The sequence below is a fragment of the Pyrus communis genome, chromosome 11 (assembly GCF_963583255.1).
Source record: "Pyrus communis chromosome 11, drPyrComm1.1, whole genome shotgun sequence".
NCBI classification, from domain to species: Eukaryota; Viridiplantae; Streptophyta; class Magnoliopsida; order Rosales; family Rosaceae; genus Pyrus; species Pyrus communis.
In genome coordinates this window covers 255,587-325,916 of record NC_084813.1, presented here as the reverse complement: position 1 = coordinate 325,916, position 70,330 = coordinate 255,587, and the positions used below count along the sequence as shown (strand labels likewise).

Sequence of the window (70,330 nt, the reverse complement as noted above, 5' to 3'; positions counted from 1 at the left end):
ACAAACTTTCTGTTCAGCAATCCGATTATGAAACCACCAAGATACTTAGTCTGAGGAGTTTTAGAACTAAAATTCTAGTGGGTAAAGGGTGATAACATTTTTGAAGTAAACTTAAAGATCAGTAAACATATATTAGTACAAAGAAAGATTTACAACTAAGCATGGCATTGACATGCATATTAAATCCCACTAGAAGTCAACTGATTATTTCTAGTCCGGTTGTTTTTGTTTGTCCATGGTTCATCACTTCTGGCTTCCTATAGATTTAGGATCACTGGTTCATCGAGACTATCAACCAAGAGACTTCTGAAAATTTATCAAAAATAAACTCCCAGCACACCTAAGGCAGAGTCTAAGCCAAAACTTCTCAGAACAAAAGTCTGGTATATTTGACATGAAATAACAGCAAGCTAGTTTCGATGTCACATCATTTCTTTGGCAACACTTCAGCCGAATTACCAAATGTTGGTCATGGTAAACACTTTCATACCATGTTCTATATAGTTTTGAGCTATTTTCAAATTTCGGAAACTCTGAAAAGTATAGCTGAGCTAAGAATGACTAAACGAGTACAGATAAAGAGGTTTTGCAAATGGGTTTGGTCTAAGCTATGCATATTTGAATAAGGTAAAAATATCAAGAAGAAATTTAGACTGTACATATGAGAGCAAAAAGATTGTCTAATCAGACTCGGTATGTATGAGAGCTAAAATATCAAGAAGGAATTTAGACTCAGTATATATCCAAGCAAATTTTATGTAATGAGAAACTCACTCTTCAACTCCAGTTCATAAAGTCAAACTTTCTGACATCAGAAACTCTTCCATTGCAATTTTCTGTCAAAAACAAATTATTATTAGCTATTTTCACTCTACATAAGGGAGGGCTAAAAGACTGTAATCATCCTATTAAATTTAAAGCTCAACAAGAGTTAATTACATGTCTAGATACCAGTGGGAAATAAAAGGATATTTATTAACCTCTCCCATTCGTTAATGTATTTTACACTTTTACCTTGTATTGTAAGATCAAATAATAACTATAAAAGTAACAAGTGAAATAAGTTTGCAATTATCTCAAATAAGCAGCTATTTCTTTTGTGTGAAAATGATAATTTTCATAAGCTATCTAGCTTTGTTGTTGTTTTTGTTTGTATCAAACCAAATAAAAATATAATTTTCAAGCGGAAAATAATAAGAAGGTTCTGTTGTTTTAAAATCAGCCCTGCTCACCTACCCTGGAAAAATATAAAAACGGTTCTCTTAATATAGTGATTAACTGAAAGCATATTCCTCAATAGCCCTGGAATTATAAATGTTTCCTTATTTTTGTTCCTCAGTATACATGACTATATAATCAAAATATATTGATTGAAATACTAACCCAGGATTATCAAACCCCAAACCATTAGTGTGGATTTTTGCAAATTGAAAAATGCAGGACACGTTGTTTGGCTTGTTCCAGATTCAGTAGTCTCGAAAAGTCAGTGCAAGATCTGTAATTCGGGAGCTCAATATAACAAAATAAAAAATAATTGATGAAATAAAGATGCAGAGATGTACTTCCACTGAGGGAGTGAAGCAATCGGAGACCTGCACTTCACATATTCAAATCTTCTCTTAGAATCAACATGCACTGTACCCAAAGAATCACCCCAGAAGTAAACTACATATTCAGAAATAGAATAAAAGAAATCTGAAATCATAATTGCAGCTTTAAGCTTCAGAAATACCCATCTATATGAGGTTGTGACTGGAAGCTGAGCGCAAGAAAGAGATACAAAATACAATCCCAGATCCCTTCATCAAATCCAGATCAACGTAGCTTGACGAATACAATCCCAAAAATTAAATAGTACGAAAGAAACTCAAACTTAAAAATTAATTAATACTTGAAGAAGAGAGTGGCAAGATGGATCTTACTATTAATTACAACCTGTAAACATACAGAAAACATCCGCCCAAACCCATCTAGCGCCGAAGTGGCGGATTGATGAGATTTGTTTGCCCCACCCCTGCGACCCACGATATTTTTATTGATGTGCAGCCTTGGATTGGTTCATCAAAACCACCAGTTCGGGAAAGGGAAGCGAGATGGACCGAATCTGGGATTGATTCATCAAAAACCACCAGATAGAGAAGGGAAAGAGAGATGGACGAATCCGGGAAGGTAGAGAGAGAAAGGGACTCGAAGAGAGAGAGAGAGAGAGAGTCTGAGGGAGGCGGAGCGGAAGATGAAAGTAGGGGCAGGATAGACGAGAGAGAGAGAGAGAGAGGAAGGGGAAAAAGGGAAAGACGAGAGAGGGACAGTAAGCGGAACCGTGGAAGAGAGATTGAAAGAGAGTGGAAATGTTGAGTGGGGTGCGGTGGTGAGCCTTGATCAATAAAAATAATATTCAAACGATTTTGTGTCCAGATTTGTTTAGTAAGACACATGTACTTACGCGATTTTCTGTGAGTTTCATTTTGTCTGTTATGCAAGTTTAGTAAATTATGGTTTGGATTCAATTTATAGCGCACAGAAGGTTCATTGTGCATGTTCACCTGAGTACTATATAGCGCACAGCAGAAACAAAACTAAAATTACAAACAAAAGAAGGAAATTTTCAAAATTTTAGAAACCCATTTTGTTTCATGTTCTGTGAGTTTCATGTTGTTTTCTAAATTTTTTTAAGAAACCCATTTTAGAAACAATGAAAGATGAAATTGAAAGAAAGGAACAATTTTGACAATGTCGAAGATTAAATTTTGGACTTAAAACATGAAAGGTGCAACTTTGGGAGAAATCAAAAACTTAAGCTCTGAAAAAAGAAACCAATTTGCAACAATATTTAGAAAGATTAAACTGACCAATACCAGGAAGAACAAACATTTCTAAGAAAACAGGGCGGCTAACAACAATTATATGAGAAAAAAGGAGAAGATTGATGTTTTGAGAAAGTACCAGAACCATACAAGGTTGTTGCTGATGATCAAAGTTGCATGCGGCTTTGTTTTCGTTTTCTTTGTTTCGTTTTGTCTGTTATGCAAGTTTAGTAAATTACTCAAACACATGTGTTAAGGCTTAAATACTCAAACACTCCATTTTTATTCCAAATATGTTGACATCGAAACTTTTGCATCTGTTGTGCGAGCTTGTGGTAGTGAGCAATTTGGGATCGAAACTTTTTGTTTGGTTCTCGAGTAAATTGGAGAAAGAAAGCGAAAGGGAAAATTTGAACGTTGTTGCTGTTATTTTGGGTTCTGGGTTTTGAAATTTGAGGCAGTAGGTCCATTGTGCATGTTGAAGTCAAAATTATGGTTTGGATTCAATTTATCAAGGCTGTAGGTCTTTGTGTTGCTTTTACATGACCCAATTTATCAAGGTTTGGATTCAAAATTATGGATTTCATTTTGCTGTTTGCTGCGTTTTCCCGGGAACCAAACAAAGGTTAAAGTTTGGGGATTGGAAAGAGGTGGGTGAGAGCTAATTTAACTTGCTTCATGGATGTTATGTTGCACTGTAAAATCTAATGATTCACATGTGTTGAGTTCACTAAAATCCATTGAAGATTTGTAGGAAATAGAGCTCTAGATTGAAACTTATAGCAGATATAAAATGGGGACCCAAAACTGAATGCAGAATTTGCTGTTATCTGGGAGCTCTGTGACTCAACTTTGGACATGATTTTTATCAATCAAAACTCAACGGAATTTAGTGAAATCAGTTGGGTTTAATCATGGACATGCCTAGTTTCCAAATACATAATATTGGACCAAAACGAAATCACAAGGACCGGGAAATCAAGAGCTATAGTAAGCCACTTGTAATAGTTTTTTTGCAGTAAAATAAGTTTTTTTCTGAAATTTCTATTGTTATTGAATTTTATTCTTTGAAATTTCTGTTGTCTTTGATGAGTTCTATTTTCTTTTGAATTTCTCAGCACTTGCTGCTGAAGTTACTGTGGTGCCACCATCAAGATTGACGGCTTTAATTGGTCAGGTTCTAAAGTAGCAGCAGCACCAAGGGTATTTGGACAAGTGCTAAGAATTTCAATGAAGTTAGTGAAAGATACCGATCTGATGGGTATTTGGACTACCTTGGATGACTCACAGAAGCCAGATTTCATTAAAGTGTTTATGGAGAGCCTTTGAGCATTTGGGGTTTTAGTATTTGTGGTTTTAGTATGATGAACTTTATCAACTTCTAGTGTTTTCATTATTGCTTTAGCAAGACATTATTTATTTTTTAAGTCAGGACGAATGTTTGATTTCGAATATTTCATGTTTAAGTTCTACATATTTCATTTTCTTTGTTTAAGTTCTGAATGTTTAAACCCTAGAATGTTTACGATATGCATGATCATTAAACTTATATATTTTTCAACATTTCTCATGTGCTCTTGTGTGGTTTGCCACGCAATGCAATGGGGAATATTTAGAGGGGTGTCCTTCGAAACAATGTCAGTTCTAATGTTTGCAGAACCTGAACTCCCAGAACAAAAACCCACAATTGAAAGGACCAAAATTAGGGACTAAAAATTGAATTGGGGTGTGGGTTTTGCAATTTGCATAAGAAAATTTGATGGGTTTGTGCTGAAAATTCGAATGGAGCTGTAGAAAACTAGGAGATTAAAAATTACAAATTTAGGGGTTTGCTTGTGGAACACAACATATACCTATTAAAATTTGGACCAAGAAAAACAAATAATGGATAATAGTGTTCAAATTTGAACAACTTATAAAACTAAATAAATAAAAAGGGAGTCTTGTCCCGTTCCGCGCATAAAATTGTACCAAACAACAGACGGAATATGGGTATTTTAGTCATTTTAATATTTTGGTTCCGTTCCGTCCATGCGCTACCAAACACAGGACGGAACAACCGTCCTGTTCCGTCCTGCGCGTACCAAACATAACACAAAACATCTATTCCGTCCCGTCTGCATACCAAACGCTACCTAAAAGCCGAAAATCGACCAAAAAGAAAACAAAGGGCAAACAAACACTCAAAAAGTAGGTACAGGACCACAATACATATAGGCCCCCATTCAAATGAGTTCCTCCTTTTGATAATACATTTGTACTACTACTAGCAGAGAGGAGAAGGCCTGTTTCTGTTTAGGATTAACAGAAGAAGCTTCAGAGCTTCAATTGACAATTCTCGAAAATAATGGACCCCAAAATTAGAGACCCTTCAAAAGTTTGGGCTAAAAGCTAGCTCTGCTCCTGTCCAATCCATCACTTTCTGTAGGAGGAAAATTTCCACTTTGTGCACCCACGAATATAAAGCTACAAAATACAAGAGAAGTTAAATTAAGAAACTTTCCCGGGCTTTTCTCATTCTCACTCTCTCTCTCTCTCTCTCTCTCTCTCTCTCTCTCTCTCTCTTTGAGGAAGAAGAAATAATAATCTTCCCATATATACAAAAAGCAACAAGCACACAACTACCATAATCTACTTTTGTCCCGATATTAATTTCATTATTTTCAATTCAAAACTTAATTGGATTCTCAATTTCATGATCGAGTGGTGTTTATGCCTTTCAGCCCTGCTTTGCGAAGTTTATTATTGTAAGGGTAACTTGAAACATAAACCACATTTCTGGTAAAAAACATTCGAAGATGGATCGAGAAAACCAATTTTAAACATAAGTACCTTAATTTCTGTTTCTTGCTTGCTAGCCCTGTTAGACTTTATATATTTCATAAACAACTAAAAACACTAACCTGAAAGAATTCATAAATTATGCTCAATTGATAAAGTACTCGAAGTCAACATGGCATGTAGGAAAGATGAACCATCTTTGATAGAACCGTGCGGAATAGGCTGAACCATGGACTTCTCCTTCAATGGAAATCGTATTGGAATCTTGCGGAATAATGTGTTAGTTGACCAAAGTCTTATGCACACTCAACACTCCTTTATACTCAAACTAATGGGGCGTTCATATGAGTTTTCTAAGTGTTGTCAGCAGGGACCTTAGCCTTGTATTTATATGGACTTAATCCTAATGAATCTTTCCATAATAATGTCATTAGAATTCCTTGCAGTCCAAGGATAATTGATACACCAAATATCATTCCAAATAGGATAGAATTAGGAGCCCTTTTCCCCAAGGAAATCCGAAATATATTAACTTTACTTGGGGTACAAGCTATAGCTATTAACTAAATCCTAATCTTATATATATTCCAAGCAATCCTTAAATTAACCGTGTAGACCTATTAACCATTGGATTATGGTCCAACGTCCAACATTCTCCCACTAGGTCAAACAGTTAATTTAGAAAAGATCTTTAATGGATTTGTAAGCAAGATTACTTTATTGGCCAATGAATTTAGTTAGCTAATAAGCTTCCTACATGTTCTGTCGAATGGAGTTTACTTATCTAGAACTATCGGAGACTATGAACTTGGTAGCATCCATGAGCTCTTATAATCACTTCATTCACATGAAACATACGTCACATATTTGGTAGTTAAGTGAATCAAAACCTGAATTGAAAGCATCAATTCATTCACTTATTGGTCCTCCTTATCAATCTTTATAAGATTGCCTTATACTTCCTATGAAGCTCATAAACTGCAGAACCAGCTTACTTTTGCGTCTAACAAAATTGATGACACAAATCTTTTGCAATTTAAGACGTTCGTTGCTACTTTATGTGTTTTGAACTACAAAACCTAAGTACAAAACTCAATCCTACTAGTACTTAGAACACAACTAAAAATACACCTTTGGTACTCTATGGAATTCACAACATAAACTAAAGATTAAATCCATACCTTAATGCAGCTAGTAAATTTTGTTGCTTCCTTATTGTCATGAATCATAAACTAAACTAACTAATAGCTGCATAAAAACCTTCACAACTAGTAAATCACGACAACCTTATATGAATGTGTAATGCCAACTTGCATCCTCATTCGACTAGTCATAACCGGCCACAATTTCAACTATATATAAGAACTGAAATTTAAACCCACATTCATAAATCAAACAAGTGAGGCACATATCAACATAATTACCTAAACATCCCTTATGACATAAGCCACACATTTAAATTGTTCCTCCCTCTAATCAATTATATTTTATATTGAATGCAAGAAACAAATACCATAACCAGATGCATATAATCATAAAAAAAAAAACATGTTATTGCACCTTACACTTAATCATATTATACAACAATGAATATGTTAAGCCAAATTCGTTTAGCAAGTATAACTTCATGTCAATTCTTTCAGTCACTACTTCCAAATAGTATGTACCAAACAACTTAAAAAAACAACTGTCTTTACAAGAACTTAACCAAATAGTAGTTAATCATGTATGGCATGAGTATTAAAACATAAGAATACTGTCATACATGCATACAAATTCCACAAACTCGACCTTAAAATTCAGGGAGAAACATGCGAATATAAAACTAAGTTTCATACTCAAAACTTTACAAACGTATATTAGCATAAGAACAACTCCCACGGATCTTTAGAACTTAGCATGTGTGACTTAGATTCAATGAGTGTGAAGCCCAATTACTTGTTTATCAATTCTCTCACTTGAGCAAGCACTCTAAAAAGTATATAGGCATTTATTTGTACTAGTATAGAATTTCCCAAAATATATTAGTAAAGTAGTATACTATACCAAAAGCCAAGATTCTAGCTTGAGGAAGCACATAATTAACGTGTAATTGATTTGTCCCAAAATCATAGACTATACGAGAGACATTAAACTTTATAAAATAGAATATGAAATTGTTCTAGAGCTAAAAGATAGCTCAAAATTTTCGACATATAACAAAACAATGAAAACTTCAGTCTGGACTTTCAACTGTGCACAGGTTACTAATAAAATCACCATAAATAGAGTACACCACCAATAAGCACGAAATTTTCCAATCTATAATTAGACATATACACGACATATCCAAATTTCAAGTCATTATGAGGTCATTCAGTCATTTGTTTGTTAAACTCAATTGAAACAATGAACACTAACAGACTAGACTTTCAACTGAGCGTGAGTTACTAATAAAATCCCCATAAATAAAATATACAACCAAAAATAACGAAATTTTGCAGTCTAATAATAGACATATATTTGAAGAACATATTCAAATTTCAAGTTATTTGGTGGTTAATAGCTCAGTCGTTTGTTAATTTCAAAATAAGTATTCCAGTAGAAAAATACTGTGCATCTATGTCAACTTGATAAACCACCAAAAATTCAATTCTTCATGTATTTTCGTAATTTTGGTGTCTAAAGAAGCTTTAAGAAGTCTACTTCAACATATAGCTTTATCATGAATAAATCTTGGACCATAAAGATATGCAAATAAACAACATAGCAGCAGATTTCAATGTGTACCTTAGGCAATTGTGATTTACCTTCATGTGTTCAACAACATATGCTCCATTTAATTTTGAGAAGAGAAGACAACACATAACAAACATTAAATCACATAGCCAATCTTGAAGAAATCCCAAATTTTTTAACAAGATAAACATACCATCATCTCTGAATACACTGTAATATGCCACTTTTGAACTTAAATAAGGCAAATCTAATCAAACGTGCATCTCGATCCAAAATTAATATAAACCAATGAAGGCTACATTTGGTCAAGAAGCCTTAAGACCAAACAAATTCTATGTCATGCTTTATCTATCCCAGTATGGGATTTAAGGGGGCTCATTTAAATATAGAACTATTATGACTTTATATTCACAAATGAACAAATACCCCATAGACTTTACAACTGAAACAACTCGCACCTTTGTTTGGTTGAAGCTTAATCAGTTTTTAGTGTTAAAATATAAATCATGTGAGCAAAATATAGACATGAAAACTATCCACCTTTGTTTGGCAATCAGTTATCACAAGCTTCACATAATCCGTACTTTACACTAAGCCACTAGTAATTGAACCAATAAGACTAGTCACACCTTTGTTTGGGGATATAGTCATATTGTTATGACTACTAATGCAATTCGATCAACTAAACTTTGAATTTTTTGCAGCCCTTGAATCAATGGAACAAATTTGTTGTGTCCCATTCGCCCAAGAACATCTCAAAAACATTGATCTTATGATAACTTTTAGATTAAACCTAATATTTTAAAACATGTGAAGCTAATTTCATCTAGGATCTGAACCATGCATTAGTTCCATATATGCATGATAAGAAAAATAGCTTACTATAGAATTGAAAAACTGAAAACAATTCTAGCATGACTTATGCAAAATATTAGGCAACCAAATATTGATATATATATGAATGATTTTTCCAGTTTTAGTTATTCATATCAATTATTTTCGGTTTGATCATATATATTAGTTTGAAAACGTTAACTAGTCCAAATAGAGATTGAGCATGCAGTAGCATATTAATAAAGTAAGAAAAGGTACTAGTTTTATAAAAGAAAATTGCAAATAAAATCTATGTAGCAGTGAGCTTGAAGACAAAATTAAATCTTGATATGTCTTATTTCAGATAGAACTCATGAGTTGAATACGATATATTCCTTGATTTTGTAAGGTACCCCTTTTAACATGCATTTAGTCATACGTTTCAACTAGCATGCTAATACAACAATAATATATATTCAGGAAACAAATGTGATTTAGACACATTGTAAGGATGTACTTACATTTAAACTAATGAATTCACATGCTTTGCGACAATAGTTGTCTCATACACTACTTCAAGACCATCACATATGTGATATACACAATCCTGTAAGCTTCATGATCAGAGGTGTCCTCTAATGTTCTTAACGAGATTGTTCCCTCTTTAGCCAATTTCAGCAGCAATACATATCTATGGTATTCAATCAATAATATAGTCTGCATACTATTGTCTCAGCAGTTAATTAATCTCGTAATACCAAAGCATGGGCTATAACATAAGCAATATACATATGAAGTATCATTAGTTAAAGCTGAAAACTAAGCCATACATGGCTATGACTTTTAAATTAAAATCCATTGAAATAGACATGGTTTACCATATGCATACCTCACCGAGTGCAATCCGGACTTATCATGCCTAAAAAATAGTGTATATCATTGTAGACAAACATGAGATTTACATATGTGCACACGAATTGCAAGGCTGCAAGTACCACTGATAGCATATAAAGGAAACTTAATGAATAAAAGGAAATCAAAATCACTTTAAATCACCACTTTCATGCTATCAAATTTTTCATATATTGATACACGTATTAAGACTTACAATGAATGTGAACTAACCAAGAATCTGAAATACAATTTACATTAGTAGTACCCAGAATCTCTAGAAAGTAATTTATCAAAAAACTTGAACAAGGAAACCAAGTCAAAACCATATGTTAAAGCAAATTGTGGGTTGCCACATATTCTTAATGCTTATTAACCTCCTTATATTCTCTATGTTGCCAAAAATTATGCAATAACCTTAAATGATGATAAAACTAATCAGGTCGTGTACCTTTCCTTTTTCTAGGAATACAAGCATGATAAAAATAATGGAGGAGATTTGGAAGTCTGAAAAGAATCTGAGGTGGGACCGACCTTACCCTTTCCATCTCTCTCATAGTCATACACACACACGTATATATGTTATATTTATTAAGGTTTAGGCTTCAACCAAACAAACATGATAAAATAAACGTTATATATGCCATATGCCATTCCTGAAATCCTATGTGTTGACAAAAATAAAAAAGGAAACTAATAGGTTTATAACTTTATAGAACCATGTTTACCTTTTGCCGAAATATTTATGTGGCTAAAAAAAAGTTTGCCATCATGCCATTGAATACAAACATATGCCAACTCCAAATCATGACGAAATATATACTTAATGCCTTTTTCATAACTTTCAAATTTTCACATCTCAAACTATATGTCCACAACCACATAGGAGACTCAATTAATTAAGGTAGTTATGATAAAGCTAATAAACATGTATAAACCCAATAGGATAATGAAATCGAAAAAGGATGCAATATCAATTAATAGTCTGTAATATTCCTTCAAGTCAAAGGACAAGTTTTAATATATATAGCTATCTCAAATTTCAATATGAAATTTAGGTTCAAACACAATTCACATAGTAAACCAATTTCCTTTTGCCGTGAAACATGAGTATGGAAACTGAGCAAAACTTAAAACATGTTATCGATTCAACACATCAATTTTTAGGGTTTACCGAGTAGGTCTTTAGTTGTATTATGACCTGCTCTAATACCAACTGTTAAACTTTATATATTTCATAAACAACTAAAAACACTAACCTAAAAGAATTCATAAATTATGCTCAATTGATAAAATACTCAAAGTCAACATGGCATGTAGGAAAGATGAACCATCTTTGATAGAACTGTGCGGAATAGGCTCAACCATGGACTTCTCTTCGGTGGAAATCGTATTGGAATCCTGCAGAATAATGTGTTAGTTGACCAAAGTCTTCTGCACACTCAACACTCCTTTATACTCGAACTAATGGGGCGTTCATATGAGTTTTCTGTGTGTTGTGAGCAGGGACCTTAGCCTTGTATTTATATGAACTTAACCCTAATGAATCTTCCCATAATAATGTCATTAGAATTCCTTGCAGTCCAAGGATAATTGATACACCAAATCTCATTCCAAATAGGATAGAATTAGGAGCTCTTTTCCCCAAGGAAATTCGAAATATATTAACTTTACGTAGGGTACAAGCTATAGCTATTAACTAAATCCTAATCTTATTTATATTCCAAGCAATCCTTAAATTAACTTTGTAGACCTATTAACCATTGGATTATGGTCCAACATCCAACAAGCCCCTCTATGCTTTAAAAAACTAACTAATGCCAACTACCGAAAGGAATTATAATGAAAATCTAGTCACCAGTCCAGATGGAAGCCGGGAGGTGGTAGTCCGCTGCTCGCATAGAGAAAATGGAGTTGCAGAATCTGTACATTGTCAGGTATTTAAGAAATTGGTTACCAGTGTTTGATGAAACTAGATGTAGTATTGATTGTGATGTTGATTTTGTAAGAACATGCATGCTTGAAATGCAATCTGGACTTTTCTTGTTTGTTGAACATGAACGACGTCCTATTGCTCTTTTTGAGCAGTTCTGTGCTAGCTAGTCGTATTTCTCTGACATTTACATCTTGATTGATATGTTACTGATCACGTACCTTGTCTGGCTGTTAAGTCCTTAAAACATTTGATAGAGGCGCCTTTCTTAAAAATTTAATCTTGATAGCTCGTGAAGCCGTTGTGGCTTATTCTGTGGCCATGGTTTTGGAAATTAGGCACCTTACTCAAAGATTTAAGTCTTCCTGATTCCATATTAATTTGTTGGGGATAATTATACTCAATAGCTGAGAGTCGAACGAGATGATCTTACTTCAGTTTTCCTGCTCTGTGGCACCAGTTAATTATGTTCTAGTATACGTGATGAAATTATTTGCTTGTGTGAAGTAAGGAAAGCAGAAAAATGCTAATATGAAATCATTTGCATGTATCATGTACTAAGATGATATACATGAGCATGTACCCAAATGGGGAACTAGTAAATTAGCTTTATGATCACTTAGTAACTGCATCCATAGACACTTAACTACAATTCAGATTGATTATTTTTTTCGTTTGCTTAGGAGAAGGGGAGCCTCCATGCTTTTTGCCTTGGTGGTTGTCATTTCTATCTTTGGTGTCTCTGCCGGAAATGTTTTTCATCTACATAGAGCCTTTCCAATGAATCACCATGTCGAGCTAGAGCAGCTCCAAGCACAGGACACGGTCAGGCACCACCAGTTTTTGGGTGGGGTTGTAAACGTGTCGGTCGCCTTACCAAAACATATCCACTATCCCATGGGGTAATCTTTTCATCCTTTATCCTGTGTTTTGTATGGTAAGGTTTAGCGGACGGGTAATCTCAGTTTTAGGTTTTTCTTGCTTCAAACTGCGCAGGACATTTACTTATTTGATTGCTAGAAATTGATCCTATCTATATGTTGGAGGCTGTTGTATAGGAACAGGCATAATTATAGCAGTTTGTGTCACTACCTTATCACATTCTACTCGTGTAACTTTTGTCTAGATTTTGTAGAAAGTTATAGCAATTTGAGGTAGTACCATTACTTACATACATTTTCTCAGACATAAATATGGCAAGTTCTCATATCATATTTCTCTTCTATTTTAGTCTCTAATTAGGTTTTATCAAAATTTTAATTGTATAGAAAGTCAATGACAAATTTGCCTGCATGATTTTATGAATCTAGGATCTATTTGACGAAGGTGAAAATAGGCTCTCCACCAAGAGAGTTCTATGTGTTGATTGACACGGGCAGTGAGGTGTTTTGGGTTTCCTGCAGTTCCTGCAATGTATGCCCTCGATTTACTGGACTTGGGGTAAGTTTTTGTTTTGTTTTTATTTCGTTGTACGCTATTTTTTTTTTTTAAGTTTTTAAACTTTGCCATGCTATTTTTTTTAAGTTTTTAAACTTTGCCGGTTCAAATCTCTGCCACAACAGTTTAGAGACATTTGCAGACTGGTACAAAATTAATTGTCTATTGTCGTAGATATTGGGGTATTTATTGGCATGTGTCCTTAGTGGTTGGTTGTATATTGCCTTATGCAACTGGTCCAGGTCATTAGAGTGTTAGAAGTGTTTGCGAGGAGGTTACAAAGGGCGTATGACTTGTTAGCTAAGTAAGCTTACACTCTAGTTGTATAAATAGCTCGTTTGATTTGTAAATGATTCCTGATTTCATTTTACCGAACACAAAATCTTTTATTCTCTTACTTCCTATTCCTCTTTTATTCTTTTCATTTTCTCAAAGGGTAAATCCCACAGAGTAATCCCACGAAGGGTAATCCCTGCATTCATTTGTTTGTTTGGTTTTCTGGAATAAAGTTTCTTGAAGCCGCTCAATGATGAAAGCACATGGTCTCTTTGAATTATTTTCTGCTATGAATATGATTCCACCTCATGCAAGCTACATGCCTAATGCTTCTATTTATCCTCAACCCCAAGCTCTAGTTTCAATGCCTAATGCTTATAGTATTTGTCGGATAGTCCCTGAGATCCTTTCCTTCTTTGTCCACAAACGCATCCAGCTCTCAGTTTCACCGTGTACAACTCCTATAAATAGCAGCTGTTTTGGTGAACTTCCATCAAAAGTGTACGGAGATGACTTCATAGTCCTCTGTTTAGCAGAGCCACCTTTTGTGGGTCTAAAAGTAGAGGTTGTTTTTCGCGTGCTGTTCGATATCTCGAATTCCCACAATCAGAACCAGTTAAGAAATCTTCCAGATTGTCCATTGTCATCACAAATGGATCTGTCCACACATCATGTTCAGCCGTAACCTTCAGAAGGATGATAGTATTGTTCAGTACATGCCCACAGGTTGCACACATTCTAACAAAGGGATTGCATGGTCCTGTGTTTGTGAGACAATGTGCTAATCTCAAAACTGGGGTTCCCCATTTGAGATTTGTTTTTCTGGGGGGTGGGGGTAGTGATAAGTGATTATTTGTATATGGCCTTATGTAACTGGTTCAGGTCTTTAAAGTGGTTACAAGTGTTAGTTAGGAGAGGTTACATAATTAGTTAAAGGCTTCCGAGCTAAGTAAAGCTTAGATTCTAGTTGTATAAATAGCTCTGCAGCTCATTTGATTTGTAAAGATTCCTGATTTCTTTTTACTGAATACAAAGCCTTTCATTTTCTTGCTTCATGTTCTTCTTTTCTTCTTCATTTTCTCAAATCCTTCAATGTAGTTAATAGTATTGAAGTGTAATTTATTTTTTGGATTGAGGTCATAACTATGTATATGTTTACAGGAGTTTAGTTTCAATGCTAATCTTCTCTGTTATTTCGTTTTCCTAAGTGCACTTTAACATGTTTAACAGACTCCAATTAGTCTCTATGACTATGACAATTCCTCTACGGCGGGACTGCTCCCTTGTTCGGACCAAAGGTGCAAACATTGCTCTGACGAGAGCAACCAGTGTGAGTATAGTATTCCGTATATGGGCGGAGCAGAAACCACCGGTTATTTCGTATCAGATGAGTTTTCTCTTGATATGATTCCGGTGCACTACCAAGTTGCACATGGATCTTCAACACCCATTATTTTCGGGTGAGTAAAATAAATAATAAAATTTCATAGCATCTTGGCTCAAATTGAAAATGCTCAGCATCTCTTTATTATGGCTTAATTGTTAGAATTAATGCTAAATTGAGGTATACTTTATTTAGTGTACTTTGCCTGGTAGTGTTGCCACATAGCTAGTATAGCAAAAGACGATGATGTTGTGAACATTATTTCCTTGATATTTTCTGAATCAGGTGTTCGACCACGGTGTCCGGTAATTTGGCTCAAACCGAGCTTTCACTCAATGGGATATTGGGATTAAGCCAAGGCGCATTGTCTGTCGTATCACAGTTATCCTCTCGAGGGATAACTCCGAATGTCTTCTCCCACTGTTTAAAGGGAGATGGCGTTGGTGGAGGTACACTTGTACTGGGGGAGATTTTGGAGCCGAGTATTGTGTATACTCCCCTTGTCCCCAAGTAAGCACTCTGTCCTTGAACTTTTTTGTTTAATTGGTACTTTTGATGAATATTTCATATTTTTGAGTTAATATAACTAGTTTTAATTTCTATTTCAGAAAGTCTTATTATGCAATCAACCTTGAAAGCATTGCAGTCAATGGGCAAATCTTGCCCATTGATCCAGCAGCTTTCAGAACATCAGATGACCGAGTTACCATTGTTGACACTGGAACCACGTTGGCATATTTTGTAGAAGAGGCATATGAACCTCTTGTTCGTGCGGTATGTTTGTTTACTTTGTTTGATTGCCATTGTCACTTGCTCTATTCTTTTTTTTCTTTTATATCATTTCCCTCTCATTCTTGAGTATGTGGTTGTGCAATCTCTATTCTTTGTTCGAAACTGATTTTGTGTTTGTTGTTTGTGCAGATAACTTCAGCTTCCAACTTTGTGTCTCCCATCATTTCAGGAAAGTCACAATGTTATCTGATCTACACCAGGTCAGTTCTCTCCTTTTCTCACATAGAGTCACTCTCTTAAAGAAAACGCAATGACATAATGTATTTCCATTAACCTTTCAGTTTTGGGAAGTCATTTCCTTCGGTCACACTCAACTTTGCAGCTGCTGCGTCAATGACTTTGACACCACAAGATTACCTGCTATATTCAGGATCTCATGTAAGGTTTCCTAACCAAAAGAAAAAAAAAAATGCTATTTGTTCAAAGCAAATGAATATTATTGTACTAATGATGTATGTAGTGGTAAATTAAATGGTTTGTTCTATTCTATTGGTTACAGGTTGGTGCTGCTATGTGGTGTCTAGGTTTCAAGAAAACTCGGGAAGCAAGCCGAGGCTTCACGGTGTTAGGAGGTTAGGCCTCAACACTATTACAAATTTCAGCAAAATGTTCCAGTATTTATTGTCTTTACTCTTACTATTATTATAGTTGCTTTGTAACTTGGATTGCAGATCTTGTTCTGAGAGATAAGATTGTGGTATATGATTTAGCCCGTCAACAACTTGGATGGGTTAATTACAATTGTAAGTCTAATTAAACTACTCTTTTCGTTTCTAATTTGCTTCCCATACACACTTTTTTGTATGTTGAGTTTATGGTAAATACTCACTAATGTTGTATTTCTTTTCAGGCTCATCTCAGGTGAATTTCTCTACAGCTTTTCACCCGACACACCGAAGTGGAAGCAGTGGCTCATCAGGAGACACACTAATCAAGTTGCTAAAAACTGTGACTGTGCTCCTCTTGATGCATTTGTTCAATCTGTATATATGATTTACACAACTTTCAGCATTCAAGCTTGTATATGCTATGCGCACTGAAAAATAAAACCCTTCAGGATTTGATTTCTATCCTCCTCTTCTAGATAGAAAATTAGCAATAGAGAAAGGTCCGCAGTACATGTGTTTTATGTTTTCACTCGTCAGGAATTCGGGATAGTTAGCCTTCCTCCATCTTTTACTTTTCTTCTCCCCAATGTTATATTAGTCAATAATAATACAGCGAATGAAGTTTGAATGTAAATGCAAAGACTGGAAAGAGCTAGTCGTACTTATTTTTGGGCAAATTATAAGAATGCCGTTTATAGTTTTAACCTAATTTCCACCAACTTCCCTTTACTTTGGATTTTGTCAACTTTTACCAATGTAGCTTTACAATTATCTCACAACCACCCTCACTTCCGTCGATTGGAAAATTTTTTCCTTGTACTCATAATACAAATGGTACTCTACGTATTATTATATAAGTGATGGAAAATTTTACTTTTTATATTATTAATATTTTAACATAAGAATATCATCACTTGTACAAAGACACATAATATACTACTTCGTGTTCCGATCACATTAAAAAATGGGGTTTTTGAACATTAGTCCTTGCAAAAGATTAAAATTTAAAAAAAAAAAAAAAATCTGGTGCTAGATTACATATTCAATTTAATCCCTTGAAGTGTACTTTTATCAAAATTTATATTCAATTTTTGTTATTTAATGTGTATTTTTATATAATCTCTCCACATTAAATTTTAATTTTATTAATATGCACATATTCTTTAATTATAAATGAACATAGAAAATATTAAAAGAAATTTGTGATACAAAATATATAAATACATGATTGTGTTGTGCTGAAATATATATAATTGACTTTTTTATACCTACGTGATTGTACCGAAAAATATTATAACGAACCTAAATATATGTACCGAAATGTATTATAATGAATTAATGTACCTAAATATCAATATCAAAATGTATGTACCGAAATGTACGTACCTAAATGTATGTACTGAAATATATGTACCAAAATGTATGTACCAAAATATATGTACCGAAATGTATGTACCGAAATATACGTACCAAAATTTACGTACCGAAATATATGTACCGAAATTAATGTACCTAAATGTATGTACCGAAATGTATTATATTAAATTAATGTACCTAAATGTCAATACCGAAATGTACGTACCAAAATGTATGTACCGAAATATAATATATTGAATTAATGTACATCAAAGTCAATAAATGAGAGATATTATGTTTGAATCTAGTAGATGGCGAATTCGATACCAAATTAAGTTGTTCATTGTGTGGCTTAACCAAACCCCCATCGCCTTAGTGTAAAATATATCCTTGCACTAAAAAAATAAAAAAAATAAATAAATAAAAACTCAAATGTGTGTACCAAAATATATGTATATGTTTAATGTACCTATATGTTTGTATCGATGGATATACCGAAATACTCAAATATGTTAATGTTCCTAAATGAAGAACATACAAAATTGTTATTGGACTATATATTATAAAAATAAAAATAAAATTAGTTGCCTAAATGTAGACATTAAAATATTATTATAAATTAAATTTAAATGTAATTAATACATTAAAATAGAAATAAAAAGATAAATAAAACATCAAAATATAACTAATAAATGAGATGATTAAATGGACTAGGGACTAAAATTGAACACAATGTTATAGTCTAAAACTCATCTTTTTTAAGGATTAAAATGAAATTTTCTATTAAAAAATCTCTCCATCAATTGAGACTCGATTGGCTGGCATGGAAATGTGCCCCACATCTGGGACACTTATTAGTGCCAATTTTTCCATTAAAAAATGATTTCTTCACCACTTTTAATCTCATACATCCTTTTATTTGTTAACATTGAGCTCTAACATACCTTCAAAAAGTAAAAAATATAAGCTTGAGTAAAAGATGGTAATCTCTCGTACCTTTCATTTAGTAATAGGCCAAAATTGCAATAAAGTTTGTGACATATCCTAACATATTTAATTGGGCTGATATTTTCCCTAAACATGTATATTTTTTTTTCTTCTTCTTGAAAGTCATATTTTAGGTTCTATTTAATATTTACCCAAATTCAACTAAATTAATCTAATTGTAGGTTTGGAGAGCACTAGTAAAATAGAAATTAAATTATAAGGCTTGACTCAAGATCTGACTAATTTTAGACATCATATCATTTAAGGCATGAAATAGAAGTAATATTAGACACCAAACCATTAATGTTGCACAAATTGTAAAACTTGCAACTCGTGCATGAGACGATTCGTTGAACCCAACCCTTTACAGATATGCAATTATTACAAAAATGTTTTCAGATTCATCCAACCTTATCAAGACCTAAAATTATTGAAAACAATTCTTAAGTTCAACTATATATACTCGTAAATTTGGAGACACTGCAAGTGCAAAACGATCATAATCATTTTTCTTTAGGTATTAAAAACTTGAAAACCTATGGAGAAAGGTTCACTCAAGCTGATTTTCCTTATTGCTTTATTGGTTGCATCTGCTGGTAAAATACTTTGCTCGAATAACTTTTATTTCGCTCACTTTTTCTCATATTTCCCTGATCATCTTTTCTCTTTAAACTTGTGCAACTTGCCACATACATAATATATGTTATAAGCATGTGATATTTCTAATTAATAATTAAGGAAATAATTGTGGTAGGTGTACAAGTTGGAGTCGAAGCAGGGGACCTATGGCAACCTGGTCTCTGCAGAACAGTTGATGATTGTGATGACCCCGCCAAATGTAAATGCAACGCTGGTCTATGTGTTTGTCCTGAGGAAGTGGTGAAATTAACGTTTGAAGCCTCATCTGCATACTCGCAAGAGCATAAGGAAACCCCGTAATCAAAAGTCTCTTAATTATCACATTAGATTGTTAAAGTGTTTGTGCGGTCTTGTTAAACTGTTTGTGCGGTCCTATTAAACCACACAAGTTACAAATGTGAGGACTATTTGAATAAATAATAAATAACACCAACTTATTTATAGTTGGTTCAATTTCATTGTGTGCATGCATATTAACAAAAATACGCTAACAAGACAACCTATCACAATTTTATGTTTCAAAATACAACATAAACGTTTAATTGGGAATTTAAGGCGTTTTAATTCTTTATTCATGTATCTATTGTGATTTTAAATGATTCTCTCCAAGTCCTAGTGTATTCAATAACGATTTTAAGAGATTTTATAAGAATCCACATAAATCTGGATGTATTTTATTGGGAATTTAAAGGTGTTTAGAACCGTAGTATAAGTGGTGATTTTAAGTGATTTTTAAAGTTAAAGATTCTGAAGAAAAAAAAAATGAAGAAATTTTATAGTGTATTTTAAGAAGGGAATTGTTATTGGCACTCCAAAAATTTCATTCTATACTCCAAACTTTCTATATGTGGAAAGAAAAATACACTTGTGAGGAGTGTAGAATGAGATTTTTGAAGTGTCAATAACACTTCCCTTTAAGAATACCTCTAGATATCAACAAATTGAAAAAAATATAGAGAAAAGGTTTGCTCAATCTTGCTTTCCTCGTTGCTTTATTGGTTGAATCTGTTGATAAAACACTTCACACAAATATTATTTATTCACTTGTGATGTAGCTACGGCACGGTGGCAACCGGTGCTTCAAGCAGTGCCAAACCCGGTGCAATTTGAATCTTGAAGATTGAGCTTTGCTTTTATTGTTTGTCGTTTTTTACATGTCAAACATCTTAAGTTTATTAAGCCGCTGGTGCTTCCACCTTTTTCTCCTCCTTTTCATGGCAACCTAATTGAAGTAGGAAAAGGTATCCATTGAGTAGGAGCATTACAATTTAGAGAGCAATGAGTGAGGTGATTGTACAGAATATGATGATGAAACCCATCAGGCCACCTTTGCTTTGTACCCTGTTTTTAATCATCTTTTCAAAGAATGTGCAGCACGAGTGACACTTGGATCGCAATTCCCGCCTTTCGACGTTTTATTCTATTTTCCATACTTTAATTGCTTTAATAATAAAGAGTGATTGTGACGATGAATTAAAGAAAGAGATCGAAATACCATTCTTTGCTTAGTCAGGTCTCAAAAGCATGCATTGAAAAATTGGTACAAATAATTTTTCTTGGATGTCTAAATAATTTTTAAATTAAATAACATTTTACAAATATGATTTTACATGATGATAAAGAAAATGAACAATTTGTATGGTTGAGATACATTAATCATAGATGAAAAAACAAGTTTAGGTTCCTCCATAGGAACACAAGGATTGTCTATAATTTATAACTAACCACTCAACAATTCACAAATTAGGTTTATCCTAATCTGGCAGAGAAGGCTACTGCATGCATCAAAGTTGCGGAGAGAAATGACCACAAATTAGTTTCGTCAGTTAAGCAAGGCTCCTTAAAAAGACAAAAACTAAAAACAAAGAGAGGGGAGAGCTTTAAGAGGCCTATTTATGTTTCTGTTTCTGTTGAATTACATATTAACGGTAAAAGAAGTTAAAGAAGTTCAAAAGGTAAAGAAGCAATTGTGGAAATTGGGACTGAATTAAGGACAAACATAAAGTTACTTCTTTTCCAGAGCTTTTCTTTTCTCGTGTTATCAAGAGCTGAGCTGCTTCAACTTGTCATGAAATTCGAAGAGATGGAAAATCGCATGGTGAGTACACATGAAAAACACTGTGATCTATGAACATGACTAGAATGTCCTTCATATAACCTCCCTTGTTTCTCTGCATTATATGTTTGTATTAGTTTGAAATGTGCCTTTGTAGGGTCTTGGCCAAGCCCTCAAGCTTTCAATCAAAGCTAAAGCAATATTGAGTGTGCCACTTTTAGTTTAGTCTAACATAATGAATTTTAACTGTCAAGTAGATTGATTACTTGCGCCACAAGTTATTGGGCTTCTGAGTTCAAATGGATTGTTTACAGATGGGTTAAATCCATAAAAGGCTCTTTTCCGTGCCTTATGGACAAGGACTTTTGAGACAATAATAACAATTATCGAAGTTACCAATGAGTTGAAAACAATCGAAACAACTTTTTGGATTGAGTTAAGGACAATGTCACCAAGACATTTTGTGGCTCTACCCAAGATATGCAAGCAGTGTCAAATTGCTACGCCATCTACAAGATAAATCATCTAATAATCACCTCTCTCTAGACCCTCCTTTGCACTGAGGAAGATCCAAAAACTATTACCTTCTATGTTAAACTCAAATATGTTAAATGCTTTATACTAGTTAACTCTTTTTCTTATGCCTGGAAGCCTGATCAAACCCTAAATTTTACAGAGTAGACTAGAGTACGTTGAAGAAGTTGAGAAGACAGTGCCCAAAGAATCAGGAACTTCTCATCTAGTTGAGAAAGACGAGATCTTTTACTTTATCTTCAAAACAAATTCTACTTACTCGATGAGTACTGGTCTTCCACAAAATTAAATAAGAGAAAACGTTATTTACTGTACAAAATAATAGAACTTGAATTTTACATTAAACACAGCGTTCCAATTTCTTTGTCGGTAAATTTTTTTTGAAATTTAGATTTTGCGCATGAAAAAACACTGTATGAGTAACACCCAAAAAAAGAAAAATAAATAAATAAATAAGAGAAAGAAAAAAAAGGTGTCGTTAAACTAACAAAGGATAATCCGTTTGCTTAACAAATGAAATGTAGATTATAGCCAATCCAATTCGGATTAGTACTATATATACTACCCTTGGGAGACAAATATTATCATAAAAATTTTGATTGTTCTAGTAAGATAGTTCGAATGATCCCAAGTATACCGACAGTAAGGAGAGTAGAACTAATTAAGGGCACCCAACTGGTATTCTGATTTTCCCTAAAAAAAAACTAGTATTCTGAATCTCTGATTTCTTAACATTAACTTATGTAACGCATAACAAATCATACACAAATGAAATGTCAGCATGCTAAAGGGGATTTAAAATATTAAGATAGAAGTCGGTTGCCTATTGGAGTACCCAAAATTAATTGGGTCATAGGAGCAGATGGCAATAGTTTCATATAGCACAAACAATCTTAATTAAGAAAGCAAATGTTGTTTTAATGATGTTTCAGTTTTAACATGGAGAGTAATCCAACTATTTATAAACCATTGCAAACTCTATTTTTTTCCGATTTAAGATTCATATTCTCAACAATTTACAAATTAGGATACAAGTTTGTTCTAGTCCGGCAGAGAATGCTATGCTACTGCATGCGTCAAAAGTTGAAACGGAGAGAAATGACAACAACTTGGTTTCGCCCAGCATCTTCATAGTGTCCTTAAAAGACAAAAACAAAAATCAAAAGAGGGGAGTGTTTTAAGAGGCCTCTTTCTGTTTTTGTTTATGTTGAAATTGGGTAAAAGAAGTTGAAGAAGCTCAAAAGCTTAAAGAGTTAGTTGTGGAAATTGGGACCAAAAGCACAAACATAGAGTTAATTCTTATCCACGGCTTTTCTTTTCTCATGTTATCAAGAGTCGAGTTGCTTCAACTGGTCATATAAATTAATTGAAGATAAAAGAAAACTCACATGGTGGTGAGTACACAACTGTAGAAGTAACATGTGGTTAAACTAATGAAGGATAATCCGTTTACTTAACAAATCTAATGTGAATTATAACTAATGCAATCCTCCGATTTAGTAATTTATACACAAACATACGAACACACACACACACGCACATACATGAACAGTGAAAGAGTAAAAAGCTATGCTAGGAGCAGAAGGGGACGGAGTGACTGTGGACTATAGTAAGCTTTCAGTTTTTAACAGGAGGGAAAGGGAAGGGTGGTAGGAACAGCAGAAAATGTCGTCAATCCTTAAAAGTCGAACGTCGACCAAGAAGAAAAGAAAAGGCAAACAAAAACTCAAAAAGTAAAAGGCAAACAAAAACTCAAAAAGTAGGTATAGGACCACAATACATATAGGCCCCCATTCAAATGAGTTCCCCCTCTACATAATACGTGTGTACCACTACTAGTAGAGAGGAGAAGGCCTGTTTCTGCTTAGGATTAACAAAAGAAGCTTCAAAGCTTCAATTGACAATTCAGGCAATTAATGGACCCCAAAAGTAGAGACCCTTCTCAAATTTGGGCTAAAAGCTAGTTCTCCAATCCAATCCATTTACTAAGCTCTTCAATTCTGAGGACTTGCACTTGCTGCAGGAGAAAAGTTTCCACTTTGTGCACCCACAAATATAAAGCTACAGAATACAAGAGAAGTTAAAATAGGAAACTTTCCCGGACTTTTCTCATGCTCTCTCCTCTCTCTCTCTCTCTTTGAGGAAGAAGAAATAAGAATCTTCCCATATATACAAAAAGCAACAAGGACACAACTACCGTAATCTATTTTTGTCCCGATATTAATTTCATTACTTTCAGTTCAACACTTAATTGCGTTCTTAATTTCATGATCGAGCGGTGTTTATGCGTTTCAGCCTTGCTTTGTGAGGCTTTGTGAGGTTTTTTTTTTTTGGAAGGGTCTTTAATAAAAAGCTAACTAGCTCAACAGACCGGACTGGAAACCATAAACCACATTTCTGGTAAAAAAAACATTCGAAGATGGATCAAGAAAACCAATTTTAAACATAAGTACTTTAATTTCTGTTTCTTGCTTGCTAGCCCCTCTATGCTTTAAAAAAGTAACTAATGCCAACTACCGAAAGGAATTATAATGCAAATCTAGAGTCTCTAGCCCAGATGGAAACCGGGAGGTGGTAGTCCGCTGCAATCGCATAGAAAAAAGTAAATGATTTTTAAATTAAAAGATGTATTTAATTAGGATTTTAAAGATGTTTAGTACTAAGTGATAATTTTAAATGATTTTTAAAGTGAAAGATTTTCAAGCAAAATAAAGAGATTTTACAGTGTATTTAAGAATACCTCTAGATATCAATAAATTGAAAAGAAAAAAAAAAAAAAAAAAAGTGTAAAGGTTCGCTCAATTTTGCTTCCTCGTTGCTATATTGGTTGAATCTGTTGATAAAATATTTCGCACAAATATTATTATTCACTTTTGATGTACCTATGGTGCGGTGGCAGCCGATGCTCCGAGCTGTGCCTAACCCAGTGATAATTGCAGAGAGATTCCAGCGTAATCTGAATCTTGAAGATTGAGCTTTGTTTTTATTGTTTGTCGTTTTTCGCGTATCAAACATTGTTAGTCAGATCTCAAAAGCACGCATTGAAAAAGTGGTACAAATAACTTTTCTTGGATGTCTAAATGATCTTAGGTTGAATAATTTTTTACAAATATAATATTTAATTACATGATGATAAAGAAGATAAACAAATTGAATAATCTTTTACAAATATAATCTTTATTTACATGATGATAAAGAAGATAAACAGTTAGTATGGTTGAGATACATTAATCATAGATGAAAAAATAATTAGGTACCTCCATATGTACACAAGATTATCTATAATTTATAACTAACCACTCCACTTCTTAAGAAAACTCCCCATCTCTTTTTTATCTCCTGGATGCATATCGTCAAATACATTCCAACTTTCTTGATCAACAATGACCTAGATGAACAAGAGAAACCATTACAATTTGGTACAAATGTAGCGGTAAGATTGAATTGGTACATAAGTTTCGGTACTAATGCATTGGTACATAAATTTCAGTACGAATTACTGTATTAGTACATATGCTTCGGTACGAATGCATCAGTACATAAGTTTCAATACAAAAATCGGTACCTAAGTTTCGGTACGATTGCTTCGGAATATAAGTTTTGGTACGAATACAGAACATAAGTTTCGGTATGAATGTATCGGTACGAATGCATCAGTACATACGTTTCGATACGAATGCATCGGTACATAAGTTTCAGTATGAATGTATCAGTACATAAGTTTTGGTACATACATAGGTACGTAATATGCATATATGTATATATGTACGTAATATGCATATACATATGGAAAAGGTTTCGCTCAACCTGATTTTGCTTGTTGTTTTATTAGTCTCTGCTGGTAAAATATTTGCTTTAATATTTCTATCATATTTCCCTGATCACCTTTTCTATTTCTAATTAATAATCAAGGAAATATTGTGGTAGGTGTACAATGTGAAGTCGAAGCAGTGAACCTTTGGCAACCTGGCATCTGCACAACACCTAAGGATTGTGAATCTGTGATAACCCCGCCATATGTAAATGCAACGCGGCTGCTCTGTGTGTTGTGTCCCAGGGAAGTGGATATACTAATGTCTGAACCCTCATCTGCATACTCGAAATAGTTTCGTTCAGACCCTAATGAGGAAACCCTGTAATCACAAGTCTTTAATTCTCTCATTAGATTCTTGAACTATTTGTGCTGGCCTTAGCACACAAGGTACACATGTGAGGGTGAGGACTATTTGAATAAATAATAAAAGTTTTACATTTTGTGCGCATGCATATCAACAAAAATATGCTAAAAAACAAAGTATTACAATTTTATGTTTCAAAAAAAGTTAATTGGAAATTTGACGCGTTTTAATTCTTTATCTATACTATTATTAAGAAAACTCTCATTGTCAATTTTTTTCCTCTTTTTTTCTATTTTTCTCACTTTTGATACATACTATTGACAAAAGGAGGGCAAAATAGTAATTTTGTTTTTTTAGAAAATGACAATCATATACTTATTTTTCTAATTTTATCCTCATTTTTGATACACAATATTTACATAAGAAGGATAAAACAATAATTATGTAATATTAAAAAAAATATATACACTTATTAAGAGAAATTGTTCACACGCACAAAATGTGTGCTGTCTGCTAGTTATATATAAGAGAAGTTGGCATTCGCTTTATATTGATGCACCATGCCAGGCAGACTCATGGAGCAGGCTTCTATTGAGGACCTGTCCTCTAACCCCAGAATACCTTTGAGTCCCCTATTTTATGGAAGTACTTTGTCGGCAAAACTTTTGTTATATTTAGAAAGCAAATGTTGTTTTAATGATGCTTTAACATGGTAAGTAACCCAACTACATTCCAATTGCAAACTCAATTCGTTCTCCGTTGTAAGGTTTATATTCTTAACAATTCACAAATTAGGATTTACGTTTATCCTCGTTTGGCAGAGAATGCTAAAGCATGAGCCAAATTTGAAACGAAGAGAAATGACCACAAATTAGTATAGCCCCGCATGTTAATCGGCTCCTTAAAAGACAAAAGCAAAAATCAAAGAGATGAGAGAGTTTTAAGATGTATCTTTCTGTTTTTTGTTTCTGTTGAATTAGGATAAAAGAAGTTAAAGAAGTTCAAAAGCTCAAAGAAGCAGTTGGGGAATTAAGCACAAACACAAAGTTACTTCTTTTCCAGAGCTTTTCTTTTCTCATTTCAAGAGTTAAGTTGCTTCTAACTTGCCATGCAAATCAATCGACGAGAAATGGGAAATCCATGGTGTTGAGTACACTTGTAAAATACGTAACATGTGGTGAAAGTGGGCAGAGGACCACAACACCAGCCCACAAGGCCTGTAGAGAGGAGGAGGCCTATTTCTGTTCAGGGTTAACGAAAGAAGCTTAAAAGCTTCAATTGACATTTCTGGAAAACAATTAATGGAACCCAAAAGTAGTGACCCTTCTCAAGTTTGGGCTTAAAGGGCTAGCTCCAATACAATCCATATATTAAGCTCTTCAAGGCTGAGGACTTGCACTCGCGCTTTCTGCAGGAGAAAAATTTCCACTTTATGCACCCATAAACATAAAGCTACAATATACAGGACAAGTTAAAATAAGAAACTTTCCCGGGCTTTTCTTTTCTCATGCTCTCTCTCTGACAGCCATTTCCTCAAAGATAATCTTTCATTGTCCAGATATTAGATGCATTATTTCGTCTTCAACGCTTCAATTTTCTTCGATCTTTAATACCTATTCCATATTTCCAGATTTCAAGGACCGGGTTCCAAGTATGAAGCCTTCAATTAATTAAGTGATCGTATATCAATTCTTTAAGGACGAGTGAAGAACTGATTTCGAAGCAATTTCCCAGAATTTCGAAGCAACTTCTCACTCCCAGAAAGAGTGGACGACTGATTTCGAAGCAATTTCAGTCACAGACTCACAGACAGACCTCTGAGGCTCTGACCTACTCGCTGCAGGCTGCACTTCAGCATCCCCTGCACTGCACCATCCGGCGTCCTGCGTCCACCACCAGAGTCCCAGAGTCTCAGACCCAGACCAGTTGGACCAACCAGACCTTCAGACCCTGCAGAGTGCATACCCAGGCCCAGACCATTGTTGTCCCCGTTCGATTCTTTCCCTCAGCCTGTCAGGTCTAAACGCCGCTCCCTATAGACTTTTTTATTTCAATTTTCTTATTTTTTTCACTTTAATTTTGTTTCAGAGAAATTGAATTGTAGTATTTTTACAAATTTGTTTTAGGTAAAGGCTAAAAGCAGGTGAATTTTTTCATGTTACTGGCACGTACCTTGTCTGGCTGTTGAAGCCTTTCAAACATTTGAGAGAGGTGCCTTTCTTAAAAAATTAATCTTGATAGCTCGTGGCTCTGGTTTTGGAAATTAGGCACCTTTCTCATAGATTTAAGTCTTCCTGATGCTGTATTAGTTTGTTGGGTATAATTATATTCAATAGCTGAGTGTCGAACAAGACGATCTTACTTCAGTTCTTGCTCTGTGGCACCAGTTAATTATGTTCTGGTACAGGTAGATGAAATTATTTGCATGTGGGAAGTAAGGAAAGCACAAAAATGCTCATATGAAATTATTTGCATGTATCATGTATTAAGATGATATTGAGCGTGCACCCAACTGGGGAACTAGTGTTGATTGTGATGATGATTTTGTGATATTCACTGATATTCTTTCTTTGCATGGCAGGATATTTCATACTACGATGGGGGCTGCTCAAATACTTGTGGCCTGTCTCGCCGTCCTTATTTCGTCCTTCGGTGTCCATGGTAACGTTTTCTCACTAGAGAGAGCGTTTCCTAGGAGTCACCATATCGGACTTGACGAGCTCCAAACTCGTGACCGAATCAGGCAGGCCCACCTTTTTAAAAGAGTTGTGGGTGGTATAGCCAACGTGTCAGTGGTATATGAAGATTTCTACGGTCCTGAACATGTCGGGTAACTGTTTAATCTCGTAGGACTTTGAGCTTTAAAATTAAATAAATTGAATCTTTCTTACTTGAAAAAATAAAGCAGCAAGAACTCTGTTATTGACCCCAAGTTTTGATACTGATTTTTTTTTTGCAAGTAAGTTTTTGTTTGTTATAAGTGTCTTAATTTCCATTGAATTTGCAAATTTTTTGCTTTAGCCGACATTGGTTGGGAAAGTTTTTATTTTGATTTAATTTCTTAAACGATGGGTGTTTATTATTTGCTTAATTTAAAGCTTGCGCAATCTCCATATAATGCTGCCGATATAATCTTTTGTTTCAAAGTTCACTATATTTGGTTAATGATTCTGAGGTTTCTTTGTATTCATTTTTTCTTTCAATCACTCCTCTATTTTAGTCTCTTGGTAAGATTGAATTGTTAATGGTATAAAAACTTGAAACTTTTTTTTCATTTTCTGTTCTTGCATGAAATCACTAGGGTGTACTTGACAAAAGTGAAACTCGGCTCTCCACCAAGAGAATTCTATGTGGAGATTGACACAGGGAGCGACGTGCTGTGGGTTTCATGCTCATCATGCAAAGTTTGTCCTCGGCATACTGAGCTTGGCGGAGTAAGTTTTTGCTCATTTTTTCGTAGATTTGACTTTTCTTTGGTTAAATTTCAGTGACAATGATTCAACTAAACAAATTTTTATACTTGTGGAAGCTAAAATACCCCTAGCAAAATTTCGATGCGACTTTTAGGAGCTCTTATACCTTTGAGAGTCCCTGGTTAGAGTGGTTCTATTTAAATTTTTAAAACTAGCATGCATCTGTGTTGGTAGTTGGTACACCACGCAATAAATTTCATCTTTCAATTTTTTAGTTGTGTATAAAAGTAAACATTAGGTTACACGACTGTGTGTGTCCCCCCAACCCAATTGACAATACTGACTGAGATGGCCCGAACCGTAGTGGTGTCATATTTGGTGAAGAAAAAGGTTTCCAGTTCCTCGGCCGCAATGCTGTGTTAAGAACTTAAGATTCACGGTTCATTGGGCCAAAGTCCTCAGTCTTGGCCCACTCTAACTCCAATCTGTTAGTCTTGGTCTTTTGAATAATAGTCGTTAGAGTAGTAGAAACAGAACACTCATATCATACTTTTATTCAAACATCAGGACATCAGGCATACTAAACGTTGTATGCCATGTTAATCTACTCAAATTATTTGATAATTATCCTAAATAATCTATGCATGTCACAGCTTTCGTTCAATTTCTACGACCCTGCCAACTCATCCACCGCTCGGCCAGTTCCTTGTTCCGACAAGTTGTGCAAAGCTTCTTTAGAGACCGAATGCTCACATCCGACAAAACAGTGCAGATACAATCTGAGATATGCGGACGAAGATGAGATAGCCGGGTATTACATGTCGGATGAATTATATTTTGACATGATACCGGTTCAGTCTCATGTTAAAATTGAGTCTTCAGCGACCGTTGTTTTCGGGTGAGCTATCTTAACCTTTCTTTTCTAACAATCAACATTAAGAGAGGAAAACAGAACGAGAATTTTTTTTTCATGTTGTCTATTGTTGCATTGAAGCTAAACTGTTATTGGTTTGGTGATCAAATGGATTGGAAACAGGTGTAGTACCTCCGTGGCTGGGCTTTTGGAGGGAACTATAGCTTCAGTCAACGGAGTATTTGGATTTGGCCAAGGGCTAATGTCAGTTATATCACAGTTGTCCTCTCAAGGGGCAACTGCTAATGTGTTCTCCCATTGTTTGAAGGGAGATGACAATGGAGGTGGTATACTCGTTCTTGGTGAGATTTTAGAGCCAAGTATCGTTTATACCCCTCTTGTCCCAACAGTGTATGTCTCTCTTCTTAAAATTTATTTTATTTAATTGAAAATTTTGGGATAGGATGTTTGATTTGTGAATCATCTTCTTGATTAGTCCACTTGTCTTCTTGTCACTACATGTCAATTAGTTGGGTATGTTAGTCCATTAAGTAGCTGAGTGGTTTGGTTGAGCCTTGGCTTGCAGTAGTGTAATATACTGACTTCCTTGGTAGCCCGGGAGTCTGAAATGAATGTTGGAGAACAATCAGATTTCTATGTATTCTAACAGAACACTGAACTATCAATAGTAACACTAACAATTAACAACGAGATTTACAAAGATATTTTCTTAAATAGAGTTTAGAATTCACGAGAAACTGACTTGAATGGTTGATAGAGGCTAACAGACTTGCTAGATGCTAATTCCTACAGTTCCAACCCCAACTACATGTCCTAAGTTTATAAGGACTAGTAGAAAGATTTAGCTTTCCAGTTAATGTAATAACTAGTTGCTAATTATTATTTTCAGGCACCCCTTTTATCAAATTAATCTCGAAACTATTTCTATCAATGGTCAAATCGTGCCCATTGATCCAGCAGCGTTCACACCATCACGTGACCGAGCAACAGTGGTTGACTCGGGAAGCACTCTTGGATATGTTGCGGAAGAGGCCTATGATCCGCTTGTTCATGCTGTAAGTTTGCATTCCATTTGACTTTTCAGTTCAAGTTCCCTTCTAGTTAAATTTATATAGTGTGGGAGGAACGTGTAGTTAAATTCATATCCTTAGTAAAAACTGATTTTGGTTTGTCTGTCTAGATAACTTTGTCTTCAAAGTATGTGAGTCCCTTCCTTTCACCATCAGGAAAACAATGCTATCTAGTTTACACCAGGTTCTCTCTCTCTCTCTCTCTCTCTCTCTCTCTCTCTCTCTCAAAGGACTCTGAAATGAATGACATTGTCTACTTTTTAGTGTGGCCGAGGCATTTCCTATGGTTAGTCTTAATTTTGCTGCTGGTGCATCTATGGTTTTAAAACCAGAAGACTACCTTTTGTATAAGGGACCTGATCAGGTAAGTTTTCCTCCAGGCTCCAGCTTATTTTGTAAAGATATCTTAATTCGAGTGGAAGTAATACTGTTGCAAAATGTACGGAATTAATAAGTGCATTCTTTTGTCACAGAATGGTTCTATTATATGGTGCTTTGGTCCCCTTAAATCTGAGGGAGAGAACCGTGGGTTCACAATTTTAGGAGGTTAGTTCTCGAAACAATGTTATACATGTTATTATAATGCTGCTGTATGGATTTTCAATTTAATACATCTCTCCGCACCATTTTAAAGTAAAAACACCAAATCTCAGTAAAATCATCAGAAAGCATTCTGCAATACATAGATTTTGTATAACAAATATAAGGTTCCCTACTACAATACTATTTGTGCTTATATAAGTTACATGACATAACAATGAAGTATAGAACTTATGCGAACAAAACGAATTAATTTAGTCCTCATTAGAACCGAGCATCCAATTACTTTTAATGCTCTTCTCCCTCATATTTTTCAGCCTAAACAGTAAAGTGTCGAACAGATTCATACCAAAAGCCACCAAAGTTAATCAACAAGCTTCAAAATGTGTATTGATTGGTTACGACCCCATAATTTGCTAAAATCCACACATAAAAGTGTCTAAACGTGTCATATCACAGACAAAAACCCCGAAAATTATCTCCAAGGTTTACCGCACAAGAAAAATCTATAGAAACAAATAGAACTCTTACTCATGACGCAGAGAAGGGTGCGTGTTGTGTAGTGTTCTTTTGCTAGAGTGGGAGAGAGGGGTCAGGATTTGCTGCCTCTTTTTGTTTTGGCTTAATATAGTTGTCCCAGTGTTCATAGTGTTTGTAAGTTAGACAGTGTTACAGTTTACGGAATGAATGCTACCGTTAATCCTTCTGATATACTTGTTTTGAAATGTGTGTCCTCGATTGCAGATCATGTTCTAAAGGACAAAATTGTGGTATATGACATAGGCCGTCAGAGGTTGGGATGGGCAGACTACAATTGTAAGATCATAAACTTTGGAAAGATATCATCTTCAGATTCTTTTCTCTTAATCCATCAAATTATGGGATCCGGACTATTGAAATTTGATCCAACGGCTACAATTATTATAACTTTTCGCTTTTTCTCGTTCCCCATGAACCTGAAACATATCGATCTAATTAAATAAATCGTTTCAAATTCTCTTTCCAGGCTCGTTGCCGGTAAATGTTTCTGTAGCTTTACATGGGAGAGATCCGACTGGGAGCAGCTCATCTAGAAACCTACCGTTCGAGCTGCTAAATACTGGGATTGTACTTTTCTTCATGCATTTATTTATCATATTTATGTGAGACCCCATATACATGTGGGTAGGTTTATTAATGAATGATGACAAACGAATTGGTATTAAGCTTTTTTTTTTTTTTTTATAAAAAATAGCGTTTGGGAGTTAAATTTATATTTGTTAGGAGGGATAAGTGAAGATCTATTATTGGTGTTAAACTTTTTATAAAGGACAACATTACTTGGTTATTCTACATTAATCAATATCGTATTATTATTGGTATGACAATAAAAATATTCTACCTTCATTTAATTAGGGCAAATAATTAACTTAAAAATGATAAATTATTTAACAATATCTGGTTTGATTCAATATGGATCTAAACCACGAGAAAATCTCTTTATTCCAAAAATGTACCAAGTTTTTTTCTCGTTTCTTTATTTGTTTGTGGTTTTCACATAAAAATTAAAAAGGAAAAAGGAAAAGAAAAAGGCTGGTATTTGGATGTGATTTGCAAATTAATTTGGCCATATTTTTTACCATTACGGTTCCATAAATTTATTGCTCGCAAATCATAAACCACGAGAAAATCTCTTTATTCCAAAAATAGACCAAATTTTTTACTCGTTTCTTTATTTGTTTGTGGTTTTCACATAAAAATTAAAAAGGAAAAAGGAAAAGAAAAAGGCTGGTATTTGGATGTGATTTGCAAATTAATTTGCCCCTATTTTCTGCCATTACGGTTCCATAAATTTTATTGCTCGCAAATCTCTTTACATTAAAGACTACAATCTATCGAGATACGTAATTATTGACACAATTCGAACTTTCAAGTATATATAATCATGAATTAAGAAAGAAGTATCAGAAATTTTATAGCACAAAACAAGTCTAAAAATTGTTATATCTTCTGCTAGTAATTAACAAATTGAATTGCCATGGAGAAAGGTTCACTCAAGTTAGCTTTCCTCATAACGGTGTTGATTGTTGCATCTCTTGGTACCATATTTCTTGACTAATTTTTTTTTTTCACCCATTTTTTCTCATATGTTTTTTTTTTTTTTTTAATCTATCTTTTCTCTTTCATCCTTGCAAATTTTCCGCATATATAGCATAAGAGCATGTATATTTTTTATTTAATAATACAAATTATATTCGTGGCAGGTGTGAATCTTGGAGTCGACGCAACTGATACTCATATTCCTGGTGTCTGCAGACAACCTAAGGAATGTGATGGCCGTAATTGTCAATGCATCGGTCAAAGATGTTATTGTTCTAGTGAAGGAGTGAGAAAGTTCATGTTTAAAGACTCTTCTACACAATCGCAAGAGTAGAAGAAAATTCCATAATCAGAAATCTTCAATTCTTGCATTGACATCTTAAAATATTTACGATGCAATAAAGCACACAAGTTGTTGATGCGAAGGCCATGTAAAAATAAATAAAATAAACTTATTATTCATTATTTAGTTGTGACTTCATTGTATGTATATTAATAAAATGAAAAATACGCTAAAATGACATAATTTACATACTCAATTTAGATGGATAATAATAATACAACATATGTTGCTTGGTTCAAAATTGATATGGCTAAAAGTTAACAATGGGGCATGTGTTATATCCCTATTGCCACATATCATTGAGTACGATTATGGGTCATCAAATGATACCAATCGCTATTGGTCAAGGATCCATGTAAGAAACAATTCTCAACGTTAGCTATATGCAGTGATAGTATGGTTTAAACATTAACCAATTAGTTAGTTAATACAATGTGCACTACTCATTAGTCTCATTTAGCCTGAAATCATTTGGGCCTAGTTCGGCAGCTCTTGTATTAATTGAATAGAATAAATAAATATCGAATAGTAATTAGTAGGACGTTTTATGCAATATCAGACCATTTTATTTATATTGTGCTTAGTATTAAACTGGATAAAAAATGTCAAAGAAAAAAAACGAATTTCAGAAAATCATGACAGTTAAACTGAAGAAGAATAGAGATAAGTAAACAATAATAATTGAAAAAAAAAACAACTGTCACGGACAAAAATCCAGAAGAAGGGAAGAAACAAAACCAGGGAGCCGCCCAGCACTCACCACCGCCACCATACCATTGAAATCAAAAGCTCACATTCCATTACTCCTTGCAATCACTGCCACCAAATCTCCATGGTTTCTAATCTATTGAAATAAAATACACAGATGAAACTTTCCCAATTTTGAGTTTAATTCCCTCACAGCAAAAAACTACTAATTAATTAATCCCAAAATCCAAATGAACCCCTCAATTATCCATCTGCCACCATGGGTATGAAAATGAAGACGTCGTCGTGGCTGCTAGAGCGGCGGGACTGTGGCTACACGCAGTCTAGTTTAACGACTTTCAAGATCTTTTTCTGGTGTGTTGGTCGGTAGGAATAAGTGTCATGGCTAGGTTATTCGCCGGACAGAAAGCTAGAGAATTGTTGTTGGGTTGGAGAAGAAAAAGGAAGAACGACATTATAATTTCCCAATTGAGATGTTCAGATAAGTTCGTGAGAGAAAGGAAAGAGAACGTGAACATCAGATTAAATAAGTGGAATCGGATAAATAATCTAGTGCTTATTTAGTATAGAAGGGCACCAAACGATTAGATTCGTATTATTAATCAAATCTGATACCTTACACGAGCCGTCAAACGAGACCGTAGTAAGTTAATACAATGCAGTACTTTTTTTTGCTTCATGATGTGAATCAATAATTTTTAGATTTCCAGTGCATTGGAGTTAGGAGATGCCCTGGCTAACCACAACTCTCTTCTTTGGATTTTTGCTGCATTTGTGGGATGGGATTAGAAAATGAAGTCCGCGCAGTTCTAACGTATGTCTTAAATTAGAGAGACATGATACTACTTTGACATTTCATCCGAAATCACAGGCTTTAACGTATGTTTGAATCCAATTCTCACACAATCATAAATTCAGCTCAACCACAGATTATCCCTCTGTCCGTCTGTTGGTTATGACCACATCCTTCTAATCAAATTCTTCTATGTTGTCTATATCTCGTATGCAACATTTCAATTAAAATAAACTTCTTTAGTCTTGGGCTTTTGTAATTTGTACAAGGGATGTTAGTTGATCAAGTTACACTTACCGGTCCAAATATGAGATTGGCAGACCGACAACTTCACCGACCACCATTTACGGAAAAAGAAAATAAATAAAAAAGATTATTATTGGTCAATCTAAAATTTGTATTATGCACTCCACATAAATATATTTTTCTTTTTAAAATAGAAAATTTAAAATGTAAGATGAAAATTTTGAAGCACCAATTATAATTTTAATAAAAATGATACGATATTTTTTCTTGACGGTACTATTGAAATAAGTGCGAAATTCAACTATATGTCATTGTATACTAGCACTCTTGTTAACAACAAAATAATCTGGATAATTTTGGACGTCATGTTATTTAAGGTATAGAATATAACTAATATAGTTTGAAATCTGCGTCGATTGACTTATATATACCACTACAGTTCAATTAATTTTTATATTTATCAAATTATTTGAGATATGAAACAGAATTAATATGGTTTGCAATTTTTTACCATTACAGTCGATAAAATTTATTACTCTCAAATCTCATACATGAAAAAATACAATATATCGAGATACGCAAGTATTGAAACAATTCTCAACTTCAGCTATATTTAATCGTGGATTGAGAAAGAACTCTCAGAAGTTTTATAGCACAATACAAGTCTAAAAATTGTAATATCTTCCTCTAGTAATTAACAGATTGAATTGCCAATTTGCCATGGACAAAGGTTCACTCAAGTTAGCTTTCCTCATTACAGTGCTGGTTGTTGCATCTCTTGTTACCATATTTCTTGACTACTTTTTTTTTTCACCCATTTTTTTCTCATATGTTTTTTTGTATCTTTTCTCTTACATCTTGCAACTTTTCCGCATACATAGCATAATAGCATTTATATTTTTTATTTAATAATACAAATTATATTCGTGGCAGGTGTGAATCTTGGAGTCGAAGCAACTGATTTTCATATTCCTGGTGTCTGCAAACAACCTAAGGATTGTGATGGGCGTAATTGTGAATGCGTCGGTCAAAGATGTTATTGTTCTAGCCAAGGAGTGAGAAAGTTCATGTTTAAAGACTCTTCTACACAATCGCAAGAGCGGAAGAAAATTCCGTAATCAGAAATCTTCAATTCTCGCATTGACATCTTAAAATATTTATGATGCTATAAAAACATACAAGTTGCAGATGCAAAGACTATTTAAAAATAAATAAAATACACTTATTACTCGTTATTTAGTTGTGACTTTATTGTATATATGTCAATAAAATAAAAATCCGCTAGAGTGACATAAAATTTGACATAACTTACATACTCAATTTAGATGGACAATAATAATACAACATATGTTGCTTGTTTCAAAGTTCATATGGGCTAACAATTGACCATTGTATCTCACGTTGGTTTTTTCTATATTTTTATCGTCCATAGTTAAGTCCATTGCATTTTTTTTCTAGTGTTTGTGTTACCAAGTGAAGGTGATGTTGGTGTTCATGGGAATGGGTCTTCTGGTCGGGATTGGGATGGTAAAACTCTTGGTAATACCAATGATTTTTTTGGAAAATATGTTGCACTACCACCACAAACATATCTATCTCAAGTGGAAAACTGATATTAATCGGGTTGGTCAAATGTTTATTGGAGGAGAAGGGGGGTGTATCTAATTTAAGAGTTAAACTCCATAAATATTTCAGTGAAAAAGGGTTTAGCATTGTATTTTAAAAAAAGAAAAGGAGAGGGTGATAGCTGAGTGTTCCAAAATTTGTCTACCGCTCAGTGCCACAAATCTTGTGGTATTTTTTTTCATTTGAAAGTAAGAGATTTTAAATTCAAATTTTGTGGATGGCAAATTTAATTCCATATTAGGTTGTCCATTATGTGACTGAACCGAACTCATCATTCTCTTAGTGTAAAAATATTAATGTTTTCAAAAAAAAAAAAAAAAAATCAATTGACCATTGTAAACAAAGGGGCATGTGTTATATCCCTATTGCCACATATAATTGAGGACGATTGTGGGTCATCCAATGATATGAATCATCATTGGTTAAGGATCCATGTAAAAAACTATTCTCAACATTCACTATATGCAGTGATAGTTTCTTAGATTTCCATGCATTGGCGTTAGGAGATGAGAGTTTTTTCAATGCGGCCGGTACACGGAATGGTACATCACGTGTCACTATACAAATGATGAGATATACGTACTAAAAAGTTAATAACTTAAAAAATAAAATTTCTCACAACTTCTATTAAAACATGTGATGTACCACTTGAGTTCACCCTAACTCTCTTTTTTCGATTTTCAATGCATTCGTGAGATGTTATTATAAAATGGAGTCTGCGTAGTTCTAAATTAGAGAGACATAATACTAGTTTGACATTTCATCCAAAAGCACACGTTTTAACTTGCATTTGAATCCAATTCTCACACAATCATAAATTCAGCTCAACCACAGATTGTCCATCCATCCGTCTGTTGGTTATGACCACATCCTTGGATCAAATCTTCTACGTTGTCTAAATCCCATATGCAACGTTTCAATTAAAATAAATTTCTGTATTCTTGGGCTTCTGTAATTTGTACGAGGGAATGGATACGAGTTGGTCAAGTTACACTTACAAGTCCAATATGAGATTGGAACGCCGACAACTTCACCAACCGTTTTACAGAAAAATAATATAAAAGGATTTTATGATATTTAATATTTGTTTAAAATTTTTTGAACCAAAAAAAAGGAAAGAAAGAAAGATATTTATTTAAAATTCTGTCCTTTTTAATCATTGCGCACTCAAAAGTCAAAACCATTTCACCAACCAAAACCCCCAACCGGTAGGTCATAGGTGCCGGTTACCCCAAACTTACGGGAATTTAGTCCAAAAATATTACAAATCCGTCTCCACCTTTTAGTTTTTAGTATTATTATTATTATTATTATTTTATTTTTTTGTTTAATTTTTTGTGTGCGTGTGTGTTGGGCGGGAACTGAGAACTGGGAACCGCACGTACCTTAGCCCTGTTACAATACGTGCCACTTTTGCTCAGTTGATGCTAAGTCATCGCAAAAGCCATGGCATGGCAGCCATGGATTCAAACTTCTTGGCCTTGCTGTTCGATTGGTTCGTTAAATTATGTTCCCCACTGTTTCCTCAAGAAACAAACAAGTGCATTGGTCAATGACTCAATTGGGTTGGTGACCAAGCATCACTCATCTTAACCCTCTTAAGCCTCTTATCCCGAATTCTTGTGGACCAATTATAATGTCTCGTTTGGTGCAGGTTAAGATAAGAATAAGTTAAATCCTTAAATCCGACTAATTTATTCTATGTGAGATTGTCATTTAAATTAATAAGTTCAATCACACTCGTTCTTTAATTCAAGAATTAGCCTAATTTGTCATATATCGTGCCTCATGGAATACATTCGGTTGTTAGTAATTATCAGAATATGAATATCATATTACATGAAAAACGTAAATGAATACGATAGCGGATTTAACTTCTTCTTTTTTTTTTTTTTGTATTTATGGAATAACTTTTGTTTTGTACTTCGGACAATATATGGAATTAAGTTAGAGATATCTTAAAACTTGTACGTGAAGAATTATTTGATTGACAAGGATTCTCATAAATAATAAGATTCATTGAGTACAATCAACAATATCTTCTTCTCTACTTTAATTTATTGAGTTTTGTTTTCTTTTTGTTTCCAACCAAAGCAACCAAAAAAAAGAAAAAAAGAAAAAAGGAATGTGGGGTTTTTGTGTTATTGTCTTCTATTGCTGAATTTTTAAATGTGGCCCACTTATTAATGCCAACTTTTACATAACATACTTGAAAACAAGGAAAGGGATCCTCTCTTCGGATCCATTCCGCCAAATTCAACAAGTTCTGGGATCTGGACTATTGAAATTTGATCAAACGGCTACAAACAGGGGTTCACTTTAAAAGTTATAATAACTTTAGCCGTTAAATCAAATTTCAATGGCCCAGATCCCTGAACTTAGTGGATTTGGTGGAAGCGATCTAGAGAGGATCCCTTTCCTAAAAACAAAGCTTAGCTGCTGAATAATTAACAACGGTTCTGTTAAAAAGTTAATGTAGCTGCTCCTTGATTTGATACATAATGTTCAATTTAAAATTTTTTTTTCTAGAGAAAAGAACTTAATATGTATCAAACAAGGAATCAGCCACATTGATTTTTTAATAAGAAATATTGTTAATTGTTTAGTAGCCAAACTTCGTTCTTTGAAGATCTTATTGTGACCTAAAAATAGAAGAATGATTAGATGAACTAGATGCCCGGTCACTGTGACATTCTAAATCTACTGATACAATATCAGGTGTAGTAAAATAATATGTGACAATATATTATTAGATGAAAACACTATTGTTCTCTAAATTGCTCTCCAAAAATAGGTGCCGCATTCCCCTTTCAAGAAAAGAAATGATGTTATGGAGGAGGAGGACACCTGGTGCTTTCAGTTCCCAGCTCATATGTTCTCACTGTGCTGTCGGTGGCTCCGCGAAGACTAAAATGCCATTACCACTAAAATTCACGGTCTAATTCCAAAAGGCCTTTTTAGTAACTTCACTAGTAATTGTCCCACTTTCATTTATATGTTATGGATTCATTAATGGGGTTAGGAAAATAATGGAGAAAACGATTGAAGAAGCAGATGGCTCTTCACTCACTCCTCATTTGTGAGTGGACAATTTTTTGAACAAACCGCCCAAGAATCCACTCATGGTAAATTGGGTTGGGTCGGTTTTAAATCATTTTATTGAGTTTCGGGCTATGACCCGCCCGTCTAATTTTCCCTCTGCAAGTCAGCAGCGGAATTTGGCCGTCTATGCGCCACTAGATATTGTATTTTTATTTGTTAAATAATGAGACCACATTTACACTCTTGAATGCTTTTGCTACATCAATCAATATAGTATTTTTATTGGTTTGACAAAAAAAAAAATATTGAACCTTCATCGAAAAAAGGCAAATAATTAACTTAGAAAAGGTAAATTATTTATAAATATCTGATTTTGATTTGATGTGGATGTAAATCTCAAGAAAATCTCTTTATTCTAGAAATAAGAACTTGACTTGGCTACTGAAAGATCAGCAGCAGCTGCTTACGACCAATTGCGGTTGAACACATGTTCAAATTTTTATTTTTTAATGAAGACTTAGACACTATCTAACCGTGATTGGTCGTAAGCCGCTGCTGATTTGTTCAGTAGCCAAGTTCTATCTCAGAAATAAACCAATATTTTCCTTTTTCTCATTATTTTATTTGTTTGTTGTTTTCACATTTATAAAATAAAATAAAAAAGTGAAAGAAAAAGGCTGGTATTTGGTATTTGGATGTGATTTGCATGCATATACATTAAAGCCAAGCCAGTGAAACCAAAGAAGCCAAGCCCTGTGAGCCGACTACCGGTTAGGGTTGGTGAAAGACAAGCAGCAGCCGGTAATACCTACGGCCCAAGTACTACATATTCTCACCAAACCCTGGATTAATCTTGTCCCTGGATTCGTTGACATCCAACGGCTGATCATTTCGCAACCGTTCGATGGTTAATGACCGACGAAGATAAAACAAATCGAAACGGAGGCGTCCGGTAAACCGGTGAGGTTAATTAAATAGTATAAATACGAATAAGAGGCAATTCGGACAATTGCAGTCGTTTGATCGTCTTCCGCTTTCCCTGCGTTAAGGGTGTGGTTCGAAAAGCACAGCCCCCTTCTTCTTCCCTCCAACTTCCTTCACTTCCAGATCCGCGCTTCAGAGGTACCATTTTAGCGCTTTTCTCTGTTGGGTTTTCGTTTTCCTTGTCCTTGCTGTTTGTGGTTTGATTATAATGTGAGCGGGCTGGCGGTTTGTGGGATTTTTAGGGGGACTTTATAAGTTTCGCTTTGGAAAAAATGAAAGATCTGGCAGGTTTAACTCGATGTGATTGTTTTTCGTTAGCATTTTCCCCTTGTGTTTTGTGATTTGACAAGTTAAATTCAAGTGTTTGGGTTTTGTTTCAGTAAACCTTGCAGATCTGATAATTTGTAGTTTTATGGGATTTTCATTGTTCCCTGTGGCTGTAAGTTTATGTATTCTGAAGATTTTTCATAGACTGGTGTGACTTGTAATACTGCCCTTCTTAGTAGAATCCTGTTATTGGTGGATATTTTAGTGAACTGCCCTTTATTCTTGAAGATGAGCTTGATGTTGTCATTCATTGTATCTGTTTTGGAGTGCAGAATCTGTTGGGCTTTATATCTGATGTGATGTGATGCTTAAATGCTTTAGAGATATGTTTGTTCACTCTGTATTTGCTTTTCTGTGGGAATATTTACTTTTGTTAAATTCGAAAGTACAATTGATGTTGTATTCAGATTTACGACAACTGCGAATTTGGTGATATGCGGGTTTTTAATCTTTATTCTGTCTGTTGTTAGAGCTATGACTTCTCTTTGTTGCTTATATTTATACGGATGTGTCTTGGTATACTTTTATCTTGTGTAGAGAATGGAGACTTTCCTATTCACATCTGAATCCGTGAACGAGGGTCACCCCGACAAGCTGTGCGACCAGATCTCTGATGCAGTGCTAGATGCCTGCCTTGCCCAGGACCCTGATAGCAAGGTTGCCTGTGAGACATGCACCAAAACCAACATGGTCATGGTGTTTGGAGAGATCACTACCAAGGCCAATGTTGACTATGAGAAGATTGTCCGTGACACTTGCCGCGCCATTGGATTTGTTTCTGATGACGTGGGTCTTGATGCCGAAAACTGCAAGGTCCTGGTTAACATTGAGCAGCAGAGCCCAGATATTGCCCAGGGCGTTCATGGTCACTTTACCAAGCGACCTGAGGAGATTGGTGCTGGTGACCAGGGTCACATGTTCGGATATGCCACTGACGAAACCCCTGAATTGATGCCTCTTAGCCATGTGCTTTCCACCAAGCTTGGTGCTCGCCTCACTGAGGTCAGGAAGAATGGTACCTGCCCCTGGTTGAGACCCGACGGCAAGACCCAAGTTACCGTTGAGTACTACAACGAAAATGGAGCTATGGTTCCAGTGCGTGTCCACACCGTCCTTATCTCCACCCAGCATGATGAGACTGTCACAAACGATGAGATTGCCGCTGACCTCAAGGAGCATGTCATTAAGCCTGTTGTCCCTGAGAAGTACCTTGATGAGAAGACAATTTTCCACCTTAACCCCTCTGGCCGCTTTGTTATTGGCGGTCCCCATGGTGATGCAGGTCTTACTGGACGCAAGATCATCATCGACACTTACGGTGGATGGGGGGCCCATGGTGGTGGTGCTTTCTCCGGAAAGGACCCTACCAAGGTCGACAGGAGTGGCGCCTACATTGTGAGGCAGGCTGCCAAGAGCATTGTAGCAAATGGGCTGGCTCGCAGGGCCATCGTGCAGGTGTCTTATGCCATTGGTGTGCCAGAGCCCTTGTCGGTCTTCGTTGACACATATGGAACTGGAAAGATCCCTGACAAGGAAATCCTTAAAATTGTGAAGGAGACCTTCGACTTCAGGCCTGGTATGATCACCATCAACCTCGATCTCAAGAGGGGTGGCGGTGGAAGGTTCTTGAAGACAGCTGCCTACGGACACATATGGAAGGGACGACCCAGATTTCACCTGGGAGGTTGTGAAGCCCCTCAAGTGGGAGAAGCCTCAGTCTTGAGAGATGGATCAAATACCGCCCCTGCTGCCGAAGCTTTTGCATTAATTGGCACCGGATGAATAATTTGCGTGTTTTAATTGCTGCTGTTGTACAACTTAAAAAGCAAATTTCTAATGTTCTAATTTCATACTTTTTATTTTTAAGGTATTTTTCCCCTATTATTTGTTCATCTTTCTATTTTCTGTAACGTGATATGTTCATCACCAGTGTCTGTATAAAAAGAAAAAGAATTTTGTCGAAATTGTTTTTAGAGAAGAATTAACACATAATGTGGTTTTACCGACATGGTATCCTATGTCAATGAAATAAAATTTCTAAATACAAATATTTTCTTCATGATGGAATTGAAATTGGAATGAATATGAAGAACAGAAAACTCGAACTTTCAAGCCAAAGTTTGTACGAAATTTGCCAAAGTTATTTTGTATTTTGATAAAAATTTCTAAATTCTATAGCTATTTATTAATTGTCTGCATCTACTAATCAATTTTCATTTACCATGCTCCTTGTAAATTTTGAATATATTTTAAGCAAAACTAACGAAAAGTCTTCAAAAACTTTAGTTTTAATGAAAAATGACAAATAAAGATGTAAATGAATGATACCAGGAAAGGTAAAAATGTTATTTTTCGTTAAAAATGAACAGTATCAAGAGTGTTTCGTTAAAACTTCCTATATTTTATTCATAACGTATGCATTACTTGCCACATCATATGTTACACTAATATGGCAAAAATTAGAGTCTCCCAAAAATTCTTTTATTTTATATCTACAAGTGATAATAAGGAATTGAACTCGAATTCAGGATTTTTTGTAAAAAATAAACGGTTCTTAATCAATTAAGTTACAAACTCCTTTTTAATGTTTTGACCTTTTAAAGGGTTAAAGAGATGCGAATGCCAAAAGAGTGTACCAAATACTGATATAAGTTGATCGAAAACAGAAGTAACTGAATAATGCACATGAGATAACAAGGTGAAAGTACAAAACAACAAGTACAATTCGATTGAAAATACAAAACAAGAAGTACAGTTCGAAAAATAACTGATTAAATTTTGACGGGGGAGAATATATCTATGCATTATTGATGTAGGTCCTTGCTCGACTAATCACATATCCCCATGAATCATGATCCGTCATCACAATAGATACTCACAAGTGCCAACAGCTGCCATCCAATCAAATATTACAATTGCATTAGTAATATGAAAGACCGAAACTCAATAATAATTATATAAATAAATAGAAGGAGAATTGGAGCAAAAGCGGCAGGGGGTTGGAGACGTACATGGATTCTGAGAAACGACTAAGCCGGTGCCATTGAAATGGCAGTCCCAAAAGTGCTTTCCGGTGGCCCTGAAAAACAGATTCATGGCAACAGAAGCATGTGAGACGGCATTCTCTGGGCTGAAACAACCGCCACCTGGCTGAATCGGCCTGCAGTCTATTCCTGCTTGGCCGCAGCTATAATCAATGTTGTGCCGAAGCTTTTCAACATCTGCTGACGGTTTTGCAATGCACCATGTTAATGTTGCAGCTGCCCCACCGTTTCCGATATCCTAAGAAGACAATCAAAATCTTCACTTCCATTTCTTAAATCAAACAAATAAATCTCCTTGGAAAAAATTTGTATATATCATGCCCTTCCTATGATTGCAAACATCCTCAATTGCTTCCATATTTTCTGAATAATTTTTTTTCTCAAATTGTGCTACATTTTCTTCTAGATACAAGCAATTTTAGGGTTTATCGCCTTTTAGATTTTAGGGCTTCAATAAATTTGTTTTTAGATTTTAACTTGAATGGTTTTCAAAATCTAATATAAGTCCTTATTTTTAAAACTTACCATGTTTAACACATTTATTATTTATAAACTTACCATTCGAAATTCTTTACCTATCCATAATTAATGTTTTTTATTTTACGCTCTAATCATTTTAATAGACAAGATTTTATTCAAAACTACGTACAAGCCATCTACCGTATATCATTATTTTCTTTTTTTTGTCCTAGTTTTCTTTCTGGATCCATTGGAAGACCTATGTAATGACAACACATTTGGCAAGCACATGAATAAATTTTCGTTTCTTAGTATCCCCTTCTTTTTATGGATAAGATGTGGTCCTTTTCCGGCTCAAAGAATGTCTAGTTAAAGAGTAAGATGTATCATTAAACGAACAAATCCATGAACACTACCTTATCAGGTCAAAAAAAAAAAAAAAAAAAAAAAAAAACCAAGATTAAAGTTTTGTAAAAACGATAGAGAAAAGAGAAGGTAAAAATATTTAACTGCCCCATTTCCCTAAAATATGTTGGGAAATTTGGGCTAAAATCAACTTTTCTAGCTCTTGTAGCAAAGCTAGTTTTACCTAAAAAGGCTAGTGTCACCACATTTTAATGCAATTCCACTTCATGTATATGCAACGCTGCAACAAGGCGATAATGTGGGTTGTGGATGCATGCACTGATTGGGACAGAGAAGAGCAGATATTACAAGTACAGTATAAACGTGTATAATGACTTTGAGCGCACCTGTGCAGCAGCAAAGCAAAGAAGAAGAGCTAAGCCCATTGCGAACATTCCCACAGGCCTCTTTGTCACCTCCATTTTCTCTCTTACTCTCAATTAGGTCGGTCGATGGCCGGTCGCTGCCGAGAAAGAGTGATAGCAAGCTCAGTTGATGGCCAAGTATGAGGAATACGCAGGAGTTTATATACTGACTGAGGAGAATGCTTCAGAGATGGGTATGATTTCAAATACCAAACATGTCCTTTTGTAATTAAGGGTATTTTATATTTCTGAAAGCAGGAGATGAAGTTCAAGAGGGCAAAATTGTCATTACAAGGCGTACAATTATACATGCATGGATAATAGTGAAAAGGTAGGAATCTGTGAACTGGGATTTGGTGGAAAAGTAGAGAAGTTGAATAGTTTAATGGAATATCGACAAAAAAAGAAGAAGTTGTTTTATGGAATAAGGACATATGGTCGAGCTGAGGAAGGTGCCTGCAAGTGCTAGCTGCATTGCTTTACTATTTTGTTGCTTTGTCATGCATATATGCACCCGTTTTCTCAAGGTATTGCCAATTTGGCAGTGCGTACGTGATTACACGTTGACAAACTAATGAACTATGCATCGTCATGCGTTGTGAGCTTAAGCCGGTTATGCCATCAGTGACGGTGTTTTCAAAAGCACTAAGCAAAAGCCACTGCTAGCATCTATAAAGCAAAAGAAAGATGATCTTCTATTTCAGAGCTTTTCTTTTTTTGGTTTCCATTTTTATTCTTTCTCACACGACAAAGAAAGAAATATGTTAAGGTTTTAATCAACTGAAAATCGAAGGAATTGGTCTAGTAAAAAACGAATTAAGATTTAGAATACGGCTCAACTCTGGTTCAAACTTTCATGTATGCATTTATTGGGACTGACGACTCTGTTTTAGCATACCGTTGATCTGGACGTTAAAAATACGATGCCCCCTCATGTAGTACTAGATTTACATGAGAAAATAACTAATATGCCGTCAATATGTAATGAAATAGCTCACGTATTAAAATAATAATAATCAATTGAATGTATGAGCCCAAAAGGAAAACATATTAAGACTTAAAGCATGGCCAAGTATGGAAATAGAAAAGGATACATGAAAACCAACCAATCAAAGTAAAGGTTTGAATCCGACTCGTTCCTATTTGGTTAAAGACCTAGAAATTACGACGCAATTAGCAAGTTCGCGCGTTACAATTAAACATTCGGAACTTAAGGAAAATGTAATGAATGGGGACTAAGAAATTACAAAGAATTTGTAGAGTACCTACCTAGAACTTGAATGAAAGGGGCTTCAATGTTGAAAGTAGGACTCCATAAAGGACAAGGATTGTCTGCCCCTCTCACTTCCGGTGCCCTTCCATGCCTTCTTATTTTGTGTGGTCACGGTCACGTCAACATTTTATATTGTTTTTTTCATAGAGATAATAAGACAAAAATGAATATTAATATAAAATGTTGACGTGATTTAACTGTAACCACACAAACAGGAGGGCACATGAGGGCACCGGAATTGAGAGGGAAGACAATTCTTGTCCCTCCACAAATATGAGGATGATGTCCAACTGCTACCATCAATATTTCTTTGATTATTAACTAGAAAATATCACATACTAATACAATTATGTATGAGGAGAAGTTGTAGAGTTGGAACAGAAAATGTAAAGAAAAGATGAGAGAGGTTAGGCGAAAAAAAAAAACAATTGTTCGAGAGAAGTATTGTACCTGAAGGTGCAACAATCAAAAGCACATCGAGGAAAACAAGTTTTGTTGTACTTTTCTCCATATGTATTCATTTTGTAAATTAAATAATATAGAAGGTGATGATTGAATTATTTTTAAGCATTAATATATATACTTATTTTTTATTAATAACATATTATTTAATTTGTAATTTTATCTGTCTAACATTACTAGATATAAATACAATGTCCAAAATGATGTGTTTAAATAATTATTTATTAATCTACGTACCTAACTTTGACGGGGAAGAAGAGTTGTCTCGTAATGTCGTTGCACGCAAAGCAAGCGATCCAAGTCGAACTTGAAGAAAGGAAACAAGGAAGGAAGGAGTCAATGGACTCATTCACGTTTTGTCATTCACTGTAAGTTGTAACCAGTCAAGTTTGGCCAACACCAAATTTAAACATAATAAATATACATTCTTAAATTCTAAGATTACCTAAACAAAATATTCTAAAATATGAAGTAATAATAATTACAAAGACTTCAGCCTCCTTCCCTCTTTCGCTGGTGTCCTCTTATCCTGCGCACCCCTTCCAGCTTATCCTGCGCCGCGCTTCCTCCGCCGGATTTGGAGCTCTCAGATCTCTTTCTCTCTCTCTCTCCACACACTCACTGACAGACACCCCAGACAAGATTAGTCTCTTGTAATTAGTTTACAACAACGGCAAGCAGCACCGGCGTCTCCTTTTATTTTTCTCTAGTTTTTCAATCTTTCAGGTACGCTCTCTTACGATCTCTCTGTTTTAAAGCTTTCTCATTTTCCGTTTCTTTACTCGAATTCTCAGCTGCTGATAACGATCTACTCATTTTTCACCTTTTTTATTTTATTTTTTTGGTTAAAAAATTACGAATTTTTGTTTTTGGTGGCGATTTGATTGATCTCCGTGTTCGATGGCTGAACTGAATTTGATTACTGATTACATAATACGTACTGAAACTTGTATAATTACATTTTGAATAATTTTAGTTTTGTTTTTGTGTGGGTAAGGAATCATGAGCTGCTTCGGCTGTTGCGAAGACGATGGTATGCATAAAGCGAACGACCATGGAGGTCAATACACGGTGAAAAATCCGGCAGGTAATGATCCAATCCACTCTCTTATAGCTGAGGCCTTGTGTTGCATCTAGCCTCATACATTTCAACTAACTATTATTTCTTAGAGTTCCGTTTTTCGGAAAGTTTGTAAATTTTACTTCATTTCCGCTTGTATCTGTTTGTTTCCGTCGCCAATTTTATCAATTTCGTACTGAGTTGAATCTCGTCGCAGGAAATGAGGGAAGTCATCATGCTTCAGGAACTGCACCCAGAGGATCTCAACCCGTAAGGGTCCAGCCCATCGAAGTTCCTACGATACCAATAGATGAACTAAAGGAGATTACAGAAGGCTTTGGGACCAGTGCTTTGATCGGAGAGGGTTCATATGGAAGAGTATACTATGGGGTGCTTAAAAGTGGGCAGCATGCAGCAATCAAGAAGTTGGATGCCAGCAAACAACCTGATGAGGAATTTCTGGCGCAGGTTAGACAAGAGAACCTGTTTTTATCTTTTTTATTGCCGTGTTGTTGTAACAAGTTAAAATTCATTTCTAAATCAACGAATGACGGATACAGGTTTCTATGGTGTCAAGGCTGAAACACGACCATTTTGTTCAACTACTTGGTTACTGTGTTGATGGGGTTTCACGTGTTCTTGCCTATGAGTTTGCATCTAATGGATCTCTTCATGATATTCTACACGGTATGTAAGAGAAAGATAAAAGAAAAACCTTAAGGGTACAATTGAGTTTAATGTTTCTATCTAGCCGCGCAGTCTTTATTGATGCATTTTTGTGTGCAAGGAAATCAACTAAGTTGCTTTTTATTGTCTAATCTTAATTCTAGCGAAAGCAGTTTCTTTCATTGAGTGAGAATAGACTACTTGAGGGCTGTTGTATTAGCTGTTACTCTACGGTATTTGACCTGATTATTTTGCTAATGCAGGAAGGAAAGGTGTTAAAGGGGCACAGCCTGGTCCAGTTTTGTCGTGGGTGCAACGTGTGAAAATTGCCGTGGGTGCTGCAAAGGGGCTTGAGTATTTGCACGAAAAAGCTGATCCCCACATCATTCATCGCGACATCAAATCGAGCAATGTACTAATATTTGATGATGATGTTGCTAAGATTGCGGACTTTGATTTGTCCAATCAAGCTCCTGATAATGCAGCACGTCTTCACTCCACTCGCGTGCTAGGAACTTTTGGTTATCATGCCCCTGAGTAAGCTTTTAATAGTTCTTCAAAGATTTCATCCAGTAATGATGTGCCACATTTGCTCTATTCTAAACTTGAAATCAGAGTATGTTGTTCTTGATTGCTGAGGATCCTTTGTTGAAAGAATAAATACACGTTATTTTAAAATAACCAACCTAAGTTTTAAAGGCTAGACAGTAAGCCACCTAATTTACTAAATACTGCGTCCTGAAAGTTTGGTATCAGGGTGCATGTCATGATCCCCAATATTCAGTAATTTTATTTGTGGTTTGCAGATATGCAATGACTGGACAGTTGAATGCCAAGAGTGATGTTTACAGTTTTGGTGTTGTCCTGCTTGAGCTTTTGACTGGACGAAAACCTGTTGATCATACACTACCACGGGGGCAGCAGAGTCTAGTAACATGGGTACTGTATCTGTGCTCTTTATGCACAGCACGTGCCATTTGTTTTTTGAATTGTATAGAGAAGAATATGTTCTCGTTCTTGTTATTATTTTGAATTGTAGAGATAAGAATATGTTCTCATTCTTGTTATTATTATTTCTTTGGGGGGGTCAAGTGAACTGATTTTTAAAGTATTTGGACTGTGTTAGGCTACACCAAAGCTTAGTGAAGACAAAGTTAGGCAGTGCATTGATTCAAGACTAGGAGGAGAGTACCCACCAAAGGCGGTTGCAAAGGTGATAACTAGATCATGTACATACATAATACACACATGCGTACATGCACGAATATGCAATTCCGGTTATTTCTTGTTTCTATTGGCACGAGGGTGGTGTTGCTGAACATCATCCTTTCCATTTCTCCCCATACATTTGTGTGTTGACTGCATACCACAATATTACTAATACCGATTACGCGATCAAGCATCTATAACTGAATGCTCTTTTCTGTCTTGATTATAGATGGCTGCAGTTGCCGCCCTGTGCGTGCAATATGAGGCCGATTTCCGCCCAAACATGAGCATTGTTGTCAAAGCCCTCCAACCCCTGTTAAATGCTCGGCATGGACCCGCCGGCGAATCACCAAACTTGTGAATCTCCCGATCTCCGTGTCTCTCTTTGCCTCTATAGGTGTCATGTGTGCATGTATGAGTAAATCAGCATGCAATTATTGTAACAAAGGCATTGTGTTCTGAGGGTGGTGGTATATTGTTTGCACAATGTTCTATATGCTTGATTTTCTTCTTTTTTCCTCTTTTCGAAAGTTGTGTACCATATTGCTTCATTATTTGCGGTGTATTTGATTTGTTCATAATGCAAGGGGGTCTTTTTCTCTTAGCGGACGTTATCGTTTTTCATTTGATGCTTTCTTACCCACCAAATTTATACAAGTGAAAAGAGAGCTTCTATGTTGTTCTGTGTGTCAGCAGTACATGTGTACTCGGTAAGGTGAGGGCATTTGGTCATAGCAACATCTCCGCTGCCTACGAGAGCCGAATCTGAAAAAGCTCATAACCTGTCACTGTCCGGACACAGGGCTGGTAGAAAATCTCGAATTTAGAATATGAGCTAAATTTAAAGTAAATAACTAAATAACACTTTACTTTCTGTCTAATTCGTTCTCATCCCTTGTACTCTCTTGATTGTCTAATAACCTGCATAAACAATGGAGAGATGAACTTCAACAATTTAATAGGGACATAACCTTATCACACTAAATTGACATTATTTAATTAAGTGTCATGGCATCATACAATCAAATATCAAATTATTATCGATAGCAATGCAGAGTGCAATCGATTACTGATCCAAGATTTTAAACTCGGAAGTCTCAATAATAAAAAAATAAAAAATTTGTAGACAAAAATAACTGAAAAGTTAAATGATAATATGTTTTCATTCATAAATCATACTCAAAATAACCTGACAAGCTACAAAATCCTAATAAAGTCGTCCATGACAAGGTTTCATAGTCTAAAAATGTTTTGAAGCTACATGAATTGACAAGATCGTTTGGAAGGAGCTATTAGCTTGAGATTTCCCGGTGCATTTTCCGACACAAAGGCTTCTATTTTCTCATCATGATCCACAAGGAATTGCAGGAGCCTAAATAGCTCTCCCTATCATTCGAAGTATTTCTTTCATCATGGCCACGAAAAAGAAAGCCTTGTCGCAACAAGAACTTAGTGCAATATATTGATGCATTCAAGCAAAGATGATAGTTCATACACTCTTCTTCCAATTGTTTGATCACAATTGCTTCAATACGTGTCTTTTGATTCATTAGATAATTACCGCTTCTCTAGCTGTATTGTGGACGCTACAATAGGACCAACATGTTTGTCAAAACATCCTCTTGCATTCTTCTTGAAGCCTATCAATAGGACCAACATGTTTTGGGCCAAATCATTTAAAAAAAAAATTTATTTTCTTCTTCACGGTCGTCTTCTATGTGAAGACTCCACTGTAGAGCTTAAACATAGAGCCAGAGGACCAGCTTTTAACTTCGAGAGGTCCTTGGGACATTTCAAGCAAGGATTTCAGATCACCGAGGGGTCCTGGGACCACCTAGGTCCCTCTATAGGTCCACCACTGAGTGCAATGCAAATTCTTCATCTATATTCGTTAATTTGTATAACTAAACACCCGGGTCTTGCACATTCCATTCCGTGCTTATACTACTTGACCGTGAGTGACTAATTATACGAACTAACCCTCGTACCATTTGTTAGTTATCTTGCCTAACTCTTTGTCGCCAGTCTCGGATTATCCAATAAAAACCATGTGCACTTTCGGCTGATATGGGATTTGATACTAACCAAAAGTTAAACTTAACTACAAAAAGAATTTACGACCAGGTCGTGACATAACCGCAAGCTCAAGCTCGGCTCTGATAATTTTTTCAAGCTCGTGTTCGGCTCGTTCGTAAACTAGACATGAGCTTTTGATTTTCACTAAAACAAGTTTGAACTTATGTTTAGTTGGACTTAATTTTCATTAAAACCTAATAAAACAAGTATTTCCTAAAAAAGAGAAGAAAAAAGCATACATATAAATACATGAGTAATGCTATTCATACCATGTTTTTGAACCACATTTTCATACCACCTTAGGTGGCATTTGAGTTGAACAAGCTACATCATTTAATTTCAATCTTTTTATTAATTAAACACTTAAATAATCTTAGGTGGAAGAATGAGACTCCTTGTGTCACATCCCAGCCAGGGCGAATCACTTCCCGGGCCCGCTCCACCACCGTAGCATGATATTGTCCGCTTTAGGCTTACCATTCCCTCACGATTTTGTTTTTGGGAACTCACGAGCAACTTCCCAGTGGGTCACCCATCATGGGATTGCTCTAGCCCCCTTCTCGCTTAACTTCGGAGTTCCTACGGAACCCGAAGCCAGTGAGCTCCCAAAAGGCCTCGTGCTAGGTAGGGATGAGAATATACATATAGGTATCGTTTGGTACGTGGGACGGGACGGAACAGAGTGGGACAAGGCGTTCTGTCCCACATTTGGTGCGCCTAAAACGGGTGGAACGAGCTGTTCCACGGGACGAGTTTTGGGTGAATTTTCATTCCACCTCACCCCCTGGAACGACTCGTTCCACATCCGTGGAACACAAAATTATAACCTCTCTGTCTCTTTCTTCTTCCTCCTTGTTTCCATCTGAGGGCATCTTTGCTCCCGCTCCGTTTCGTTCCGTCCTGTCATGTCCCGTCCCGTCTGCATACCAAACGATACCATAAGGATCATTCCCCTGAGCGATGTGGGATGTCACAATCCACCCCCCTTAAGGGCCCGACATCCTCGTCGGCACACCACGATCATGGTTAGGCTCTGATACCAATTGTCACATCCTGGCCCGGGGCGGATCACTTCCCGGGCCTGCTCCACCACCGTAGTACGATATTGTCCACTTTGGGCTTACCATTCCCTCACGGGTTTGTTTTTGGGAACTCATTAACAACTTCCCAGTAGGTCACCCAGCATGGGATTACTCTAGCCCCCTTCTCACTTAATTTCGGAGTTCCTACGGAACCTGAAGCCAATGAGCTCCCAAAAAGCCTCGTGCTAGGTAGGGATGGGAATATACATATAAGGATTACTCCCCTGAGCGATGTGGGATGTCACACCTTGTATACCACAATCATCATTTAATTAACAATCTTTTTATTAATTATTGATTAACATTTTGATTAAATGCTAATTAATTTAGATGATATGGCTATCCAACTCATCTGCCACCTAAGATGATAAAGAAATGTGGTATAAAATTGTGGTAAGAATAACATTATTGTAAATACTTTTATTGTTGGAAAATAAATACTGTGTTGCAGTCATATTTAGAATATGAATGTGATTGTGTAGTGTATCTAGGGATATCTTTGAATATTCCCTTTAGTAGTTAATATATCATTATAGTTGTAATCTTAAAAAGGTAATGATTTAACATATCCTATTGAGGAAAATGAAATCTTTTCTCATTTTCTTCATAATAATTTTACAGAGTATATATATAACAACTCTTAACTAAAGTTACCGCAGAGTAAAAGTAAAGGAATTATTATTACAGTAACTCTAGCTAACTTTTGACTCTCTATTATTCTCTTCACACCCCCTCAAGCTAAATGAAGAAGGTTGAAGTGAAAGCTTGGATCGGAGATCAAGAAATCGTTGGCGAGGAAGAGATTTGGTGTGAATGTCCGCTAGCTGATCTTGACTACATACAAACTAAACTTCGAGAAGCTTGGCAAGAACAAACTCCCTAATATAATGGTAGTCAATTTCGACATGTTTGGTCCGAGCATGAAAGACAGGATTTGAGGCTAAAACAATCGCAAAGATGTTGTCACACTAAATCTGAGGTAAACTGGACAACTGAAAACCAATATCAGTAAACAATTGACATATCCAAGTGATTTCAGCAGCTGTATGAGCTAAAGATCTATACTCAGCTTCTGTGGAGGAACAGGTAACAATATGTTGCTTCTTTGCACTCCAGCTAATAAGGGAATGACTAAGAAAGATACAGAAACCACCAGTTGATCGTCTATCCCAAGAGCAACCGGCCCAGTCAGCATCAGAAAAGGCTTTGAGTTTAAGAGAGGATGAAACCTGGGGAAACCACAAACCATGTCCAAAAGAGCCTTTGAGATATCTCAGTATCCGTTTTACAGCTTGAAGATGTTGATCCATTGGAGAATGCATGAATTGGTAAACAAGGTTAACAACAAAGGAAAGATCAGGCCTTGTCCAAGTGAGGTATTGAAGAACCCCAACAATTTGTCGATATTCTGCAGGATTTGCAAGCAATGCACCAGTGTGGTCAAGTTTAGCAGAACCGAGAGGAGTAACATAGGGCTTTGCTCCATCCATTTTTGTCCTTTTAAGCAAGTCTAATACATATTTAGACTGATGAATAAAAATGCCGATAGAAGACCTTTGTACTTCTAGCTCGAGGAAGTAATGAAGATCTCCCAAGTCTTTGACAGGAAATTGAACACTTAACTGAGATATCACATCACTGCAAGCAGTTGAAGAAGGTCCAGTCACAAGTATATCATCCACATAGATAAGGACAAGAACTAGAACTGGTTTGTGAAGGACAAATAAACTGTGATCTGATTTGGAGGCTTGAAATCCCATAAAAAGTAATGCACACTATAGATTCTCAAACCAAGCTCGTGAAGCTTGTTTCAATCCATAGAGAGATTTCTTTAAATGGCAGACATGATTAGGGTGATCTTGATCAATGAATCCAGATGTTGAGTCATGAACACATTTTCTTTCAAAATGCCATGTAAGAAAACATTGCTAACATCCAGTTGATGCAGAAACCAATTAGACTGAACTGCCAAAGTGAGTAGAATTTTGATGGTGACAGGCTTTGCCACTGGGCAAAAAGTGTCACTGTAATCAATTCCTTCATGCTAATTATACCCCTTGGCCACTAATCTGGCCTTGTACCGGTCCACAGAGCCATCAGGCTTTCTTTTAATGCGAAAGACCGATTTACACCTAACTAGATTTTGAGATGGGTTAGATGGAACCAATGCGCAAGTTCCAGCACTTTGCAAGGCGTTGAATTCTTCTTGCATTGTTGTCCTCCAATGGGGAAATTTAGAGGCTTGCAAATAGGTAGAAGGAACATACTCAAGATTCAGGGTAGATGGCAAATGATGTTTGGTTGCAGTGTATGCTTTTGGTTTATAAATTCCAGATTTGGATCTAGTTTGCATAGGATGAGTAGAGGTAGTGGGAAGTGGTGGATGTGATGGTAAGGGTACTGTAGGAGAAATATTAATGGAGAGGGAAGGAACATGAGTGTCTTCTGTGGGTGGTATAGGTAAGGATACAGAGTGGGATGGTAATGGGGACATAACTGAAGTGGAAGGGTAAGAGGAAGGAGATGGTAGGGTGATGAAGGATATAAATTTGGAAAAGTAAGAGAGAATGAAGATGATGAAGTGGTGGTTGTGGAAGGGAACGTAGACAGTGACATAGAAATAGATTGATGAAAGGGGAATGAGCTTTCATCAAATTAAACATGGTGAGAAATATAGACTCTGTTGGTTAAGGGATCTAGACATCTATATCCTTTGTGAACTAGACTATAACCAATGAACACACACACCTTGCTCTTAGCCTCAAGTTTGGAGTTAGTATAAGGTTTTAGCCAAGCCAAGGGTAACATGTACACCCAAAAACCTTAAGGTGAGTGTAATCTGGTGACCTGTTGAAGAGTTGTTCCTATGGTGAAGGCTTGGAGACAGGTGGAAGTCTATTGATTCAATAGACTGCAATAAGAAAGGCTTCGACCCAAAATTGATGAGGAACGTTTGATGCAACCAATAAAGTTCTAGCTGTCTCGACAACATGTATGTGCTTCTTTTTAGCATAGCCATTTTGCTGAGGGGTGTAAGGACAACTAAGATGTTGTTAAATACCATGTGTAGCAAGATGTATCTTAAAGGCAGAACTGAGGAATTCAACCCCTGAATCAGATCGTAAAGTACCAATTTTGGTTCCACACAAGTTCTCAACAAGAGCCTAGAACTGTACAAATGTAAGAGAGACATCTGATGTATGCTTCAAAGGATACATCCAAGTATATTTCGTGAAGTCATCAACGAAAATTACATAGAACCAAGAGCCACTCACATAGAGTAAGGGTGCTGGTCCCCAAACATCAGCATATACCAATTCTAAAGCTCTAGAAGTAATACATATAGAATCATGAAAAGGTAATCTGGCACATTTGCCCAAGATGCAATTTGAATAATGAAACTGAGTAACATTATTAGTAATAGGCAAGATAGACTTTGATACAACAGATCGAAAAGTCTTGAACGTTGGATGCCCCAAACGTTGATGCCAGATTTGGGTAATGGCTTTTATTGCAGGATTTGCAGAGAATCTTCGTGTAGAAAGAGAGGACACAGAGAAGGGATAGAGACCACTGCGAATAGGACCTCTAACAAGCATCCTCCCCGTAGTAAGATCTTTGACATTAAAGTCAAAAGGATTTAGTGTTAAGGAGCACCAATTATCCAAAAGAAACATATTTGCAGAGATAAGATCATGTTGCAGATGAAGAACATGCAAAACATTGTTCAATTTGAAAGTAGCAGAAAGTGTTTGAATAAACGAAGAGCCTGAGTGGAGAATTGGCAAACCTTGGCCATCTCCAATGTAAACTTTGTCAGGACCAGTGTATGGTTGAAGGTTTTGCAGATTGTGAACATTGTTTGTCACGTGAGAGCTTGCACCAGAGTCAAGCAACTATGGCGGGGAAGAATAGGTGGTGGTGTTAGCACACATTGCAAGTTTGGCAGGTGGAATGCACCCTTGGAAGTTGGGATTCATACGATTAACACAATCGATAACAAGATGACCAGGATCTTCACAAATTTGACAAGGAATAGGGCGGGGAGAATTGTAATTATTGTTGTAATAATGTCCACCACGATTGCCACCACGATGTCCGATTGGTATTATTGTAGCGATTGAACTTGTTTCGATTGGAATAATTGTGCTGTGAGTTATGCCTTTGAAAATTATTTCTGTTTGGCTGAGTTTGAGCATTGTAAGCTTGCACCTGAGGAACATTGGGTGTAGGCAGCAACGGAGGTTGAGTGGATGCCTGGATGGAATTGAAAGCTTGATACTGGTCATTAGAAGAAGAACCTTGATTTTGCTTCTTTCTGGAGAGAGCCATCTTTTTACTGAGAAGAAAGCTATGAAGATCATCGATGGTGGTATCAGCCAAATGGAATTGAACAGAGTCCACAAATGAGTCATATTCATTAGGAAGGCCACTGAGAACGATGAGTAGAAGATCATTGTCATCAACTGGCGCTCCAGCAGCAACAAGAGCATCTGTGACTTCCTTGATACGCTGCAAATAGTCAAAGATTGAAGATGATCCTTTTGTCATGGATTGAAGATTGGAACGGAGTTGATGAATGTGTGATCGAGATATGCCACCAAATCGACGTTCAAGATTCTGCCAAAGCTCACGGGCAGATTGGACTCCAATAGTGAACGGAATGAGACATTCTGAGAGAGTAGAATTTATCCAAATGATAATGTTTTGGTCTTTCTCATACCACTGCTCGAATGCTGGATTTGGAATAGAGTGGAGATTGCTAGATAGATCAGCAAGAAATTGAGGCGGTGGTGGCTCAAATCCATCAACAATTCCGTTAAGCTTGTAGCGGCGGAAGATCGGATCGAAAAAAGATTTCCAGACAAGATAATTATGACGTTTAAGCTTTGTTTGAACCATACTACCAATGTTGTGGATCGTAATCGAATTGATTGAAGCCTGAAATGAAGAATTAGGGTTTGAGAAAAGCGAAGAAGAATTCGTATTTACGATCGCAGGAGGAGATCGAGGAGGTGCGACCGCCGGAGAAGATGAGCCAGAGTGTTCCGCCATTAAGAATCAGAGAGACAAAATCCTGAGCAAGAATTGAGAAGATGGAAGCGGAAGTCGAGCTGTTTGGTAGGTGAGAAAATGACTGTTTGGTAAGTGGGAAAATTTTTTGGGGAAAAGGATTGAGGTTGTTAGACTGTGGCGAGAGATACCATATTGAGGAAAATGAAATCTTTTCTCATTTTCTTCATAATAATTTTACAGAGTATATATATAACAACTCCTAACTAAAGTTACCACATAGGAAAAGTAAAGGAATTATTACTACAGTAACTCTAGCTAACTTTTGACTCTCTATTATTCTCTTCATATCCTACTACTATAAATAAAGGCATAATGAGGTGATATAACACACGTCTCACAATTAAATATCTCTCTACTCTCTCTTATTGCTGCCGGCCTCCCTTCTCTATTCCATTATAATAGTTCAGTCAGATAGACCTACAACATACTGTAAATTGTTAAGAAGAGAAGAAAGTAGCTTTGAAAAAGGAAAAAAAAAAGGGATAAGTAGCTTTGAAAAAGGAAAAAAAAAAAGATACGAAAAAATGCATGATTCATGTATTGGAAAAGGATTCTCGCCAGATTTTTTTTTTTTTTAGGAATTCTAGGAATCTCATGATAGTAACCGTTCATCGTACAATGTATGGTTAGAAATCATTTCAAAATTTAAAATTTAAAATTAAATATAAATAGTACGTAATGAAAACTAACTACACAATATACGATGAACGATCATGAACACGAAATCTTTAGGATCCCTGGAAAAAGAATCCGGTCCTTTCCTCACGTATTGGGTATTTCTTTATGGATTTGCAGTGGCCTAGTGGTAATAGAATCACTAACCCCACTCTTTCGGCATTAACCAGGGCCAAGATATAGACTCATTCTTTTTCTTTTCTTTTTTTTCCTGGTCAAAGTCGTCTTGCCCAGTTTCGACGTTAGAAATTGTGAATCTGCGCCACCACCCACCCAACCCACCCACCTAACTAGTCTCAACGAAGGGAAATGTTTTCCCCACTACAACCAGGAAATATATTGTTAAAAGACGAAAGTATCCCACAACTCGCGTTACCGTTAGGCCTGCTAGCATAATGAGGGCTAAAATAGGAAAATCACTTACCCCTACCCCACGAAAGTGGTCGCGGCGGTGCAGGATAGTATTTAAGTACGCGAGTGAGAGAGAATCAAAGTAAAAGGCAAAGAAAACCAAGTAGCGACTCAATCCACCGGATTTCCATTTCCATTTCCATTTGGTGTTTATGTTTTGAAGAACCGATCGTCTTCGCTCGTCAGTAATCGTTAGATCTCGATTTTTTAGAGAGCGCTAATGCCTGTGGATGTGAACGGAAGCAGCACGGCGTCGGGGGCCGCCTCCATGGGTATGGCGGAGGCGCAGTACCAGAAGGCCAAAACGTCGGTGTGGTGGGACATAGAGAACTGCCAGGTTCCCAAGGTCTGCGATGCCCACGCCATCGCACAGAACATCAGTTCCGCCCTCGTGGACATGAATTATTGTGGACCCGTCTCCATCTGCGCCTACGGCGACACGAATGGCATCCCTGCTTCTGTTCAGCAAGCCCTCTCCAGCACCGGCATCGCCCTCAACCACGTCCCCGCCGGTACTTTTCTTTTTTCTTTTTCAATTATAAATATTATTATTATTATTATTTTGAATTTTGAATTTTGTATTTTCTTGGCCTGCTGCTGTTATTTTAATTTTCCGATTCGATAGCATCAAGAATTGATTTTTTTTTTTTCAATTTATTTATTTATTTGATGAGTGAAATTGATTGTGTCCAAGTGTAATTTGATTGTAGTATAGTGATCTACTGATTTTCTTTGTCAATGATTTTTGTTAATTTGTCAGTCCTCAATTTGAAATAGCAAACTGAATCAACATGGTGCTGTTTTTGGGTAATTCATAAATTGCTTCAGTTTAGCAACTACTTGTTTTGTTTATACCTCTAGTGCTTGAATTTACGTTACAAGCTGTGTTTCTCATAGCAGATTGATCGTATGCTACCTCCTTTTTATGTTATCGTATTCATTCTTGTTAATATGTTGTGATTATTGAATGTTTTGTTGTTGTTGTAATTGGTATTTTGTATGGTTTTTCTCTTCAAATGATTTATGATGGTAGTTAAGTTGTCATCGTCCTTAGCATCTTCGTTGACAGCTCATTGTCTGAAACAGGTGTGAAAGATGCAAGTGATAAGAAGATTCTAGTCGATATGTTGTTCTGGGCAGTAGATAACGCTGCACCAGCAAACTACCTGCTCATTTCTGGAGACAGGGATTTCTCCAATGCTCTACACCAGTTGCGCATGAGAAGATATAATATTCTTCTAGCACAACCACATAAGGCTTCGGCACCCCTCATCGCTGCAGCAAAAAGTGTATGGCTTTGGACGAGCCTCTCAGCTGGAGGGCCCCCACTTTCAAGCAGGGAATCATCTCAGCTTGCAAATGGTAACAATTCTTATAACCCTGAAACGCGGCAGCATTCCATGCCTGAAATAAACCCGCCTCCAGTTTATTTTGAACATCCTGTGGGAAATCAAAAGCCTTCTACCAACGGAAGGGTTGGTGATACTAAAAACAAGGGGAAAGTCAATCGGAAAAACCCAAATCAACCCTACGTATCAAGAGTCTCAAGTATGCCAGTTGGGAACCAAGATGACAAGAATACTGATTACTCTTACCAGTCGGAACATACACAGGCAAATCAGTTTAAGAAAGCTCCACACGAATTATATGGTTCTGGTGAGACTTCAGTCTCCACTAGTAGGTCCACTCCCATTTTCTTCCATGGAAATTCTGATCCTTCAGGCGGTAATGGCAATAATTTCCTAGGTCAACCAAATCAGTATCCTCCTTCTTCAAGGCCAAACAACTTCCACATGCAACCTAATTATTTTGGACCAGATACCATCCTCCCTCCTAATTCTCATAGTCATGGTTTTCGACCTATTCCTCCCAGACCTGATGGCCCTAAATTTTCTTCAGCCCCACCTACAAATGTGCCTGACATGAGTAGGCTAAATATCTCTGAGTACAACAACTATGCTCAAAATCCACAAAGCTTCCCTCATCGAAATGGGGAAGAGTTTAGAAGACCAAGGTCTAGCGATTCACTGAATTCTGCTAGCTCAAATGTGCCTCGTAAAGGCCATCATATGCAGAGTGGCCAGGTGTTTCATCATGATTCCATGAACAACAGGTATCCTGGTTCTGAGTATCAGTCTCCTCAGTCCTCCCCTGCTGTTGGAAACAACATACCTGGTAATGGTACTTGGGGAGCTCAAGGCTGCACACCACCATCTGAACATGTTCAAGGCCTTATTGGCGTTATTTTACTATCTTTGAACACCCTGAAAGTTGAAAAAATTATGCCGACTGAAGCAAACATTATCGATTGCATTCGTTATGGTGATCTGAAACACCGCAATACTGATGTAAGGAAGGCATTGGATTACGCAATAGAGCAACATATGGTAGTGAAGCAGAGCCTGGGTGCACTTCAGTTTTATGTTGGTAAGAAAGAGAAATTATGGAAGTGTGTGAACCCTATAGGGGGCAATCTTAATCAGTACTCCAAAGCAACATGGGATCGGATACAGAACTTTCTGAGTTCCTCAGTTGGACAATCGGCATTAATGGCTTCTCAATGCAGGTATGTTTGCAGTAGAATATTCAGCTACTTATGCTTTTCCTCTACTGTTGAGTTTTGAAAATAAGCTTTGATCATCTTATTTCCTCTACAGATATGAGGCAGCTATTATTTTGAAAAAAGCATGCTCAGAAGAGCTTGCTTTGGGCAGCGTACTTCAGATCTTGAATATGGTAGTCAGCGTGAAGAAATGGATCATTCATCATCATTCTGGATGGCAACCGATTACTATTACCCTAGACTAAAGCTGAAACAACTGCCGAAACTGGTAGTTGATTTGGTCAACAACACTCTAAATTGCAGAGAAGTGGCTCTAAAAGATGGCTACATCTGCAACAATATTATCAGTTTATCGGACCTTGACCAACTGGGTTTACTTTTGAAACAAAATACAGATACTAGAGTATCTAAAAAACTAGGGGGATGGAAACCTTTACATTGTGATCCAAGTCATCCCCTGCCCCTGCCCTCGGCTTCTCCTTTTTTATTTCTTGTTCTTCGTCTTCTGTTTCTTTCTCTTTTTCTTTTGTCCTCTCTGGGGTACTTTAGGAGCTTCTAAGGAATAGGTAAAAATGCTTCTAACACAAGACCTATTATGCTATCAAAGTTCTTGCGAGCTGCCTATTTGAGAAGTTGATTGTACCCTCATTGTGAGGCCTTTTGTCCATTACAAATCAATGGATCGTTCTGCCTAAACCCTTCCTTGTAAGTGACGAACTATGTCAGGAACAGCATCTGGAAGTGGTAAATATCATATTTCAGCATATGAGTGCATATGCAAGATTATATAGCTGTGGATAAGTTTGAGCATGTTTTACAATGATCAGGGATTACGGGATTATGTTCTGGATATTATTATTCAACTGTCCGTGCTGATGAGCTCCATTGAAGACTGTCATTATCAGGTATGTAAAACCAAGTGGATGTGGTTCGATGTTGTACTGGACATTATTAGTTGGTGCGAAGACACGTTGGCAGGGGAAGACAGATTGAAGCAACTTCGGACATTGGAACAGCAATTGGAAGTATGCACATTTAAGAAAGTGTCTTGGGTTCAGAAGCATGCCAAGGTAAGCCATACGTACCTGCAATTGCATGCACGTAGGAGGGATGCGATTTCTGGAACCTGGTATGACAATAATATACATGCTTGGATGTTGCAGAGAACGCAAAATTTAGATCAAGCTTTTTGTATCCTATGCGACGCTGTCTGTTTTGAAATATACTCTAGGAGAATAGAGTTGTATGATATAACCACTTGTTTTCTTTGTATTCATCCTTTATGTTTGTTGTCTGCAACTCGAGCTTTCATTCGTTGGAGTTCAGACTGAACTGTTAAGTTTGGATTGCTCCTGGAGCTCAACTCAGAAATAATGTTGTGTTAAACATGTGTAAGCTCCCCATGATTTCGGTTTGGTTCCCTTTGTAGTTTTGATCATATCAACTGAGTTTTCTCCGGAAAATTGCTATGCCGGTCGCCTGGACTTGTATCTTTAAACCTAAGATTGTGGCTCAAGTTAGGGACCCATGAGTCTCTCCTGGCTTCGTCCCTCATGAATCACAAGTACGTCGGAGAAATTGTGTACAACGTTTTAGTGATATGGCGACAAGTTAATGTGTAGTAAGAACGTGACGTATGAAGGTGTTTAGTGGCAAGGTGTTACCATATCTTTAGCCTTAAACTACATCATTGGCCTGCAAAGTTTAGTAATTTGAGTCGAGTCATGCCACACAATAGTATTGTAAGCAGCTATGTATTACATAACTAATTTTAATGTGAGACCCACTCACTTTTTCATTCCTTGTGCGCTAGTAAAATGCTAGAGAGGTCAAAATTTTAAACTAAATTTGCAAACCAAATTATGTGTCATCAATAAGAAACATGTTAATCAACGCTCAAGTAATAACCAATCATTAATAACCATATCATTCGGTTTAAAAAGTTTGGTCTCCCTAGCATTATCCCTCAAGATATCATGAATACTTTTACAACCATACTTTGTGGTTTAAAAATTTGCTTGTTGGCATTTCCGAGCTAAGATTGGTTGAGGCAGGTAATGACGGTTGCGTAGCTTACTTGGTAAAGAACTTCTTTAGTTTAGCGGTCATGGATCGATTCCAGGTGGTTAACATGTGTACTTGAGTTCACGTTTTGATATGGCAAATCGACTTTTCCCTTAGTTTTGGACAAGATAGGTAGGAACCTGGAGGTAAAGCCTCTGTTAAAGCAATAGGACAAATGCTAGTATACTAGCTTACTAGCTTTAGTAGCTTGTGTACTAGCCTGTTAAAGGAAGCCAGGGTACGCGGATTTGGGATGCTAACTAAGTAGACGCGTAAGTGAGGTGCGAAAGCAGGCGGGCAACAAGAATTATCCCTCAAAATATCATGAATACTTCTGCAACCATACTTTGTTGCCTCATTTGACACAGAGGATTGAGTTGAAAAGAATACCCATAAAAAGTCAAGGCATACTGAAGCTAGAGGAGAACGGTTTTTCATTTTGAAGGAATCAAAAAGGGTTTAGACGTGAAGAAAACTTTTCTCTTATAAACCTATCATTTTGTGAAAGATTAGAATGAATGATTCTTCTTCTTGAGTAATCATCTCATACCTTTAGTTGGCCACAATTTTTTTTCTCTTTAATATCCTTGAAAGTGTCATCCATTTCAATATAATCTTTTATACCACATAATTCCATCAACATAACTTTAAAATACTTGTGACCAAAACATAAGACCTCATAATTCAAATATAGAGATGTCATTTGTTCACATGAAAAGATTTTTACTTGTAATCAAAACATAAGATAGTAAATTAGACGTAATAATATAAGTAAAAAGTTTTAATTTTTTTGCACTTATATTATGATATGTATTGTACCGACTTGTATTTTTGAATATACTAAAAGGGGTCATATGTGAGCATGACTAAATTTAACAGAAAACTTGATTTTTCCATTTTCTTTCCTCATCTTTTTCTATTCCATAACGATGGACCCCACATCCCACCTAGTCAACATTTTGAAGGCAAACATTGGTGGATTCCAGCCACACTAGTCAAAGTCATTCCTTCTGCCACATTGTTAAATATCGTTTCTTATGTAGAAATATAGGAATAGCAGAAGAAATGACAAATACAGTGTTTGACACAAAACAAACTAACTGGTTCATTGTTGATTGTTTAAGGACATGAGATCCAGTGATCCGTGCCAAACAAATAGGATGACGACGACGGCAGTTCTCTAACATTCCGGTGTGTTTTGTCTCGGGGCTGTCCTAAGCCAAAGCCACCATATCCATAACCATAATCCACCCTTAAATCAATCTCAAAAAGCGGTCAACCATGCAACATTAACATCCATTCGGTTCCATGCAAAACCTAATTCAGGAAAATTCCACCACTATATTACCCATGCAAACCTCCTTCATTTCCCGTAGACATTAATTAATTAGGGTTCTCTCTTCTCATCTCCTCTCTCAATAGTTTTTCTCTCCGTTCCGCCGCTGGCTCATGTGTTAATTTTTTTCTGTCGCGGCAGAAAATAAAGCGGTTCGGAGGGATATTAGGGTTAAAAAAAAAAAAAAAAAAAGCTGAAAACAAAAACATGGCACTTAATAAAAAAGTGGTAGTATCGGGGATTTCCCTGATACTTGTGGTTGGTGCGGTCATCGGAGCGGTGGTGGCCGTAGTCCACTACCAAAAGAAACCGGGAAGCGAGTCCCTAACAGCGCAGCAGAAGATGGTGACCCAAATCTGTAATTTCACTGACTACCAGCAGGAATGCCAGAAGAGCCTCGGCCCCGTCTCACAAAATAACAACGCCAAGTTTAAGGACTACGTAAAGGCCGCATTGATGTCCATCTCTGAGGAGGCCAACAAGGCCTTGAACACGTCCGAGTCACTTCTCGTCGACGCCAAAAATGGCACCTCCGCCAAGAGGACGCTCGAGGAGTGCAAGGACATGTTGAAGGAAGCTGTTGCCGAGGTGCAGGCGGTGTCCTCGTACGTGGGCGATGCTGACATGCACACCATGGAGGACCGCGTGATGGAGCTCAAGGCCTGGATTGGAAGCGTCATCAGTTATTCCACCACCTGCCTTGATATAATTGGCGAAAACGACCACAACCTCTATGAGGCATTGAAGGACCCCATCGGCAACGCCTCTGCCAACACAGACAATGCATTGGCCATCGTTGGTGAGATCAGCAATATCCTCGGCATGTTCGGTGTCAAAGTTAATGACAAGGCCTTGAATGGCGGAGGAACACAACGCCGGCTTTTGCAAAACGAGCTCCGCAGCGACGGGATCCCGACCTGGTTCTCCGTTTCCGACCGCAAGCTCATGGGGTTGCAAGACAACGGGAGGTTGAGGCCTCACGTCGTTGTTGCCAAGGACGGGTCTGGCCAGTACAAGAGCATCAACGACGCGCTTAAGGCGTACCCGTACGGACAGAGAGGGCGATACATTATTTACGTCAAGGCCGGAGTTTACAATGAGTATGTTTACGTGGACAAGAAAATGATCAACGTCTACATGTACGGAGATGGACCCAGATCCACCGTCGTGAGTGGAAGCAAGAGCGAAGCTGGAACCGGTGACAAAATCTCCACCAGTGGTACATTCCAAGTATTTGGACCGGGTTTCATTGGAAGGTCAATGGGAATCATTAACACCGCCGGTCCAGAGGCAAGGCCAGCCGTTGCTCTCCGTACGGTCGGGGACCAAATCGCCTTCTTCAACTGCAGGATCAGCGGATACCAAGACACCTTGTACATGCAGTCCGGCCGACAGTTCTTCCGCAACTGCGTTATCTCCGGACACGTGGACTACATCTTCGGTGACGCCCGCGCATACATTCAGAACTCGTTGATCATCGTGAGGAAGTCAACCAACCCGCAGCAAAACCAAGCCTTCATCACCGCTCCCGGAAGGCAGTTCAAGCACGAGATCGGCGCCATCATCATCCACAACTGCAGGATCGTCCCCGAGCAGAAGCTCGTCCCCACGAGGTTCGAGGTGAGGACATACTTGGGAAGGCCGTGGAAGCCCTACTCCAGGGCTGTCGTCATGGAGAGCACTTTGGCAGACTTCATCAGGCCGGAGGGATACTCCGCTTGGGACGGCAAGGCCGGAAACACCCAACACGCCTTCTTCGGAGAGTTTAAGAACCGCGGCCCCGGTGCCAACCTTGCAAAGAGGGCCAGGTGGAGTGGTGATGGCTTCTACGGAGAGATGAACAGGGCCACCGCCGTGCAGTTCACAGCTCAACCCGCCCTGTTGGCCGATCGCTGGTTGAAATTCGCTAACATTCCGTACCTCCCCGGCTTCATTAGTGCTGATGCCTAAGAGTCTTTAGGTGCTGACTTTCAGCCTAGAGAGAGAAGAAGAGATCTAGTACGCGCATATATATCACATCATAATACTATACCACCTATCATGTAGCGCTGTGTCTCTCTAAATATATATGTATGTATGTATATATCGATTACTCTAGTAAAAATTAACATGATGACTTTAGTGGCGTGCGTGCAAGATGGATGCATGCATGCAGATGGTGTATGCATATATAGGTGCATAGGTTAATGAATTAATGAATTGTTTTCCCCATCCTCAATCGATGTACAATTTATAGAAACTTAGAGAGAAAACAGAAATGACAAATTGTTTACTGAATATTCGTCTTCTTTCATTAAGTGACAATTACAAGATACACTTGGTATCTATAGCATTGTGCTATGTTGACAGTTACATTTTAAGCCCTAACTATTCTAACTAATCACATGTACATTTATAACAAGCTTACACTGAACAGAAACCAATTTTGATACTAGACTTGATGCTCTTTACAACCCCTCAAGCTAAACTTGGTATCAAATTAAGGAACCAAGAGAAAGCTTGGATTGTAACTACTGAAACTTGTTCTTGGACAATGACTTTGTATGAATATCAGCAAGCTGATCTTGATTGCATACATAATAGACCTTGATTGAATTGGCAAAAGTTAACTTTCGGATGTAATGATAGTCTATTCCAACATGTTTGGTTCTAGCATGGGAAATTGGATTAGAAGCAAGTGATATAGTGAGATACTGTCACACCAAAGTTGAGGAACTTTGAGCAGAGAAAGGCCAATATCATGAAGAACTTCGCAGATCCAAGTAATTTCCGCAACAGTATGTGCTAAGGAACAATATTGTACTTTTGTAGAGGATCTAGCAACAGTGGATTGCTTCTTTGTACTCCAACTAATGAGGTTAATACCAAGAAGATGCAGTAACCACTCGTAGGCCTTCCATCAAAAGTATATTATGCCCAATCTGCATTAGACTATGCAGTGAAATGAATTGAACCCTCTTTGAACCATAATCCAGGTGTAATAGTTCCCTTGAGAAATCTCAAAATCCTTTTGGCAGCCCACAAGTGGGATTCTCTTAGAGCATGCATGAATTGGCAAACTTGGTTAAAAATGATAAGTCAGGTCTTGTCCACATCAAATACTGCAAGGCATCAACTATGGATCTATATTTTGTAGGATAAGACATAAGTGGTCCAATGTGATCAAGCTTGATAGAACTCACAGTTGTGGAGCATGGTTTTGCACCTTCCATTTTTGTTTTTTGAAGCAAGTTAAGAAGATACTTGCCTTGATGGAGAAACAAACCATCTGTTGATCGTTGTACTTCAAGGCCTAAGAAATAATGGAGAGGGCGAATATCCTTAACAGGAAAGACAACACTTAGATTTTGACATTCACATCATATTATGTATAACTAGCTCTTCTTATAATAAATTTAATTAAATTAATAAGTTGTAATACTTTATAATTTGTGTATTCTTTAATTCTGCATTTTATATGTCCTGAATTTTCAATACAAGTATAGTTTTTTTAATGTAAATATTTTATTATTTATATGATATATAATAAATTTACTTAACTGCCTAGTCTACTGAGGCCCTAACTTTGCTATATATAAAGAACGTTGTTCTCATATTGGATCATTTGTTAGAAGGATTTGTGAACATCTCTCTCTACGTGCTCTCTCCACCCATAGCCCCCATCTAGGAGTATGCTAGCACCAACTTGCTCAAAATCCATCTCTTCTTCAGATCTCTATCTTTGTGTAGAGACTTAAAGGAGGACTCATAACTTTAGAACTTGGAGATTGTATTCAAACCGAGGAGAGCAAAGGAATATGATTGTGAAGGTCACCATAGGACAAAAATTTTGTGAAAATAAATAGGATGTTGCTATCCACACATTTTTTTTTACCTCTTACATCTTTTGTTAATTTATATTCTTTGATTTTCTTCAATTCATTCAATTTCAC

General features: G+C 36.4%; 8 protein-coding genes and 1 pseudogene across 10 annotated transcripts; 7 read left to right on the top strand and 2 right to left on the bottom strand.

The window, feature by feature from the left end:
• Positions 1–11,824: 11,824 nt before the first annotated feature.
• LOC137707656 (aspartic proteinase 36-like) lies at positions 11,825–16,822 on the top strand. The gene is made up of 11 exons (XM_068446568.1): positions 11,825–11,944; positions 12,598–12,842; positions 13,251–13,380; positions 14,884–15,113; positions 15,323–15,547; positions 15,646–15,811; positions 15,959–16,029; positions 16,111–16,207; positions 16,329–16,401; positions 16,501–16,572; positions 16,680–16,822. The coding sequence occupies exons 1-11, from the start codon at positions 11,825–11,827 to the stop codon at positions 16,820–16,822; spliced, it is 1,572 nt and encodes a 523-aa protein (XP_068302669.1).
• Positions 16,823–27,667: 10,845 nt separating this feature from the next.
• On the top strand, positions 27,668–31,727 carry LOC137707654 (aspartic proteinase 36-like). Its single transcript, XM_068446567.1, has 8 exons — positions 27,668–28,144; positions 28,709–28,957; positions 29,429–29,561; positions 30,194–30,438; positions 30,577–30,804; positions 31,304–31,469; positions 31,595–31,668; positions 31,715–31,727. Exons 2-8 carry the CDS (start codon positions 28,725–28,727, stop codon positions 31,725–31,727), a joined length of 1,092 nt encoding a protein of 363 aa, XP_068302668.1. The 5' UTR covers positions 27,668–28,144; positions 28,709–28,724.
• Positions 31,728–31,746: 19 nt separating this feature from the next.
• LOC137709556 (aspartic proteinase 39-like) lies at positions 31,747–33,216 on the top strand. The gene is made up of 4 exons (XM_068448638.1): positions 31,747–31,848; positions 31,958–32,030; positions 32,769–32,840; positions 33,031–33,216. Exons 1-4 carry the CDS (start codon positions 31,768–31,770, stop codon positions 33,168–33,170), a joined length of 366 nt encoding a protein of 121 aa, XP_068304739.1. The 5' UTR covers positions 31,747–31,767; the 3' UTR covers positions 33,171–33,216.
• An 8,656-nt stretch (positions 33,217–41,872) lies between these two features.
• On the top strand, positions 41,873–44,056 carry LOC137707995 (S-adenosylmethionine synthase 1-like; annotated as a pseudogene).
• Positions 44,057–44,910: 854 nt separating this feature from the next.
• LOC137749393 (major pollen allergen Ole e 10-like) lies at positions 44,911–46,559 on the bottom strand. The gene is made up of 3 exons (XM_068489485.1): positions 46,428–46,559; positions 45,184–45,454; positions 44,911–45,063 (listed from the first exon to the last, which is right to left on the bottom strand). The coding sequence occupies exons 1-3, from the start codon at positions 46,500–46,502 to the stop codon at positions 45,035–45,037; spliced, it is 375 nt and encodes a 124-aa protein (XP_068345586.1). The 5' UTR covers positions 46,503–46,559; the 3' UTR covers positions 44,911–45,034.
• A 2,060-nt stretch (positions 46,560–48,619) lies between these two features.
• On the top strand, positions 48,620–51,719 carry LOC137707534 (pto-interacting protein 1-like). Its single transcript, XM_068446419.1, has 8 exons — positions 48,620–48,906; positions 49,178–49,267; positions 49,458–49,708; positions 49,801–49,927; positions 50,170–50,443; positions 50,713–50,845; positions 51,033–51,119; positions 51,345–51,719. The coding sequence occupies exons 2-8, from the start codon at positions 49,183–49,185 to the stop codon at positions 51,474–51,476; spliced, it is 1,089 nt and encodes a 362-aa protein (XP_068302520.1). The 5' UTR covers positions 48,620–48,906; positions 49,178–49,182; the 3' UTR covers positions 51,477–51,719.
• Positions 51,720–55,241: 3,522 nt separating this feature from the next.
• Positions 55,242–56,485, bottom strand: LOC137707652 (uncharacterized mitochondrial protein AtMg00810-like). The gene is made up of 2 exons (XM_068446565.1): positions 56,328–56,485; positions 55,242–55,911 (listed from the first exon to the last, which is right to left on the bottom strand). Exons 1-2 carry the CDS (start codon positions 56,483–56,485, stop codon positions 55,242–55,244), a joined length of 828 nt encoding a protein of 275 aa, XP_068302666.1.
• A 4,024-nt stretch (positions 56,486–60,509) lies between these two features.
• Positions 60,510–64,384, top strand: LOC137707599 (uncharacterized). Of its 3 annotated transcripts, none has more exons than XR_011064719.1 (4): positions 60,510–60,947; positions 61,522–63,001; positions 63,093–63,703; positions 63,826–64,384. XR_011064719.1 is itself a non-coding variant. In XM_068446506.1 (3 exons), exons 1-3 carry the CDS (start codon positions 60,656–60,658, stop codon positions 63,241–63,243), a joined length of 1,923 nt encoding a protein of 640 aa, XP_068302607.1. In that variant the 5' UTR covers positions 60,510–60,655; the 3' UTR covers positions 63,244–64,384. The 3 variants fall into 3 exon arrangements, 1 of the variants encoding a protein (XP_068302607.1); XR_011064718.1 differs by having other exon boundaries at positions 63,093–63,742; XM_068446506.1 differs by having other exon boundaries at positions 63,093–64,384.
• Positions 64,385–66,605: 2,221 nt separating this feature from the next.
• Positions 66,606–68,348, top strand: LOC137707651 (pectinesterase-like). The gene has a single exon (XM_068446564.1). The coding sequence runs from the start codon at positions 66,606–66,608 to the stop codon at positions 68,346–68,348; it is 1,743 nt and encodes a 580-aa protein (XP_068302665.1).
• Positions 68,349–70,330: the final 1,982 nt, after the last annotated feature.

Bases quoted from the DNA above. Each gene is read 5' to 3' on its own strand.
- LOC137707656 (XM_068446568.1), top strand. From the start codon at position 11,825: ATGCCAACTACCGAAAGGAATTATAATGAAAATCTAGTCACCAGTCCA. The intron at 11,945-12,597 runs GTATTTAAGAAA...ACTACAATTCAG, and splicing joins CAGAATCTGTACATTGTCAG to ATTGATTATTTTTTTCGTTT. The intron at 16,573-16,679 runs GTAAGTCTAATT...ATTTCTTTTCAG, and splicing joins TGGATGGGTTAATTACAATT to GCTCATCTCAGGTGAATTTC.
- LOC137707654 (XM_068446567.1), top strand. From the start codon at position 28,725: ATGGGGGCTGCTCAAATACTTGTGGCCTGTCTCGCCGTCCTTATTTCG. The intron at 30,439-30,576 runs GTGAGCTATCTT...GATTGGAAACAG, and splicing joins TCAGCGACCGTTGTTTTCGG to GTGTAGTACCTCCGTGGCTG. The intron at 30,805-31,303 runs GTATGTCTCTCT...TATTATTTTCAG, and splicing joins ACCCCTCTTGTCCCAACAGT to GCACCCCTTTTATCAAATTA.
- LOC137709556 (XM_068448638.1), top strand. From the start codon at position 31,768: ATGGTTAGTCTTAATTTTGCTGCTGGTGCATCTATGGTTTTAAAACCA. The intron at 31,849-31,957 runs GTAAGTTTTCCT...CTTTTGTCACAG, and splicing joins TGTATAAGGGACCTGATCAG to AATGGTTCTATTATATGGTG. The intron at 32,841-33,030 runs GTAAGATCATAA...TTCTCTTTCCAG, and splicing joins GGGATGGGCAGACTACAATT to GCTCGTTGCCGGTAAATGTT.
- LOC137749393 (XM_068489485.1), bottom strand. From the start codon at position 46,502: ATGGAGGTGACAAAGAGGCCTGTGGGAATGTTCGCAATGGGCTTAGCT. The intron at 45,455-46,427 runs GTGCGCTCAAAG...TTGTCTTCTTAG, and splicing joins TTTGCTTTGCTGCTGCACAG to GATATCGGAAACGGTGGGGC. The intron at 45,064-45,183 runs GTACGTCTCCAA...ATTGGATGGCAG, and splicing joins AGTCGTTTCTCAGAATCCAT to CTGTTGGCACTTGTGAGTAT.
- LOC137707534 (XM_068446419.1), top strand. From the start codon at position 49,183: ATGAGCTGCTTCGGCTGTTGCGAAGACGATGGTATGCATAAAGCGAAC. The intron at 49,268-49,457 runs GTAATGATCCAA...ATCTCGTCGCAG, and splicing joins CACGGTGAAAAATCCGGCAG to GAAATGAGGGAAGTCATCAT. The intron at 49,928-50,169 runs GTATGTAAGAGA...TTGCTAATGCAG, and splicing joins TCTTCATGATATTCTACACG to GAAGGAAAGGTGTTAAAGGG.
- LOC137707652 (XM_068446565.1), bottom strand. From the start codon at position 56,485: ATGCAAGAAGAATTCAACGCCTTGCAAAGTGCTGGAACTTGCGCATTG. The intron at 55,912-56,327 runs GTATAATTAGCA...AACTGCTTGCAG, and splicing joins GCCAGATTAGTGGCCAAGGG to TGATGTGATATCTCAGTTAA.
- LOC137707599 (XM_068446506.1), top strand. From the start codon at position 60,656: ATGCCTGTGGATGTGAACGGAAGCAGCACGGCGTCGGGGGCCGCCTCC. The intron at 60,948-61,521 runs GTACTTTTCTTT...TGTCTGAAACAG, and splicing joins CCTCAACCACGTCCCCGCCG to GTGTGAAAGATGCAAGTGAT. The intron at 63,002-63,092 runs GTATGTTTGCAG...TTTCCTCTACAG, and splicing joins TTAATGGCTTCTCAATGCAG to ATATGAGGCAGCTATTATTT.
- LOC137707651 (XM_068446564.1), top strand. From the start codon at position 66,606: ATGGCACTTAATAAAAAAGTGGTAGTATCGGGGATTTCCCTGATACTT.